Source organism: Xenopus laevis, chromosome 4L, assembly GCF_017654675.1.
Source record: "Xenopus laevis strain J_2021 chromosome 4L, Xenopus_laevis_v10.1, whole genome shotgun sequence".
Classification (NCBI taxonomy): domain Eukaryota; kingdom Metazoa; phylum Chordata; class Amphibia; order Anura; family Pipidae; genus Xenopus; species Xenopus laevis.
In genome coordinates, this window is record NC_054377.1 from 150,358,659 (window position 1) to 150,430,747 (window position 72,089).

A 72,089-nucleotide genomic window follows, 5' to 3' on the forward strand; every position below is an offset into this window, starting at 1 on the left:
GGAATTTACACTTGGTGCCCAAACAATGGACTGTTTGTGCTTAAAATAAGCCCAGAATGGCAGGCTGGTCTGAAAGATTTCAGGTGCTGTAGAGATTGTGAATAGGATTGTCACTTGTCAGGGGTGATTTTGGGACCCTATGATGGAGACTCTAGTGCAGGATGGAGACAGTAGGGCAATATGGAGACAGTAGGGCAAGATGGAGACAGTAGGGCAAGATGGAGACAGTAGGGCAAGATGGGGACAGCAGGGCAGTGATCCCCAACCAGTAGCTCGTGAGTAACATGTTGCTCTCCAAGCCCTTGGATGTTGCTCCCAGTGGCCTCAAAGCAGGTGCTTATGTTTGAATTCCAGACTTGGATTGCATAAAAACTAAGTATAGAGGCAGGTAGAGCCTCTTGTAGGCTGCCAGTCCAAATAGGGGCTACCAAATAACCAATCACATTCCTTATTTGGCACCCAAGGGACTTTTTCATGCCTGAATTGCTCCCCAACTCTTTTTACATTTGAATGTGGCTCACGGGTAAAAAAGGTTGGGGCCTTCTGCTGTAGGGCAAGATGGAGATAGCAGGGCAAAATGGAGACAGTAGGACATGATGGAGACAGTAGGACAAGATGGAGACAGTAGGACAAGATGGAGACAGTAGGGCAAGATGGAGACAGTAGGGCAAGATGGAGACAGTAGGACAAGATGGAGACAGTAGGACAAGATGGAGACAGTAGGGCATTATGGAGACTGAAGGGCGTGATGGAGACTGTAGGGCAAGATGGAGACAGCAGGGCAAGATGGAGACAGCAGGGCATGATGGAGACAGTAGGACAAGATGGAGACAGTAGGACGAGACGGAGACAGTAAGGCAAGATGGAGACAGTAGGACAAGATGGAGACAGTAGGACAAGATGGAGACAACAGAGCAAGATGGAGACAGTAGGGCATTATGGAGACTGAAGGGCATGATGGAGACAGTAGGACAAGATGGAGACAGTAGGACAAGATGGAGACAGTAGGACAAGATGGAGACAGTAGGGCATTATGGAGACTGAAGGGCATGATGGAGACTGTAGGACAAGATGGAGACAGCAGGGCAAAATGGAGACAGCAGGGCATGATGGAGACAGTAGGACAAGATGGAGACAGTAGGACAAGATGGAGATAACAGGCCAGGATGGAGACATTAGAAGATGGAGACAGTAGGATAAGATGGAGACATTAGGAGAAGATGGAGACAGTAGGGCAAAATAGCAAACATAGCACTTTATATTATTGCTGCCATTCAACTGCTGCAATAGGAAAATAAATTGAAAGAGAGCAGACTTCTTATTGTAACTGTTTAAGGGAAATATGGGGGGGGGGGCGTTCTTGGCATGAGGCCACGGTTTAGGGAATATGACAGGCTGCCTGGAGAGGTAATTAACAGCCCATTTAGGATGAGATTATTTTAACATGGTGCTTAAGGGCAGATAAATAGATTTCCATGTGAGAGGAGAATGCGGCTGCTGCAGAAACTCTTGGAAAGTCACAAGTGACAGCACTCAGAACACTTACAGCTCTGGTTGGCTCTGTGTGTCCTTGGCTGTGAGTGTGGGATATTCCTATATACAATGGATGGCACCAACTTCTGATCTCAGCCTCAGCCAGGGCACAGTTCCAGGGATATTGGGCTCAGTGTGGGAGGAGTTGCACTGATATAATAGGACTGGGCATGCTCTGGGCACCTGCATAGGCACATTGCTGGCTAAACTCTGTGTATCCCTACAGACACAGATCTGGGCACAGGGAATATAAGGGGTAAAACATAGAAACACAAAGTGCAGGACATGCTCTGGGCACAATACAGCCGCTACACCGACCTTGTCATACAATTCTATCAGTCAGACAGAGGTGGGCGTGGACAGTCTGCCGGAGGCGTGGCGTATGTCCAATTGTAGAGCAGGAAGGTACACGAGGGCGTGGCTTAGCGCAGGAGTTAGGCGCATGCGTGAAGTGTAGCTCAGACAAGTTGTCCGTGGGTTGCGATGGCTGCGCGGCTGGATGCGCTCTTGTTCCTCATCACTTTGTCGGTGTTTCTGCACCTCTGTCCTGCGTCTGTGGCCCCGGGAGGGACACGTAAGGGACCGGCTGACTCGTGCGGATCTAAGGTACTGACCCCCCGGCTGTGCGACCCTCAGACACGCGCTCCTCCTGCTTCTGATCTAATGTTGCCTTAAAGGGGCTCTTCACCTTTGAGTTAACTGTTAGTTTGATGTAGAGAGGGATATTCTGAGACCATTTGCAATTGGTTTTCATTTTTTATTATTTGTGTTTTTGATTTTATTCAGCAGCTCTTCAATTTGTAATTTCAGCCATCTGGTTGCTAGGGTCCAAATTCCCCTAGCAACCATGCACTGATTTAAATAGCAGACTGGAATAGAAATAGGAGAGGCCTGAATAGACAGAGGAATAAAAAAGTAGCAATAACAATACATTCGTAGCCTTACAGAGCATTTGTTTTTTAGATGGGGTCAGTGACCCCCCTTTTGAAAGCTGGAAAGAGTCGGAAGAAAAAGTCATATAATTCAAAAACAATAAAAATTAAATAAAGACAAATTGAAAAGTTGCTTAGAATTGGCCATTCTATAACAATGTAAAGGTGAACCACCCCTTTAATGTTTCAGCCGTGTCTGCACAGGGGCAACTCTTTTATCTGCCAGATCCTTTCCCTGGGCCACTGCTGCAGAACCTCTTGCTGAGCTTCATTCGCTTCTCTGATTACACGTGGGAGGTTCTGCAGCAGCTGCGACTGGTTTGGGGAGAATGGGATTATTTTCTTTATATTTTATTCGTACTGCTCAAATCAGTGTATTTAATTACTATCAGCCCCGGCATGTGCCCATTGTGCTGGTCTGGGCCCCCCCTTACCCTCCAGCTCTGGACTCCGCAAATATGGGCATGAGAATTGGCAGTAGCTGAACCCTGTGCCAGTCTGAGTATTGTGATATTTCTGTATTTATTGTAACAATGTGACAGTTTGAGAATTGTGATATTTCTTTATTTATTGTAACAATGTGACAGTTTGAGAATTCTGAGGCTTGTTACTTTGTGCCAGTGTGGGCACCGTGCCTACTGACTGACATAGACAAGACCATTTCTTTCCAGACCACAGGGCATGTGAGTTGGGGATTGGGAACGTTTGGCAGCCTGGGCACTGATACAGTTACATGCCAGTGTGTGGCTTGGCCAGATCCCTTATCCACCACTTACCCTGGGGTCCTGGTATGTAAAAGTGGGACACCCATACCCTTTGCTAGTCTGGACTGTTTGTGAGGATCAGAATCCTGCCATGAGTAGGGGCATAGGGGTTATCTGCTGCCTGGGACTGAATGTGGGAATATTGGACTGAGAAATGAAATCAGGGGTATGTGAATCGGGTCTTCTGTACTCAGTGCCACTCTGTTAATTGTGTTAATATAGTAACAGATCCGGGTATGATTGTGTGAGCGGGGGGCCCTGTACCCCATGTATGTGAGTGGGGGGGCCCCCTGTACCCCATGTATGTGAGTGGGGGGGCCCTGTACCCCATGTATGTGAGTGGGGGGCACCTGTACCCCATGTATGTGAGTGGGGGGCACCTGTACCCCATGTATGTGAGTGGGGGGGCACCTGTACCCCATGTATGTGAGTGGGGGGGCACCTGTACCCCATGTATGTGAGTGGGGGGGCACCTGTACCCCATGTATGTGAGTGGGGGGGCACCTGTACCCCATGTATGTGAGTGGGGGGGCACCTGTACCCCATGTATGTGAGTGGGGGGGCACCTGTACCCCATGTATGTGAGTGGGGGGGCACCTGTACCCCATGTATGTGAGTGGGGGGGCACCTGTACCCCATGTATGTGAGTGGGGGGGCACCTGTACCCCATGTATGTGAGTGGGGGGGGCACCTGTACCCCATGTATGTGAGATGGGGGACTGCACCATAAATATGTTATTAAGGGCACCTGTAAATCGATACATGGGAATTAACAGCCAGACTGAGACTTTACATTTCCTTTACCTGTTGAGCTGCAGCCGTTTGTCAGGTCACGCTTGGGTTACAAGTGAGGGGGTTGGGCCCCCCTGGGGAGATTAGCAATTCCTTTCCTGATTTTAGGAAGTCATGGGTGGGGTTGAAACATATCCCATAGCCTGGGAGCAATGGGAAGGAATCAGCACTTAACCCTTTATTTACCAGTAGCAGATACAAAGTTACCCAGAGCGTGGGGCAATGAAGAGTCGCAGAGAGACATTAAACAAAATCCAGCGTCTGTCTGTACAAGGGTTCTGGGAGTTGTATTTCACCAAAAACATTTACCTATGCTGTGTAACCTTTAGGTGTGTTAAATATAAATGTGCAGTTGGGGTGGGTTCCAGGGTGTAACTTTCCTTACCCCTAAGGTGCCAATAAACAATATATATAAATAACCAACACTATTGTTTGGGGGGTATTTCTTCCAACCTGAGGACCATATTTTTGTTGTAGATGTTTATTTGTATATGTCACTGCATTCTGTAGTGTTACACCGTAGCAGAAACTACCGAGGCATTGCTTCCCCTTTAAAGGGGTGGTTCACCTTCATGTTAACCTTTACTATAGTCTAAAATGGCTAATTCTAAGCAACTTTGGACTTCATTTTTTCTTTTTTATAGTTTTTAAATTATTTGCCGTGTTCTTCAGACTCTTTCCAGCTTTCAAATGGGGGTCACTGACCCCATCTAAAAACAAATGCCCTGTAAGGCTACACATGTATTGTTGTTGCTACTTTTTATTCCTCATCTTTCTATTCAGGTCCTCGCCTATTCATATTCCAGTCTCTTATTCTAATCAATGCATGGTTGCTAGAGTAATTTGGTCCCTAGAAACCAGAGAGCTGCTGATTAAAAAGCTAAATAACTCAAAAACCACAAATAATAAAACATGAAGACCAATTGCAAATTGTCTCAGAATATCACATCTCATGCATTGTACAAAAAGTTAATTTAAAGGTGAACAACCCCTTTAATAAGTATCTGGGGAGAGTTCAACCAATAAGATCCTGTTGTTCAACTGTGGCTCCCCAGATGATGTTGGGGTACTGTCCTGTGAGAGGCAGACAGTGTGGTAGCTCCTACATTTCTAGATCCATACATGAAGATACAGAATCTTATTTTCCGACCCTAGTGAACGCTGCCCCCTCCTATAAGATAAGCTTTACTGCTCCCCTGGAATCTGAGGGACGAGGCGATACCTGTTACATTTTTGGCAAAGCAAGAGAATCCCATTGTTTAATGCTCTGGCCCAGTTTCTCTGAGGTGCTTTGAGTTAAAGAATTTGACTTGCCCCCCCCCCCCATGCGGCGTCTCTCCTGCCCCGTCCCTTGTCTGTCGGACCTTTGAAGTGTTTGTATCATTATTACAGAGATCCTTCTCTTTGTCGGGCCCCTGTGATGCGTGGAAAGCGCTTGTTTTATGTCACATGATCGCGTGAGGAATCTCATTGCCAAAATTGCCTTTCCGTGCCACTGGGGAATCTTCCTAAAATCTCAGTTGTTTCCTTGGAATAAACCTGCCTGACCGGTTTTTCCATATCTGCTGGGGATCTGAGTGCTGAATGGCTCTGTCAGCCCGTGAAATGACTGATAGGCCACGGTTTGCTGAGGAGTAGCCTTCCCTTTCATGTGACTCGCTGCAGGAAACAAAGGCCACTATTTGCCCTATTAAAATTCCTGTGCATTTCCTCTGCCCCCAGCACAACTCCCGGCAGGGACACTGACTGATTGAAATGCATGAGGTTCCCCTTCTCGATTTGCATGAATGGAACTGTTCCCCCTCTGTTTACAAATCAGACCGGTGCATTATAATGGAGCATTTAGTCTGGGGGCCCCTTCTAGAGGCACACGGGCAGATTCGCCCCGGCAACAAATCTCCTCTTCTTTGGGGCGACAATCTCCCCGAAAAGCCTTCCCCTACCTTCCCGCCGACTATAATGAAAAATCGCTAGCAGGATGGCACTCGCGGAGCTTTGTTTCCCGATGTTGCCCGAAGTTAAAGGGGAACTATAGCGAAATGTTCCTCAAACTGAAGTAAAAAAACATTCTAAATACAATCAATTAAAAATTCTGCGTTTCTGAAATAATCAAGTTTATATTCACTATTCTGTTTCTCTTCATTCTCTCTTCATGCAGCAGTTGGGTGTCAGATGTCCAATATATCTTATTTCAGTATCATGAAGCTTCTATTACATTTTCATTTTGGCTAAGGTGGCCATGCCCTAGGGCCCAAAGATCATAATGAAAGGATCACGGGACTGCATCAACGAACAGTTGCGATCCGATGAGATTTTTAGCCCTGCCCGATCAACATCTGCCCGACTTTAGTTGGAGGGCCCCATACACAGGCCAATAAGCTGGCGGCTCGCTCTGTCTGCTGCTGTTATTGGCCCATGTATGGCCACCTTTACCCTTTATTCTTTTGGCTAATGTAGCACCTTGTGTTATCTTTAGATAGTCTCATTCTAAGCAACTTTTCAATTGGTCTTCCATCTTTTTTTTTTTAATAGTTTTTACGTTATTTGCCTAATCTAAAAAACAAATCTTCAGTAAGGACAGAGACACACGTGGAGATTTAGTCGTCCGGCAACAAATCGACTTTTCTTCGGGCGACTAATCTCCCTGAACTGCCTTCAGTTTGACAATCGAAGCGATGCGTTTTCCGAAGTCGCCTCATGAGGAAACTCGCCCAAAAACAAATCGCCTCTTCTTCCGGCGACTAATCTCCCCACAATGCCTTCCCGCCGGGCTAGAATCTAAATCGCCGGCGGGAAGGCATTGCGGGGAGATTAGCCCGAAGAAGAGGCGATTTGTCGATGGGCGACTAATCTCCCCGAATCTCCACGTGTGTCTCTGCCCTAAGGCTACTCATTAATTGTTATTATTGCTACTTTTTATTACTCATCTTTCTATTAATGCTTCTCCTTTTCATATTCCAGTCTCTTATTCAAATCAATGCATGGTTGCTAGGGGAAATTGGACCAGATTGCTGAATAAAAAGCTAAATAACTCAAAAACCACAAATAATAAAATAAAAACCAATTGCAAATTGTCTCAGAGTAGCACTCTCTACATCAAAGGTAAATTTAATATGCATATCGCACCCAAAGTCATTGTAACATGGGGGGCTCTGCTGATTGGCTTGCACACTGCCCCATCCCTGGGAACTGTAGGATTTAGGCACAAGGCAGTTTTCCTAACAGCTGGCAGCAGCTGGACACATTGGGGGGGGGGTACAAAGTAAATTCAACGTATGGTTTTCGTCAGCCTGTAGAAATCCACTCGTCATTTCTTTTTTTTATGGGTAGAGAAATGTGCCATCTGGTAAGGAACTTATTCAGTAGGATTGTGCACGGTATGGGCTCCAAATGGAAATAAATCCAGAGATACATTCCAAAAATGCACGGGGATGTGTGTGTGCACATGTGTGTGCGTGTGTAAAGTAGCGTGTGCTCCATACGTCTGAACAGCCTCATCTACATCACTATGACCAAGCTCTCTGTATTCATTTCAAGGACAAGTAAAGTTGTATCTTAAATATAACTCCAGTATCCTGTAGGCAGTTAAATTGCAAGACATTTCGATACTGATCTTTTTTTTTTTTTTTATTACTTTGTGGCTTTTGATATAGTTTATATTTTGTTCCACGGTTGCTATACGCTCACTTTTCCCAGCAACCAGCCAGGGGTTAGAATGGCAGACTGGGAGAAGAATAAGGGAGAGTCTGAACAGGACAATAAGAAATACAAATCTGGTCCTGGAATGTTTAAACCTGGAATTTTTTGACTGTGATCAGTGACCGTGTTACCAGATCCGCACATGCTAAGTACACGGGTTACAGCCCCCGCCTTCACTGTTACTATTGACCAGAGCTGTCAATCACCTTGGGTGTATGAAGGAGGTCTCTATAATGGGTAACTCCATGAAGCGTAACCCTGATTGACAGTTCTGCAGCCCCTTTCATTCTATAGATTATGCCCCTCATTTCTGTATTTGTGGGGGGGGCATATATAGAAGTTATAGAGTCAGACCTAAGAAGTGGAGGTTGTTAAATGTCCTTTAATATACAATTGTATGTCCTATGGGGTTGTTCACCTTTGTATTAACTGTTAGTATGATGTAGAGAGGGATATTCTGAGATGATTTGCAGTTGGTTTTCATTTTTTATTATTTGTGGTTTTTTAGTTATTTGACTTTTTATTCAACGGCTCTCCAATTTGCAATTGTTAAATCTGGTTGCTGGGGTCCAAATTATGCTAGCAACCATGCATTGATTTGAATAAGAGACTGGAATTTGAATCAGAGAGGCCTGAATAGAAAGATGAGCGATAAAAAGTAGCAATAACAATACATTTGTAGCCTTACAGAGTATTTGTTTTTTAGATGGGGTCAGTGACCCCTATTTGAAAGCTGGAAAGAGTCAGAAGAAGAAGAAGGAAAATAATTTAGAAACTATAAAAAATGAACACCAATTGAAAAGTTACTTAGAAATACCCTTTCTTTAACATACTAAAAGTTAACTTAAAGGGGAACCACCACTTTAACAGACATAAGAAAACTACTATGTGCACGTGAGTGTGTAATGCACGTGAAACAGGCAGAGCTTCTGTGCCCAACGGCAACAAATGTATTGTTAATGCTACTTTTTATTCTTTATCTTTCTATTCTGGCCTCTCCTATTCATATTCCAGTCTCTTATTCAAATCAATGCATGGTTGCTAGGGTTATTTGGACCCTAGCAACCAGAGTGCTGAAATTGCAAACCGGAGAGCTGCTGAATAAAAAGCTAAATAAGTCAAAAACAAAATACACAAATATTAAAAAATGAAAACCAATTGCAAATTGTCTCAGAATATCACTCTCAACATCATACTAACAGTTAATTTAAAGGTGAACAACCCCTTTAAAGTAGACCAACATGGGTTCTTCACTTTCCCACAGATATTCTGTTGTTTGATTTCCCATGTCAATTAAAACAAAGACAAAGAAACCCACATCCTTTTCTTCCTTTCTGATTTTTGCACCCCGGTGTTGAGCATTGAGGCAACATATGGCTGCAGGATATTGTGGGAATATGAGACCCACCTGTTTCTTTCCTTCTGCACAAACATATGGAGTTGTAAAGCTACATTAGTGTTTAGGGCAATATAGAGATTAGGGGCCTATCCTATTGCATTGTAACTGAAATGCTTTTTCCCCCCCACTTATTTAAAATCATTACTTTTTTTTTCATTTCCAGATATATTTCTTTTTAGCTTGTTCTACTATTTCCCTTTCTGCCCTTCAGTGACATTCATCAATGGCAAGTTCACATACCCTTAGTCAGGAAGTATCACTCATGTATTATAAGGGATAATGTACCCCCTACTGTAAATGATAAGGATATTAGAAGTCACTGAGGGGTTGTTCTGTGACCATATAAAGGCACAAGGCTGCAGGCTGAGTTATACTGGGAACTCTGAGTATCACTCATGTATTATAAGGGATAATGTACCCCCTACTGTAAATGATAAGGATATTAGAAGTCACTGAGGGGTTGGTCTGTGACCATATAAAGACACAAGGCTGCAGGCTGAGTTATACAGGGAACTCTGAGTATCACTCATGTATTATAAGGGATAATGTACCCCCTACTGTAAATGATAAGGATATTAGAAGTCACTGAGGGGTTGTTCTGTGACCATATAAAGGCACAAGGCTGCAGGCTGAGTTATACAGGGAACTCTGGGTATCACTCGTATTCTAAGGGATAAAGAACCCTCTACTGTAAATGATAAGGACATATGTAGGGACCAGTGGGTCCCTAAGCTCAGGCAAGTGACTGCAGCACAGAGCACCAGCAGAAAATAATATACAGGGGCATCTACAGAGACACAGATCTTCTCTGCTAAAGGGTTGTGGGGATATGGACTGGTACAGAATCTCAAAACAAACGGTAAATAATATCTAACCTAGTTCTTTTTGAGCTTTAGATGTCCTTTAAAGTGGAGAGATAGCAGACCATGTGTGAAATCCGTGGTCCTGTGGCTGTTGCTGAAATACAACTCCCTCCATCCCCTGACATGAGAGTGCCTTAAGCTGGCCATAGATGTTGAGATTTTTAAAAGATCAGATCCTGATCGTGAGACCACTATCTTCTCAGAACGATCGTACGATCATACGAATTTACCATCAACTAAAAAGACCAATTTGCCAGGAAAACAAAGGGGAGCTGCCTGCTTGGCCCTGCAAACATAGAGAGATTGCACAGGGACCGACAAAGATTTTTTGACCTGGCCGATCAATTTCCCGACAGATGTCGGCCGAAAAATCGTAAGATGTACGATCGTTCGAATACCACTAACCACACGATAATTGGTCGGGCTTCCCTAAAATCAATCGTTCGGCAAGAAGAATCGTCGCGTCTATGGGAAGCTTTACTTCCCTTTTAAGACAAGACCTTCCTTATTAAAATCAGACTGCAGCGTTTCTTCCCCCCATATCTCTATCGTTTATTAGAAACAGCAGCAGAACAGGAGGTTCATTTCTCAGCTTAATGTTCCTTTTCGCCTCTAGGTATCGGTAAACAAGCGATTGTATGAGGGTGTTTGGATTGAGGTGCCCGACGCAGGCTGCAATTAACTGGCACCCATAATTCAGTGGAAGGGGATTTGGCTAAATTTGCTCTTTGACCCGACCCCATTTGGTAGCCTGGGGTTAAATCCCCCTCGTTATTAGTAGATGTTTTTATTTGGGACCCTCTGCGTGAGCTCGGCTGCCTCATTTTGTCCCTTCATTTTCCCGTAATGGGGACAGCTCTTAATTAAAGCTGCAGTATTTAGAGGGGGCACCTAATGGGAAACAGCTGCCCCTTCAAGCGGATCAGTAAGGAAATCCGGAAGTGGAGTCTTAGCATGAACATACAAAGCTAATTCCCTTCCCAAGACATGTGTTTGTCTGCAGTGCAGGTAACTTACAAAGTCGCAATTAACCTCTTCACCCCAGAGAGAGATGCAGGGGCTGCAATTTACGCATGATCTATGATTACAGGCTAGGGGTTCACAGCCCAAACTTTTATAGGCTGTGGGGGGAGGAAACTGACTGCATTGTTTTATACATTTATATAATTTGAATAAAGTACCCCCTGTTGTAAAATATAAGGATATTATTGAGTTACATGACCATATAAAAGCGAGGGGCTGAAGGTTTGGAACTCCGAGGTGACTTTTAATATCCTCGTATTTTGCAACAGAGGGTACTTTATTATAATACACAAGTTTGTGACTTGTGACAGATATGACATCACTGATTATAACTGATTACATCACTAAGCACCATTTATATAGTGAATAAAGTACAACCCTATAGTAAAATATAAGGATATTATAAGTCACCGAGTTCGGCCGAGTGCTTTTATACAGGTCATAGAACTCCGAGGTAACTTCTGATATCCTCATATTTTAAGGGGGTACTTTATTTATTATAATACACAAGTTTTAATGAGTCGTGACAAAAATGACATCACTACTCACCGTTTATAACTGATTACATCTCCATACTGTTTGATGGGTTGCGGATAAGGCAGTTGTGGGTCGGGTAGTGGATCAAAGTGGGAAAATATGCGGTTGGGGTATCTCCGGGTCTTGCGCAGGACTCTATTCCAGTCCCTTATTCAACTCACTGCATGGTTGCAAGGGTAATTGGGCCCCTAGCAACCAGACTGCTGAAATTGCAAACTGCAGAGCTGCTGAATAAAAAGCTAAATAACTCAAAAACCACAAATAATAAAAAAAAAAATTAAACAAATTGCAAATTGTTTCAGAATATGACTCTCTACATCATACAAATGAATATAAAACTGAACAACCCCTTTAACTTCTAAAAAGCAAGCTGCCATATGTTGAGACGCAAACGGCACATTTTAGAATCGGCATTTACCCCAGATATAAAACCGGTTTGTGCAGGATCGACCGGGGTGGGGGGGTTTAAGGATCACTCCCACCATAATGACTGTGTCCGTGGAGGCAGAGCGATTTTATCATTAGCGTTCCCTTTCATCTGCGCAGTGAAGGATTTTGCTTCTTTCTAAATAAATAATAATTATTAGGCAGAATCTTTTAAGAAGTAAATGAGTTCAGGATGCGGCGGAACTTACATAGCGGTCTGTGTATATGTATGTGTGTGTGTGTGTGTATGTATATATATATATATATATATATATATATATATATATATATATATATATATATATATATATATATATATATATATATATATATATATATATATATATATATATATATATATATATATATATATATATATATATATATATATATATATATACACACACTGTCATTTCACCATGCCGTGTGCTCTCTCCCTTTAAGTCTGTGAAGCATCAGACTGGGTTTAATGGCAGCCGAGCAGCTGGGACAAGCTGTTTGTGAAATATAAGTGCACCCTGGGGCTCTCCGCTCACTGTTGCCAGAAATTCAAGTTACCTTCTCGGCTGGGCCGCCTACAAACCATATTCTTCTTATACAGTCACTGTTTCCCACTGTAATGAAATAACTGGCGTTCAAGGGATACAATAAAAAAATATGGAAATCTGATGGGGTATTCAATACAATAAAGCTTGTGAGATTGCTCTGATGGGGTTCTGTCTTTTGTAGTGCTGGAGGTCCAGGCCAAAGCAGGCTTTCTGGGTTCCTACTATACAGGTATGGAACCTATTATCCAGAATGCTCATGACCTGAGGTTTTCCAGATAAGGGATCTTTACGTAATTTGTATCTCCATACTTTATCTACTTAAAGGGGAAGTAAAGTCTAAAATAGAATAAGGCTAGAAATGCTTTTTTATTGTATACTAAACATAAACATAAACTTACTGCACAAGAAGCCTAATAAAACAAATGATTTATGCTTTCAAAGTTGGCCACAGGGGGTCACCATCTTGTAACTTTGTTAAAAATCTTTGCAAGACCAAGACTGTGCACATGCTCAGTGTAGTCTGGGCTGCTTAGGGATCATCATAAATTATAAAAACAGCACAAGTCAAATACTATCTGCCAGAAGCCAATACAGCAAGACTGATTAATAATCAGAATATACAGACTGCACTGGGTCCTGTGTTGTCATGTAATCTAATGTGGATTTTATAGTTTTTGTATTGTTTAATACAAACTTTCTCCAATTCTGCAGAACCAGTGGCTGCAGCAAAATAATCCTCCAAATAGAATTCCAGTTTATCTGTTTAAATCTGGCTCCATGATCTTTGTCCCTGCAGCTGGAGCTGGAAACAGTAAAGGGGATGTAAAGGCAAAAATAAAATCCAAAATCTCTACGGTCGCCGACTGCTCTACAGGGAAACAAACAAAGCTGCTTGAGTTCTGCATGGCTGGGAAGTAAGGGGGGACTCCCGCTACTGCTCATAAGTATGATTGTTTCCCTGCAGAGCAGTTAGGGACCATCTGACAATTCCTATCCACAGCAGTCAGAGCAAGTAAATGAAGGGAGAATTTCACTGCATACAGTCAGTTTTCTTATAAAAACGGTACACATTTTTTAAATTAAAGTATGTTGGAGATAGGTTTCTTTTTCATTAAAGAAAGTAAAAATGGGAATTTATTTTTTTGCCTTTATATGCCCTTTAAAATAATTTAAACAGCCCAATAGGATTGTTTTAGCCACAATAATGATTAAAGGGTGGTTCACCTTTAAGTAACTTTGAGTATAATCATTCAGTTATGAAGGTTGGGAAACACACACAGAGGCAGAATAACCACTAATTAAGATTTTATTTTGCGTCCATGCTTGAAAAAGGGCCCTTGTTGCCCGAAACATGTTCATTATCATTTATTCTGCTTCTGTGTATATTTCTCAACCTTCATAACTGATTATATTAATGGGATATAAGTGACTGAGCATCCAAGGAACCTCAACCAACACTACTTCTTATCTAATGAGAGGCTACTGTGGGCATCTTCAACTTTTGATTAACTTGTAGTATGTTATGGAATGAATAATTCTAAGCAACTTTCCAATTGGTCTTCATTTTTTCTTTTTACTAGTTTTTGAATTATTTGCTTTCTTCTTCTGACTCTTTTCAGCTTTCAAACAGGAGTCACTGACCCCATTTGAAAACTAATGCTCTTTAAGGCTTTATAGTGAAACCTCAATAGCCCCTGATTTTAAGTTTCCCCATTTTAAATTTTTGTTTTGTGGTCCCACCTATACATTATGCATAATACATTTCTCTGATTTTTACATTTTCTTGGATTTTACACCATTTTTTCTGGTCCCCTGAAAAACATAAGTGGGGGTTCTACTGTACATTTATTGTTATTGCTACTTTTTATTACTCGTCTTTCCTATTTATATTCCAGTCTCCTATTCGAATCAGTGCATGGTTGCCAGGTTAATTTGGACCCTAGCTACTGGATTGCTGAAACTGCAAACTGGAGAGTTGCTCAATAATATTCTAAAATGCAAATTGTCTCAGAATATCACATTCTACATCATAATTAAAGTTAATTTAAAGGTGAACATCCCCTTTAAGTATGTCTTAGTTGGGATCAAGTACAAGATATTGTTTTATAACTACAGAGAAAAAGGAAATAATTTGTAAAAATGTAAATTGTTTGATTAAAATGGAGTCTATGGGGGATGGCCTTCCCATAATTTGGACCTTTTTTGACAACGGGTTTCTGGACAACAGATTCCATACCTATATGTACATGTACTGATATAAACAAAACATTGCTGTCACCAATTTGCCCAATCTGCTTCCCCCTCTCTTCTACTTATGACTGCTGATTTAAGACTTAAATAATTGGTCTTAAAGAGTTTTTCCCCTTTAAATTAACAATCCTTGGTGAAAGATTCGGCCGAATACCAAACCGAATTCTTATTTGCATATGCAAATTAGGGGCAGGAAAGGAAAAAGTGGAAACAATTCTTCTTTTGTGACCAAAAGTCACGTGATTTCCTACCCTCTCCTAATTTACATATGCAAATTAGGATTTGGATTCAGCCAGGCACAAGGATTCGGCTGAATCCTGCTGAAAAAGGCCTAATCCTGGCTGAATCCCGAACCGAATCCTGGATTCATTGCATCCCTAATAAATATATATTCTGTTAGATTGATCCTGGGTGTAAAGAAGTATTTTCTGCCTATTTCTTATCATCTGACCCCCCTCCTGTCGTGTGTGAACCCCGGACTTTCTGGCTTTTCCCCTTTATATTTGAAGGCCTTGAGGTATAAGTGACTCTCTTCTGATGAGATTGGCTCATGGAATCTCCCACCCTTTTGTGTTGGTCACAGTTCTGAGAAAATTCCTGCCTGATGGAATGTGAATTCATTACAATCTGCAAAAAGCCCGGCTAAATATCTCCTGGGGCTTCAAAAATGAGTTTTTCTTTCCTTTTTATCCCTTGCCTTTAACACGAAGGGGAACTCACGCAGCTGAACAGAATAGAAGGGAAGAGAAGTGGAACTTACTGGTTGTTTGTCCCAGCAGCCCCCCTGTAGTTAAAAATGGACTCCTGCCAGGTCAGAGGTTGCCAAGGCAACAGATTCTTCCTGTCACACTGCACTGTCCATTCTTTCTCAATTCCACCTAAACTTCAGACTTGTGGGTCATATTTTGTACTTTTGTTCTGATCATTGACAATGTACCAAAGCCCTTTGTTATCTGAAATGTGACTCCTGCACTGTCAGTGCTGCTTTTTAGCTTTTTTTTATCTGCCTTCCAAGTGTTACCAGAAATAAACATTATAGCAGATAAGGGGCTGTGCATCATCATCATCATCATCATCATCATTTATTTATATAGCGCTGTCAAGATACGCAGTGCTTTCATCAAAATACATTCACTCCATATTATTTTCCCTTCTGGTGTTGTGTCCTTTTAGCAGTTGCAGTGATACTCATAACTGATATTCAATAGTTGATGGCAAAACGAGCACTTGTTCGTTTACCTAGAGAGGATTTGATTTCTCCTTTCTTTTATTCAATCCAGTCAGTGGTCCGTGTGAAACACGGAGTCGCAATCCACCGGCCTAACAGGTGAAAAGTCGTTCTCTGGCTTATAGGGTATGCAATCGACATCTTTTATTCATAGCCCAGGAACAATGGCAAGCTGAGGAGCTAATGTTACAGCAAATAGTCCCATTTGGGAAGAGAAAATCAGTAATCATGTCACTCATGTCTTGGCTTCCTTTTAAGTAGAGGCTAGAGAGCGTGAAATGTCATGCGGAGAGTTAATAGGGGGGCATTCAGGCGGTGAGTGAAGGGGCTCACTCATTGTAATTCATGTGAACAAAAAGCCACTCGAAATAAACCAAGGGGCCCGATTGCTGCTTTGAACATCCCTTGTCCTTTATTTGTCAATGTGTGGGTCCCATTTGGTTTATATCGGGTTGTTTTGAACTAAAAAGTTTGCCATTTCTGCAGATTCATTTAAAGGATTGTTTACATTTAATCTAACTGTTAGAATGATGTAGTGAGTGATATTCTGAGATAATTTGCAATTGGTTTTCATATTTTATTATTTGTGGATTTTGAGTTATTTAGCTTTTTATTCAGCAGCTCTTCAGTTGCAATTTCAGTAATCTGGTTGTTAGGGTCCAAATTCCCCTAGCAACCATGCACTGATTTGAATAAGAGACTGGAATAGGAAAGGCCTGATTAGAAAGACGAGTAATAAAAAGTAGCAATAACAATACATTTGTAATAATGATGTGAGGGCCGCCCCGTTTACCCGCGGGTCGGGCGGGTTTGAACTGGCTGCTGCATCAAATCTTGGGGTCATGACTTCCGGTTCTTCATTTATAGAATTGCTTTTGTGATGGCACTGCACGGCAGGCGTGGGTTAGGATCGGGTGCGGGTTCAGAAAATCTGGACCAGCACATCACTAATTTGTAGACTTACAGAGTATTTGTTTTTTGGATGGGGTCAGTGACCCCCAATTGAAAGCTGGAATGAGTCAGAAGAAGAAGAATGCAAAAAATTAAAAAACTATACAAAAGAAAAAAAATGAAAGCCAATTGAAATGCTGCTTAGAATTAGCCATTCTATAGCATGCTAAAAATTAACTTGTAGGTGACCCACCCCTTTAAGGGTGCACCTATGTCTGATTGGTGATTGCTTGGTATTGCTAAGCATGGATTCCACTGGTCTCAGGGCAGACTTTGTAGCACTGCACGAATAATGAGGCCCTATCACTTACATAAATATAAATTTTTTGAACTATGAGCTGTTGATAAACTACAACTCCCATAGTGCCCGGGCAACCCGTTAAAACAAGGGCAATCTCATTTTCCCACCCAAGAAAAGGGCAAATTCCATAGAAATATACCCAGTGCTCCTTTATATTCATTTTTCTATGAATGGTCCCCAGAACAAAGCAGCCCGGGGGGGCATTCTGAATACTAGTTGTTAATGCATTTTTATCTTTCCATATATAACGGCATCTGTAGTTGGAATTCAGTATGAATAATGCAGAGGCCAAGATGCATGAGGAATTTCTGAAAGGATATAAAGTTATTTCCATGAATCTTTAAATGGGATCCTCATATTGGAACATAAGGGAAACTTCCAGGGATTTTGAGCATTCCATCTAGAATGTGTCATAGGGGCACCGCTGTGCGGAATGCTTTCTACTCCTTATAATGAATAACCAATTGGAACATGTGCGCTCTGAGGATGGGAGCAGAAACGATTCCTAATTCAATGAATGGAAGCAGAAGGATTTTTATAACCCGCGTTGCTTACTTAATAGCAGGGCTGTCGGGCAGATGAAATGAGTAATTACATGTTAGAGTTTAGAACTCTGCAGCCCCTCGAGTCATTGTGTAAGTACCAGCATTTCGTGGCTGATAGTTCAACAACATCTGGCTTGACAGTTCAACAGGCCTCGCTTTGATCTGAGATCATTGAAGTTTCCTAGTTACATAGTAGTTGAGGTTAAGGGGGAAAAAAAACCCACATCCATCAAGTTCAACAGTTTTGCTCAAATAAATCCGTCCTACCGCAGGCTGATCCATGGGAAGGCAAAATCTGTTGCTGGATCCAATCTTTCGCAGAATGGGAATAATACTCAACAGCCAATGTGATTAGCTTTGTCCTAAGTGTGTTAAAGGAGAAGGAAAGGTCTTTTAACTTGGGGGTGCCAAAAGTTAGGCACCCCCAAGTGATAGCATGTACTTACCTGATACCCTGGGCTGGGTGCACCTATTAGGAGAAAATTGCACCGGTCTAGGGATTCTTCCATTGAATTGGAATGGTTACACTGCACACCTGGAACTTTACTCACTTTTTCTGCTTTAGTGGTGCTGGTTATGCTCCGGCCTGACGAGGCCCTCCAATAGTAGCAATTTCAATTATGGATCCGCACACACCAATTTTCTGCAGTTTTCTTTAATTTTTATTCACCACCAATATCAACGTTTCGGGGGGTACAACCTCCCTTCGTCAGGATAACTTCCATTGAGACTAACGGAGCGATCAGCTTCCGACACATGCGCAGTAGAATGAAATAGCAACTTCTCCATTAAAGTTCTACATTTCTCTCTACTGCGCAAGCACAGCCACGAGAAAAAACAAGAAGCCAGAAGACAATCTGTCCGTGGTGCTCGCTGGAAGAATCACGTGCCGGTTTTCTCCTTATTGGTGCACCGGCCCTGGGTTTCAGGTAAGTACATGCAATCGCTTGGGGGTAACTATCTTTTGCCACCTCCAAGTTAAAAGACCATTCCTTCTCCTTTAAAGGGTTAAAGGACCAGTAACATAAAATACATTTAAAAAAATTTTTTTTGTACATAACGAAAAAAAACCCCACCAAGGCACATTTAACTTTAAATTTGCAAAGTCTTTATTAAGAAATAACTTACCGATACTCCACTTGCGCTCCTCTTCAGAAAAGGCGACAGGGTGACGATCCATCATGCGGCGCTCAATTTCTTCTATAGGAGATAGCCTGTGAGGAGAAATCGGGCGCCACACGACGGATCGTCGCCCTGTCGTCTTTTCTGAAGAGGAGCCAAAGCGGAGTATCAGTAAGTTATTTCTTAATAAAGACTTTGTGAATTTAAAGTTAAATGTGTATTGGTGTTTTTTTTTTTTTCATTATGTAAAAGCAAATTTTTAATTTTTTTTTATGTTACTGGTCCTTTAACTTTTACTTTTAGTATGTTTATAGAATGGCCTATTCCTTTCATTATTTATTAAAAATTTTTGCTCTGTGAGCCTACAATTCTATTGTTCTGAATTAGGGATGCACCGAATCCACTTTTTGGGATTTGGCCGAATCCTTTGCGAAAGATTCGATGAATACCGAACCGAATCCTAATTTGCATATGCAAATTAGGGGTCTGGAAAGGAAAGGTGGGAAAAATGTTTTTTACTTCCTTGTTTTGTTATAAAAAGTCACGTGGTTTCCCTTCCCAAACATCATTTACATATGCAAATTTGGATTCGGTTCAGCCATGCACAAGGATTCGGCCAAATCCGAATCCTGCTGAAAAGGGCCGTATCCGAACCGAATCCTGTATTCAATCCACAGAATAGCTCAAAGTAAGACAAGTTGCTGGTCCCAGCGTATAAATTCAGGAGATATATCGCTGTAGATTCCAAGGAGCCTGTGTCACGCTCCCAAAAGTAATAGGATAATGTATAAAGTCGGAAAAAACACCTTCAAGGCAGTATTTTCAAACTGCATGTGTTTCTTTTATTAGCAGTGCAAAACACTTAATGTTTCGGGTACAACCCCTTTTCAAGTGTATGAAAAAGGGTTGTACCCAAAACATGTAGAGTTTTGCACTGCTAATAAAAGAAACACATGCATTTTGAAAATACTGCCTTGAAGCTGTTTTTTTTTCCGACTTTATACAGAATCCTGTATTCGGTGCATCCCTATGATGAATACTTTTCATTACTTATCTTACAATTCAGTACCTCTTCTATTTATATTACAGTGTTTCAATCAAACCAGTGCCTGGTTGCTAGGGTAATTTAGATCCTAGCAACCAAATGGCTGGTGTAATTCCAAACCGGAGAGTTGCTGAACAAAATGCTAAATAACTGACAAAAACAATAAAAAATCAAGACTGATTGCAAAATGTCTTAGAATATCAATGGCTAAATCATACAGGTATGGGATCTGTTATCCAGAATGCTCGGGCCTGGTGTATTCTCACCGTGCATCCAACCCTTTATTGAAACTCTCTAATGTATCTGCCAGCACCTCTACTTCAGGGAGGGAATGTCACGACCTCTGAGCTCACACTCTAAAAATCCCTTTTCACAGTGCAACATGCTGGTTGCATACTAAAAGTTACCCTAATCTGTCCCACAGTGTATATATAATTCTACTGCAATCTCACAACCAAACCCTTTTTTGTCAACTGTGCAACTGATTCACCTGTTGATCACTTACTGAATTATCACGGCAGACACATAGTTAAAGCTTGATATCTGCTAACTTATTCTAAAATCCTTTTCTTTTTAAGTCCTGATCAAAGGCTCTGAATGGTGTCCCTGCGTTTTACTCGCACACTAACAATCTGTAGATACCATTACATTTTTTCAGCATGAAACCAAACACTTCAAATCCCAGAAGCCGTCTCAAATTTATGGTTAATAAAAGAATTTATTGTGCTGGATGACATCTGCTGTATCACTCTGGGAGCAAAAACTGGCAGCGCTCAGACAGGAAATATTTCCCTTTCAGATCATTAGAGCCGAGGCTGCAGGGTCTGATTTCAGCCAAGTCCCTATAGATAGAAAGATAATTAAACCCCCCTTTTTTAGTTTTGTTATTTTAGAGAGCAAATTCCTCCTTTGTGTAAGTGTGTGTTAGTATTTATAAAAAACAATATTAGTCTTATTAAAGCAACAACCACCTTTACAGAGGCTTCTCATTTCCAATTGTTATAGGCAGAAATGGGCTAATCAGTGGAAATAATATCCTCAGACTATGGACTAGTGAGTGACTGTGGGGTTGCAGGTATAGTAGGGAGAGATGGTACCTATAGTAACAGTGGATAATAGTCTCTGGGAAGGGAATGTGACTGTGGGATAGCAGGTATAGTAGGGAGAGATGGTGCCTATAGTAACAGTGGATAATAGTCTCTGGGAAGGGAGTGTGACTGTGGGATAGCAGGTATAGTAGGGAGAGATGGTGCCTATAGTAACAGTGGATAATAGTCTCTGGGAAGGGAGTGTGACTGTGGGATAGCAGGTATAGTAGGGAGAGATGGTGCCTATAGTAACAGTGGACAATAGTCTCTGGGAAGGGAGTGTGACTGTGGGATAGCAGGTATAGTAGGGAGAGATGGTGCCTATAGTAACAGTGGATAATAGTCTCTGGGAAGGGAGTGTAACTGGGATAGCAGGTATAGTAGGAAGAGATGGTGTCTATAGTAACAGTGGATAATAGTCTCTGGGAAGGGAGTGTGACTGTGGGATAGCAGGTATAGTAGGGAGAGATGGTGTCTATAGTAACAGTGGGATAATAGTCTCTGGGAAGGGAGAGTGATTGTGGGATAGCAGGTATAGTAGGGAGAGATGGTGCCCGTGGAATGGCAGAGTAGCAAAAAACAGCTGCCATGGTTAGGAATGAGTTAATCTATAGCCTGCCTAATTTTTCCAGACAAAGTCTGCATGAAAAAAAGAGAGGGTAAAGTCACATATAACCTATTTTGGCACAGTTTCTTTAATACTCTAGATTTAGTGCTGGTGATCAAAGTATGGATTTAAAACAAATGAATATATTGTAATGTTACTCTCCCCATAAATCCCAATAATGAAGTTTCATTTTATAGATGATTGGTTACACAGTGTTCTTCAATAGACATATCTTTCTTTATACACACATATATAATATATCTACTGTAATATATTTTAAAGGGATTGTTCACCTTTAAATTGACTTTCAGTATGATCTGGAGAGTGATGTTCTGCAATATGCAATTGGATTTAGTTTTTTTTATTATTTGTGTTTTTTTGAGTTATTTAGCTTTTTATTTAGCAGCTCTCCAGTTTGCAATTTTAGCCATCTGGTTACTAGGGTCCAAATGACTAGCAACCATGCACTTATTAAAATAAGAGACTGAAATATAAATAGGAGAGGCCTGAATATATTATGTAACATACTAAAAGTTAACTTAAGGTGGCTATACATGGGTAGAGAAAAGCTGTCTACAGCCTGTGTACTGTACATTAACTTAGTACATTATAGAATGGCCCATTCTAAGCAACTTATCAATTGGTCTTTTCAATTGGCCAGATGCCGATCGAGCAGGCTTAAAATTCCTGACAGATGGAGGAACACATTGGTTTGTTTATACATAGGGTTGCACTGAATCCAGAATCCTTCTGCCCTGCCAAACCCGAATTCTAATTTGCATATGCCAATTAGGGATGGGGAGGGAAACTGCGTGACTTTTTGTTCCAAAACAAGGAAGTAAAAAATGTTTTACCACTCCTAATTTGCATATGCAAATGGTTTTCAGATTTGGTTCGATATTCAGCCGAATCTTTCGGGGGTTTGGCCGAATCCAAAAAGGTGGATTTGGTGCATCCCTTTTTATACGGCCCTCTGTCCGACTGTCTGATTTCCAGTATTGAGATCCAATCCTTGGGCCCTAGAGCTCACAATCGGATCAGTCCAATATTGCCTGCCGCGGGGTGGGCATTTCAGAGAGAGAGAGAGATCCGCTTATTTAGCGACTGCTGTATTAGCGGGCCTTTTTGAATATAGACCTCCTCCTTTAACAATTTTTTATTTGTCAAGACCTGTGAGTGCAGGACCTTAAGGTGGCCATAGACACACAGATCCTATCGTACGAATCGAGGATTCCTACGATTTTCGGATCGTGTGTGGGGAGTGCCGACAGCTTATGTCCGGCGGAGATCGGTCAGGTTTGAATTTGACCCGACCGATCCCGCTGGAGCCTATGGCACATCATAATCGGGTCGTTCAGCCATACGGCCGAACAATCAGATTACCCTAGATATAGCCATGCTCCTTAATGGCATATCGGGGAAAGATCCGCTCGTTTGGCGATGTTGCCAAACAAGTGGATCTTTGCGTCTATGGCCACCTTTAGAAAGCAGATAGCTGCTAACATTCCTAATTGGAGAGCTGTGAAACAAAAGCCAAATAGTCCAGAAACCCCACAAATAATAAAAACAAAGGGCAGTTGCAAAATGTCTTAGAATAGCGCTCTAAGGGTAGGGCACACGAGGAAACTTTGGGCAAATCCGGAAAACTAAATGCTCAGAGTGCCATCCTGCCGGAAATTTAGATTCTAGCCTGCGGGAAGGATTTTGAGGATATTACTCGCCCGAAGAAAAGGCGATTTAACAGCGGGCGACTAAATCTCCCTGAATCATAGCGTCTGCCTTTACTCTAAAGGTTAATTTAAAGGTGAATAAACCCTTTTTGAGAGTCTTGAAACATTGTATGAGAGATGAGTTTTTGTCCATGTCTTGTAACCATCTGAAATACCCCTTTATTGTCCCTGGTTGTATTTATGGGTGTTGCGCGTGAGTAGTAACTAACATGTACCGACACAACCCGTGTTTGACGAGGGCCCGAAGTGGGGCGATTAGATTTCTTCTCAGGAAATATCCCTGCACATAAAGTGGAATTAGGAGCTGCATGTGAAGGGGGTGCGACACGCAAACCTTTGTCTTGGCTCCCGCTCAATCCTCATTCCCATCCCCGACACGGTGACTCTTATTCACAGGCCGGCGTTACCCAGTTATTTTATAATGTGCGAGATCTGTCGGGTGTAACAGGAACTGGTTTGGAGGGCGAAGAAGAAATTAAATAAAACAGCCGCAATTCCTTTTATCTGCAGGAGAATCTGCCCTCCCTTATTAGACTAATTTGGGTGATGGCGCACAGGCTGCTTTATTGCCCACGCTCCCCCTGAAAATACCTTGTCATTTGGGGTCAAATATATGAATTGCAAAAATTGCACAATATTTCCCAATTCTGTATAGTAACACAGTAACATAGAAAGTTAGGTTGAAAAAAGACACACGTCCATCAAGTTCAACTTTTTAAAGGGGCTCTAAGGTCAAAAAATGAAATCCCTCTTTGGCTTTGGGGAGTTAATATAAGCGTTTTTTCAATATTGATTATTTTTTATGAGCAGTTTTTCAGGCAATTGCATCACAATCATATCCCCCACATATCTGCACCAACTTTAGCATCGTGCATAAACCTTCACGTCCCATGGCCATCTCTTCTCCTTGGTCCGCCTGCCTCTGCTAGTCCCCGCCTACCTACCAATGAAAAACGAGTAGGCAGTGACGGTGGGTGAGCGACGGTGAGGCACATCGAGCTGGCATCTGCAAACCGTCACTGCCTACTCGTTTTTCATTGGTAGGTAGGCGGGGACTAGCAGAGGCACGCGGACCAAGAAGAGGAGATGGCCACGGGCCGTGAAGGTTTATGCGCGATGCTTAAGCTGGTGCAGATATGTGGGGGATATGATTGTGATGAAAAACTGCTCATAAAAAATAATTGCTATTGGAAAAATATGTATATTAACTCCCCAAAGCAAAAGGTGAATTTCATTTTTTGACCATAGATCCCCTTCAAGTCTATATATAACCTACCTAACTGCCAGTTGATCTAGAGGAAGGCAAAAAAACACATCTGAAGCCTCTCCAATTTGCCTCAGAGGGGGAAAATTCCTTCCTGACTCCAAAATGCAATGGGACCAGTCCCTGGATCAACTTGTACTATGAGCTATCTCCCATATCCCTGTATTCCCTCACTTGCTAAACACCATCCAACCCCTTCTTATACCTTTCTAATGTATCGGCCTGTACCCCTGATTCACTTCCCAGCTCTCCCTGTAACACCCCTTTCCCTCCTCTAATCTCATTGGCTCCCTCCTGTCTGCTGGGAGGAGCTACTGGTGAATAAAGCATCCGACCCTTCCTTATACCTATCTAATGTATCATCCTGTACCACTGATTCAGGGAGACAATTCCACATCTCTCACTGTAACAAACCCCTTCCCAATATTTAGCTGGAACCTCTTTTCTTCTAAACGGAATGGGTGACCTTGTGTCAGCTGGAAAGACCTACTGGTAAATAAAGCATTAGAGAAATTATTATATGATCCCCTTAAATATTTATATATTGTTATCATATCTCCAGAGTGAACATCCCCAACTTGCAATTCATAAGGCCAAATGTTAATTTAAAGGGTAAATGTTAGTTTTCTTTGTACATTTATTTTCACGCAAAACACTCCCGGCACAAACAAAAAGCTGTTTTACCTTCCCTCCCTGGTATTTGTACAGATCAGTGCAACAAGGAGACGTGCGGGCCCTGGGGACCCCCATACTTGTTTGCACAGAGCACTGAGATCTAATGAGTGGCAAATCCGTTTGTGCATTGATAATTACCCTGCTCTGGTTAGTGGCTGATTGGCCCAGTCCTGATAAATAGTGATAAATAATGAAAATAAACATTCCCTGCTCAGTCTGAGGGCATTCAGTATAGCCCGGGGCCATAGGAGCAGCCCATAGGCCACTGGGGAATGGAAGTGAGTGCATTGTTGTCCCAACTGATGAATTGGGAGTGAGTGGCCTGCAGATCTAATCAATTCTAGGGGACACACTTAAAGCAATGGTTCACCTTTATATTAACTTTTAGTATGTTATAGAAAGTCTAAGCAACCTTTCAATTGGTTTATTTTTTTCTTTTTTATAGTTTTCGAATTATTTGCCTTCTTTCTCTGACTGTCCATCTGACCCCATCTAAAAACAAAAGCTCTGTAAGGCTGCACATTGATTGATATTGCTACTTTTTATTTCTCATCTTTCTGTTCAGCAGCCCCAAATCCCACGGGTATGGGGAATAGGTCCTTCGGGCTCCAGTCCATGTGCTGTGGGATTGGTAAATGAGGCCTATTATTCTAATTTATAGCCAAGAGTTGGAAATAAATGCCAATCAGATACTGGGCTGAGCACATCTGGTGGAAGACTGTTTTCCAGTCCTGTTTCCCATCTGTATTGCTCGGAGCAATTAATTATAGGCTAATTGTAGCCTGAACCAAACCTTCCAGTGGTTTCTGACTGTGCCAGACTCTTTGCTGAGTAGCCAATGTGCACAGAGGCAAAAGGCACAAAATCATTATTTATTTTCTTAATGAAACATTGGACGGTCCAGCTACAGTCACCATTATCCCCCTGACATGAATTGTGTTTGTAGTTCAATAGGTGCTGCTGTTGTGCCCAAATTCCCATTGTCAATTCTGTTTTTATGTATATATAATTAGCTATACAGATATCTATTCTCAACCATAAAGCAGGACAGAACTGCTGCTTACAATGGGGATCAGATAGGATCTGTGCAGCCACTGGGACAGAATGTTCTGTTATACAGATAGCTAGAATCTCAGCTGCCATAAAGCAGGACAGGACTGCTGCTTACAATGGGGATCAGATAGGATCTGTGCAGCCACTGGGACAGAATGTTCTGTTATACAGATAGCTAGAATCTCAGCTGCCATAAAGCAGGACAGGACTGCTGCTTACAATGGTGATCAGATAGGATCTGTGCAGCCACTGGGACAGAATGTTCTGTTATACAGATAGCTAGAATCTCAGCTGCCATAAAGCAGGACAGGACTGCTGCTCACAATGGGGATCAGATAGGATCTGTGCAGCCACTGGGACAGAATGTTCTGTTATACAGATAGCTAGAATCTCAGCTGCCATAAAGCAGGACAGGACTGCTGCTTACAATGGTGATCAGATAGGAATGCTTCTGATGTGTCTTCTGTTCCCCCATTTTATTGCAGAAGATGGGGGGAAAACATGTTCCACTGAGCACAGAGACTCTTTGTTCTATAAAATGTTAAACCTCTGTAAAACACATTGAGGAACCAGAGTCCCAGGTCTGTGTCTGAGTCCCATGTAACTGCTGTTCTTTGGGGAGACAGCGCTGGGGCTGCTTATTGTCCTGATCCTCCAGTGTCCCGTCCCACCCGTATTATTATACTGTACAGATCTGTCCCATGGACGCCCCTTCACTTCCTTCGGAAAACACATTACAGCACCCAAAGCTGCTCGGCCTTTTCACATTCAAAGTGTTTTTGCCATTTAAGCTTTTAAACGAGGTGCGAGGATGAACAGTGTTTCCCGGTGCCTCGGGAGGGAACGTGCGGATTAGCGCTGCTTAGTCAGACTGGGCCTTCATGCTTATTACCCCGCTGTATCGGGGAGCGAACGAGATCTTGAGGCTGCAGAACTTTTATTGTTACTTCTCATGTCTGTGTGTCCTGCTAGTTACAGAAGAGATACCCGAGAGGATTGGGCTGAGACCTGAAAAAATGAGCAACAAATCAAAATCAAAATCTGTAATCTCACCTCATCCCCTCCAATGAATATTCTGCCTGATTCCTTATACAAGTATGGGACCTGTTATCCAGAATGCTTGAGACCTGGGGTTTTCCAGATAATGTATCTTTCCGTAATTTGGATCTTTATAGCTTATGTCTACTAGAGAATCATGTAAACATTAAATAAACCCAATAGGCTTCCAATAAGGATTGGGATCAAGTACAAGGTACCATTCTGTTATTACAGTGAAAAAGAAAATAATTTGTTGAAATTTGAATTATTTGGATAAAACGGAGTCTATAAGAGACGGCTTCCTGAAATTCTGAGCTTTCTGGATAACCGTTTTCCAGAAAACTGATCCCATACCTGTATGATCATCTAGCTCTCTTCAGTTCTGGCCAGTGGAAATTGTGACATCCCTACCCATGCAAAGTTAATCTTCAGCTGTAAGGGATGCTGGGAGTTGTAGTCCACAACATCTGGAGTGCTGCCCATGCTCTGTTTGCATACCTCCCAACTGTCCCTTTTTCGGAGGGAAAGTCCCTCTTTTGGCAGCTCAACCCGCAGTCCCTCATTTGTACTGGAAAGTCCCTCTTTTCTATGCACTGAACAGCCAGAAAAAGAAACAAAGTTTCTCACTTAATTGGCTTTTAGCAGAGAGCCCAGAACAGCTAACAGGTGCAAATAAGATACTTTGTAACAATTTTACGACACAAAAACACAGTTTAGATAAGGAGAAATATTTTTCAAACTTTCATAACCTGCCAAATTTTGTAAAACAAACATGGTAATTAGGGGGTGTGGCCACAGAAAGGGGTGTGGCCAAAAAAATGCTGCGCTACGTGCGGGAAAAAAAATTTTGTCCCTCTTTTTACTTCCAAAATGTTGGGAGGTATGTGTTTGGTTTAGAATTCATCTATACTTTTTTTTTTTTTCTAACATAAGTCCATGTTTAAGGCCACATCAGCCTAATAATGCACTTTATTGTTCAGTTTGTAGGTTGGGGAGGGGATGCATTAGCACAAAGGGCCCTGGGAAGAATGAATGTAGTTTGACAAGATTCTAATGACTGAGATAAACAGAAAGAGCCCAAGGCCTGACGTTGAGACGGACAAAGATATCCGAGAAACCATTCGCAGGACTCCGATACAGATCTGGGCTCTGCCCGGCCCAGCTGGATTGAATTTCTCTCCTTTAATTGATCCCAGAATGCTGGATTTAATTCTCTCTGAGCCGAGATCACAAGAGGTTTTTGTTGATGGAAATCTGTACAATGTATATACATCACAGAGCGGGGCCCTCGGATGCAATCTCGGTGCAATTAAATCATTTAGCTCCGCCTGTGATGTAACCGAGCTCACGGGGATTCCATTTATTCCATGCGGCCTTTGCGGCTGGCAGTTTGCATTCCAGGGGCCCCTGCGTGGGGCGCATAAAGAGACGGCTGAGGGTGGATAGTTCTGGGGGATATTAATATGAGTAGTACGATGAACTCTTCCCCAGATATGGTTATTGTGGTCTAATGACGACTTACTCAAAAGGAGCCTGAACAGCTGGTTAGATAGGCTGATATGCCTTAGAAGTACTTTTATTGGTTTTTTGGTTTTTTTTTTATTTTTTTTTACAAAAAATATCTTAAAATTAATATGGAAAGAGTAAAAAATTATTAAGGGGTGATATCAAGGGGAAGCTTCTCCTGCTGATGCATAGATTTGATGCTGAAGCACTGCGTATCTTGACAGCGCTATATAAATAAATGATGATGATGATAGATTTCTGGTGCTTCGTGTAGTCCCTCATCAGGCACTGAGAAACTTGAAATACTAGAACCAGAAGTGGATTGGTGCATAGAATGAGGCAGAAAAACCAGAACTTGTGTTCTCACTCAAGTTTCCTTTTGGGTCAGGTCCCAACTTCTATTTAAATAATTTAGCTGGATCGGTGGTTCTGTTTCACTGGGGCCGGCTGGTTCGGACATTACAGTATCAGGAGGCTCCTGTACCAATTGCAGATCAAAATCTGATATATTTAGAGTATTCCTGGCTGGGAATTATTCCTGAAGGGCAGGGGCAGCGTTGGAGTGGGTTTCCTAGGGCCCACCAGAGTCAGGGATTAGATGCAATTAGAACTATGGTGCAAATAAAGGGGGGCTGATGGGAATTAATAGTCCATGGCTGATGCACAGGCAGGTCAGTCCGACCCTGGGCACAGGCAGAGTAGTATTTTTCATTACAAGATGTAGGACACATTCCAGACTGCATCTCACTGGTGACTGGTATCTGTGTGGCAAAATGGACTCCCAGGCTGAAACCCTATGGGATGCCTAATTGCTCCTCTAAGGGCCCATCCAAGGGGCAATCACTGGTGGTGCAAGTTAGGGGGCACAGCTCTGTCAGGCACAAGGGAGGCTTAACACTAGTCCTTTTCAGATCACCCCAACATTAACTTTGAGCGGTTGACTCTGAGGATTTTCCCCTCGCCCCATGTTGCTCGGAACTCCCCAAATCTCTCTCTGTACCATTACTCTGAGAACCCTACAACAAAGGTTTCAGTGTGAATTCCAGTGGGAAGAAAGTTTAGGTACAGACTGGCACAATTGTACAACAGGAGACACAGGGCCCAGTGCCAGCCTGTGCTTATAAATAAGATTACAGACAAAAGCTGTTATTATTTGGGCTATTAGTAGGGTGCCCATAATCTGCCCAGCTCTGTAGCTCACTGACAATTCCCTTTCTCTTCCCACAGTGTTTGGCTCCTTGTGCTTAATCAGTATGGGCCCAGTATATAAAGCTGCAGAGTAAAGTGATAGAAATGTTGTATCAGGGGATTGTGACTGTAGTTTGGGCAACACTTGTACTAAATGTTACTATCTGCTCTCACTGCTCTATACTGCCCTATCTGTCTTATATCACACTATTCCCCCCACAACTGCTATTATTTATAGAATGGTAACTCTACCTACAACATATTATTTGCAATAGGGGCTTTACTATATGTAAGCCCAGAACATTCCTTCTTGCTTTAGTTGTATTTATACATATGGGTAGGAGGTGCCATATTGATTCCTTTAGACAGTACAGTATGAGGGTATAGCTTATTGTGTGCCCAGAACATTCCTTCTCTGTATATTTGTATTTATACATATGGGAGGAGGGAGGTGCCATATTGATTCCCTTAGACAGTACAGTATGAGGGTATAGCTTATTGTGTGCCCAGAACATTCCTTCTCTGTATATTTGTATTTATACATATGGGAGGAGGGAGGTGCCATATTGATTCCCTTAGACAGTACAGTATGAGGGTATAGCTTATTGTGTGCCCAGAACATTCCTTCTCTGTATATTTGTATTTATACATATGGGAGGAGGAGGTGCCATATTGATTCCCTTAGACAGTACAGTATGAGGGTATAGCTCATTGTGTGCCCAGAACATTCCTTCTCTGTATATTTGTATTTATACATATGGGAGGAGGTGCCATATTGATTCCCTTAGACAGTACAGTATGAGGGTATAGCTAATTGTGTGCCCAGAACATTCCTTCTCTGTATATTTGTATTTATACATATGGGAGGAGGGAGGTACCATATTGATTCACTTAGACAGTACAGTATGAGGGTATAGCTTATTGTGTGCCCAGAACATTCCTTCTCTGTATATTTGTATTTATACATATGGGAGGAGGGAGGTGCCATATTGATTCCCTTAGACAGTACAGTATGAGGGTATAGCTTATTGTGTGCCCAGAACATTCCTTCTCTGTATATTTGTATTTATACATATGGGAGGAGGAGGTGCCATATTGATTCCCTTAGACAGTACAGTATGAGGGTATAGCTCATTGTGTGCCCAGAACATTCCTTCTCTGTATATTTGTATTTATACATATTGGAGGAGGTGCCATATTGATTCCCTTAGACAGTACAGTATGAGGGTATAGCTAATTGTGTGCCCAGAACATTCCTTCTCTGTATATTTGTATTTATACATATGGGAGGAGGGAGGTACCATATTGATTCACTTAGACAGTATATATGGAAGATCTACATTTACTTTATTTTCTTTTGAAGTTCGGGGGGGGGGCTCCTAGTGACCTCACATTTCTCATAGACTTGTGCAAGGGCTTTGAACTATGTGTAAACTGTACAGCATTGCTAGAGGTGTGTGTCCCTGCAGAGAATAACAAAGGAAATTTATTGGGCCATAAAAGCAGCTGGGCTCTGTTTGGGAAGGTGGCCGCTGCTTCGTCTATCACATGAAAGGGAATGGAATATAAGGTTATTACTGTGCCTGGCGTTATCTGTACATGATAATAGAGCATGAAGACCATGGAGATGTTGCTAAAGGGGTTGGTTCACCTTTAAATTAACTATTAAATTAGTATGATGTAGAGAGTGACATTTGCAATTGGGTTTCATTTTTTATCATTTGTGGTTTTTGAGTTATTTCGCTTTTTATTCAGCAGCTCTCCAGTTTGTAATTTCAGCAATATGGTTGCTAGAGTTTCAAATGACCCTACCAACCAGTCAGTGACCCCCCTTCAAAAGCTGGAAAGAATCAGAAGGCGGCAAATAATTCATATACTATTAAAGAAAAAAAAAAGAAAAAATGAAGGGCAGTGGAAAAGTTGTTTAGAATTAGCAATTCTATAACGTACTAAACTCAAATGTGATTCAACCCTTTAAACTGCAACTTGGTCACAGGTGGCATCATAGCGATGTAGATAATGACACCATTTAGCTGAGAATGCTGGGAACTGTAGTTGATAGGCCACAGGCGAGCAACTGAATGATTTCATTTCAGGCGACCCAACTGTTTTAGCGCCTGCCCATGGAGCTATTGCCTGGTGACAACATACCTAGAATTGCTTTTCCACAGGGAGGGTACATCTTTATCCCACTTTTTTTCCCCCCATTACAGCAAGTGATATTGAGCCCCCGATACATACTGTGCTGCCTGAGCTCTCATACATAATAACGGGAAGGAACTGTGAGGACGAGTGTCACTAAATGACTCCGCTAAACACACTGAAAGCGGAGATCAGCTTTTACCCCTTAAAGGAGAACTAAAGCCTAACTAAAGAAGTAGGTAGAAATGTTGTACATGATGTTTTGTGCTTCTGTACCAGCCCAAGGCAACCACAGCCCTTTAGCAGTAAAGATCTGTGTCTCCAAAGATGCCCCAGTAGCTCCCCATCTTCTTTTCTACTGATTCACTGCACATGCTCTGTGCTGCTGTCACTTACTGAGCTTAGGGACCCACTCACAATATACAGTACACATAGAATAGAAATGTCACAATATAAGGCTGATCAGTAATTAATACACATAATTACTACATGGCAGCACAGAAACCAGTGCAATTAGCATCAGAATCTAATAATCAGCAAACCTGTAGCATCATCTTATATTACAGCCAGGGAAGCTCATTTTCTGCTGGATAATTAGTGACGAGCCCTAAGCTTAGCTTCTCAACAGCCAATCAGAGCCCACTGAGCATGTGAGTGTCACAGACACTTTCCAAGATGGTGACCCCCTGTGACAAGTTTGAAGTCCTGGATCATTGCTGCTATTGACAAGCTCTAACTTTAGCCTCGTGCAATAAATTCACTATATAAAATATGCCATTTTTAGCCAATTTCATTTTTAGTGTTTAGTTCTCCTTTAATCCCAATGTGGGTGCAAGTGAACGGGTCCTTGTTCCTGTGACATTGGTGTTTAGGATTTTCAGCCCCTGGAATCAGCTGTCTGTTGTAGTTCAGTAGCCGACACATGGCCCACAGTTTGGCCCCCGGCTGTAATGAAGGAGGCCGTCCCCTGTTGTCACGCATGTTTATTATGAAGCCCCCGGCACCTGGGTGCACCTGTACCTGTATGGTATGCACAAAAATGGCACGATCTCTCCTACAATTTGGTGCTGTCACGTAGGAACCTTTGCACGCACAGGTGAGGGGGGAGACACATTCCTGCGCACTCAGACACCTCCCTGAGCCGAGCGTGAGGCCAGGAATGTGTGGGCCGGGAGCTGTTTGATGTGGGCACGTCTAGACCTGAGGCCGTTTCCTCACGACACCTCCTTATCTCTCCACATCCACTTTATCTGCTGTGTATCCTTGTGACTCGCCAGGGACAACTAAATGCCGGCGGAAATCCTTATGGATAGGAAATTATTTCAGTTTGGCAACCTCTGGTTCTGACTCTAGAAACAATGTAGCAGAAGGCAATTCTCTCAATATATCTGTAGTATTTGCCTTTAGCTACATCGTTGCCCCCCTCGCTGGTTCCAGGCTGCAGTTAAGGCTCTAATGTGAGACCCCATAAAGCCCCCCCCCCCCGTGCCATTGAAGTTTTCCTAAACGTGTTCCTTTCAAAGGAACCTTGGTTTGGGGGTTGTTGTTATTCCAAGTTCCCCCTAATGAGCTTTTGCTACACCCCTTCCTGCAGAAAGGCCCTAACACCTACTTACTGACAACATCAAACCCCTCATTAGTCTGTGATGTCTGCCAGCTCCAGCCAATAGATATCGTCTCACACTTATCATTAAATACTCAGGAACGGCCCAGCTCCCAGCATTGTATCAACCCCCCTTCCCTCACACGGGATATTAGGGCAGGGGCACACAGGCAGATTCGGGGAGATTTATTCGCTTGGCGACTAATCGCCTCTTCTTCAGGGCGACAATCTCACAGAACTGCCTTCCCCCCTGCCTTCCGCCTGCTAAAATAAAAAATCGCCTGCGGCAATGCACTCGCGTCGCTTCGATTTCCAAAGTCGGCTGAAGTTTCCTCGTGAGGCAACTTCAGACGACTTCGGAAATCGAAGCGCCGCTAGTGCCGTTGCTCTGGCGTTTTCTCATTATAGCAGGGAGATTGTCGCCCCCGAAGAAGAGGTGATTAGTCGCCAGGCAACTTAATCTCCCCGAATCTGCCCCTGCCCTTAGAGAATGCCCCCTAGCTGTGCCACACACAGCAATTCCAGACTGCCAGCTCTGCAGACGGGCACCAAACATTTGGAATTGCTTGCTGTTCTGCTAAAGGGGTTGTTCACCTTTAAATTAACTGTTAGTATGATGTAGAGAGAGCTTTCACAATTGCTTTTCATTTTTTATTATTTGTGGTTTTTGAGTTATCTTTTAATTCAGCAGCTCTCATCTTACAATTTCAGCAATCTGGTTGCTAGAGTATAAATTCCCCTAGCAACCATGCATTGATTTGAATAAGAGACTGGAATATGAATAGGAGAGGCCTGAATAGAAAGATGAGTAATAAAAATTAGCAATAACAATTCATTTGTAGCCTAAGGCCTAAGGGATTCGGGGAGATTAGTCACCCGCCGACAAATCTCCTCTTCTTTGGGGCGACTAATCTCCCCAAACTGCCTTCCTGTCAGATAGAAAGAAAATTGCCAGCGGGATGACCATCCCGCTGGCGATTTTCATTCCAGCTGACGGGAAGGCAGTTTGAGTTTGGGGAGATTAGTTGCCCCGAAGAAGAGGAGATTTGTCGCTTGCCCACTAATTTCGCCGAATCTGCCTGTGTGTGTCTAAAGCCTTACAGAGCATTTGTTTTTTAGATGAGGTCAGCAACCCCCGCTGGAAAGAGGCAAATATTTAGGGGCAGATTTATTAAGGGTCGAATTGAAAATTAGAATTCTCAATTTTTTTTTTTTTTTGGTCAAAACTCTCAAATTCGAATTGTGAATTAGCCAAACTCAATTAGAGTTTTAATTCAAATTCGAATTATGAGATTTATCATGCTCTGGCCCTTTAAGAACTCAAATTCGACTATTCGCCACCTAAAACCAAAATTCATGTCTAAAGGTGGCCATACATGGAGAGATCCGCTCGTTTGGCGATGTCGCCAAACGAGCGGATCTCCCTCCGATATGCCCACCTTGAGGTGGGCAATATCGGGCTGATCCGATCGTGGGCCCTAGGGCCCAACGATCGGATCCTAACGATGCCTAATGGGCGGTCAGATCGCTGGACCGCATCAACGAACAGATCAACGACGGGATTTTTACTCCCTTCCGATCCAGATCTCGATCGGGGAAGCCCGTCGGGGGGGCCCCATACACGGGCCAATAAGCTGCCGACTCGGTTTGTCAGCAGATTGTATCGGCCCGTGTGGAGAAGCCCAGTGACCAATTTGAAGATCTTTGCTGCCTTTCTGACATTTAAAGTTTTTTCTGAGAAAAAAAACTTGATTTGAGTTTGGTCGAATTCGAATCGAGTTTTCGAGACGGTAAAATTCGTTTGAGTTTTACATATTCGATTTTCGAATATTCAAATTTCGAGTAAAATCGAATTCATGCAAGTTAAAAAAAAAAAATACTCACGTGAATTTGAAATTCGACCCTTGATAAATGTGCCTCCCAAACTATAAAAAATAAATAATGACGGCCAGTTGAATAGTTGCTTCAAATTAGTCGTTCTATAATAAAGTTAATTCAAATGTGAACCACCCCTTTAAATTAAATTTGTATAGTAGCCACAGATGGAAGTGATTTCAGGCTTTTTGCCAATATTTAGCCCTTGATTGAGGAAGGAGACATTTATCCCACTTTTTAATGATAATGAGCCACAAATACTTGCTGTGCTGCATGGAATCTCAGATAAAATATTGAGAGGAACTGTGAGGGTGAGGGTGACTAAATAGCTTGCGCAAAGCTTTAACACCCGTGTGCTCTCCTTATATCAACCCTACAGGGGGTGACAAATCTGTGGCTGTCACGGGTTGCTGGGAGTTGTAGTACAACAAGAGATGCTTTGCCACAATTTGGTTTAAACGTATTCACCCTGAAGGATCAGCTTTTCCTTCCTTGGACACGGGCCTTGGACTAATCTCGCCCTTGCGTTTGTTGACCCGGAGCAGTTTTACATTTGAAACCTTTCCAACCCAACTGTCACCCCGAGATCTGTGAGCCTGAGGAATGACTGCCATCTCTCCGCTCCCCCTGATAAAAACACGCGTTTCTCTCTATAATCGGGGAATTAATTGAATGAACCCTGATAAAAATGTACTTAGTGCCGGGCGTCTGGCTCCGCTTGCCTTATCATACACAAGAAGTGCAAATATTATTCCCCAGATATCGGCTTTCTGCTGAGAATGACCCTGTGTAAATCTAGTGGGCATCTCCCGCCTGCTGTTGCTACTGAGCCCATCTTCCTTCCCATGCATCTAATCACCTCTGATCACATGATTTGTGGTTTTCGGGTACAAAGTCACCAGGGGGCAAATACTCTGATACCAAGAAAAAAGATTTCCTGGTAATATTTAAAGGGATTGTTCACCTTTAAATGAACTTTTAGGGCAGAGACATACACTCAGATATGGGGAGATTAGTCAGGCGACCATAAATCGCCTCTTCTTCGGGGCGACTAATCTCCCTGAACTGCCTCCCGCCAGCTAGAATCTAAATCGCCAGCGGGCTGGCACTTGGGAGTGCTTCGTTTTCCGAAGTCGCCCGAAATTTCCTCAGGCGACTTCGTAAGGACCACTGCCCATAGTATGATGTAGAGAGTGATATTCTTAGACAATTTGCAATTGGTTTGTATTTTTTATTATTTGTGGTCTTTGAGTTGTTTTGCCTTTTATTCAGAAGTTTGTAATTTAAGCAATTTGGTTGCTAGGGTCTAAATTACCTTAGCAACCATGCACTGATCTGAATAATCGACTGTAATATAAATAGGAGAGGCCTGACTAGAAAGATGAGTAATTTAAAGAAACAATAACATTAAAGGGCAGATTTATCAAGGGTCGAATTGAAAATTTGAATTTCACAATTTTCGAAAAAATTGTATGGTCAAAACTGTCAAATTTGACTAGGGAGTTATTAAAATCCGATTCAAGGTTTTTTTTTATTTATTTTTTTTTTAATTCGATTTTTGAGATTTATTATACTCAGAACTCGAATTCGACTTTTTGCCGAATTGCTGTTTACGTCAATGGGAGACGTCCAGGAATCAATTTGGAGTTGTTTGCACCCTTCCTGACATTCAAGTTTTTTGTCGGAGAGGAAACACGAATGTAGTTTTTTCAAATTCCATTCGAGTTTTCAGGTCGATTTAATTCAACCGAGTTTGAAAATTTCGATTGGTCGAATTTCGAATTCATGTGAGTTTTTACTCGCATGATCAAAATTCGACCTTAGATAAATGTGCCTTTCATATGTGTAGCCTTACAGATGTTTTGTTTTTTTTACATGGGGTCAGTGACCCCCTTTTGAAAGCTGGAAGAAGAAGGTAAATAATTCAAAAACTATAAGAAAGAAAAAATGAAGGCGAATTGAAAAGTTGCTTAGAAAAAGCCATTCTGTAACATATTGAAAGTTAACTTAAAGGTGAACCACCCCTTTAAAGGGGTGGTTCACCTTTACATTAACTTTTAATATGTTATAGAATGGCCAATTCTAAGCAACTTTTCAATTTGTCTTTATTGTTTATATTTTTATTGTTTTTTAATTATTTGCCTTTTTCTTCCGAGACTTTCCAGCTTTCAAAAGGGGATCACTGACCTCAAAAAACAAATGCTCTGTACAAAGGTATTGTTATTGTTACTTTTTATTCCTCATCTTTCTATTCAGGCCTCTCCTATTCATAGTCCAGTCTCTTATTCAAATCAATGCATGGTTGCTAGGGGAATTTGGTCCCTAGCAACCAGATGGCTGAAACTGCAAATTGGAGAGCTGCTGAATAAAAAGTTAAATAACACAATAACCACAAATAATAAAAAATGAAAACCAGTAGCAAATTGTCTCAGAATATCCCTCTCTACATCATAATAACAGTTAACTCAAAGGTGAACAACCCCTTTAATAAAGACTTTTCGATTTTAACGTTTAATTTGACTTGGTGGATGAATACTAAAACATTTTTTACATTTTTTTTGATGTTACTGGTCCTTTAAAGGGAAACTAAACACCCCGAACCAGATGAATATAAAATTGTCCAGAAAGGTTCTTCAGAGCAGTTTTTACATTCACTATTTTTTTCCCTAGTTTTTAAAATACGAACATTTTTTACACCACTGCTAAAATGAATTTGACAGGGCAGTGCCCCCTGCTGTTCTGATCTGCTGGCCTGCTGTCAGAAGAAGCATCTCCTGGTGCATTTCTGCTCAGTTCAATCACTCATTGGCAGCTCGGCAATAACACTGAGCAGAGAGGCATCAGAAGATGCTTCTCTACTCAGTAACTGAATTCCCTGATAGCCGAGTGCTGCTGTTTCAGTATTATATTAGCAGAAGAGTTTTATGTAGGAACATGTAATGTATACTGCAAAAGTACTCAGAAGAGCAATTATTGTGCTGATACACGTCGGCCTCCAATCAGAATGAGGCGCTTGTAAGGGAATGGGAAACACTGGCCAGACTTGGGGGAATTACAGGCTGGCTGGCAGTTTAATTACCTGCCTTTGTTACTAGATAAGGTGTCGCTTTGATTAAAACACTATCTGCTCGGAACCCTCTGTTCTCACTATCTCTCTCTCCTCAATGGAGCTATTGTTACTCGTTTTTCTTTCATGCCAACTCCTCTGAATGCCATTGGGACGCTGACTTTGCTCTTTTGTTCATTTTAAAGGGGATACAAACCCAAATGATAAAAGAAAACGTCATTCTAGTTGACTTTGCAAGCAATTAGCTGTTGTTGAACTGCAACTCTCAGCACCCTCAGATGGCAAGGGTCTCGGAAGAACAACTTGCAAAACAAGGGAACGTGTCGTTTGCAGGACGGCTTAGAAAGCAGCATTTGCTCATCGGTAGTAAATAAGATTGATATTGCACAGTCTGCAGCCATGTGCTGGGGGAATAGGGGCCTAATTGGGTCGTTACTGGGAATCTTTCATGGGCTGGCGTCGGACTCACTCGGGGCCTGGAGAAGGCGACTCTGCTCGGCGCTAATGAGCCCATAAAAGACTTATAGTCTGTCTTGTTGTATCAATTAAATCCACAAGGTAAACTGGGAAATGCTGCTCGTTGTACATACTGATAAGTGCAGCCTTTATTGTGGTCTTTATTTCTCCTTAAAGGAGAACTCCACCCAAAAATGTATTCTTCTGCCCCATGATAGAAAATATAACTTTCCAAAATACCTTCAGTCTAAATTTCTCTTTCAGGATGGAGTTGGTGGTTCCTTTGGCTGATAGGGCATGCTGGGAGATGGCTGATACAGAGCCAACTTGTTTATTCCTTGCTTTATGCTCTATAGGAGACTTTACAGGGGTTGTTCACCTTTAAATTAACTGTTAGTATAATGTAGAGAGGGATATTCTGAGACAGTTTGTAATTGGTTTTAATTTTTTATTATTTGTGGTTTTGGGGTTATTTAGCTTTTTATTCAGCAGCTCTCCAGTATGTAATTTCAGCCATCTGGTTGCTAGGGTCCAAATTCCCCTAGCAACCATGCCTTGATTTGAGTAAGAGACTGGAATATGAATAGGAGAAGCCTGAATAGAAAGAGGAATAAAAAGTAACAATTCAGTTGTAGCCTTACAGAATATTTGTTTTTTAGATGGGGTCAGTGACCCCCATTAGAAAGATGGAAAGAGTCAGAAGAAGGCAAATAAATAAATAATTAAGGCCAATTATAAAGTTGCTTGGAATTAGCCGGGTTTCTGGATAAGGGATCCTATACCTGTACTATAAAAAATAATGAAGACCAAGTGAAAAGTTGCTTAGAATTGCCCATTCTGTAACATACTAAAAGCTAAATTAAAGGTGAACCACTTTTATAATCTTGGGTCCCCACAGTCACAGAACTGCAACTCCCAGCATGTTTTTGACACTTGATTTATAAGTTGAAGCATGCTGGGAATTGTAGTTCAGCTAAATGTTACATTCTGACATTAGTGGAACAGAATCTCTCCAATGATACGAGTGGGTGCTGTTTTGTGTTACCCAGGGAATGAAATGTCCCAGATTGAATGTTTTCATTGGATCTATGAACTTTTCGTGAGATTTATCCCCACTCTCTCTTTCTGTTTATTAGGGAGCGTCTGCGCTGAGCAAGAACACCGGGCTGCCCAATGTCACCTTACGATATGACAGTAAGTTTTACACACACAGTCGGGTTTATATGGACTTTAAAGGAGAACTTAACCCTAAAAATTAATATGGCTAAAAATGGCCTATTTTATATAGTGAACTTATTGCACGAGGCTAAAGTTTGAGCTTGTCAATAGCAGCAATGATCCAGGACTTCAAACTTGTCACAGGGGGTCACCATCTTGGAAAGTGTCTGTGACACTCACATGCTCAGTGGGCTCTGATTGGCTGTTGAGAAGCTAAGCTTAGGGCTCGTCACTAATTATCCAGCAGAAAATGAGCTTCCCTGGCTGTAATATAAGCTGATGCTACAGGTTTGCTGATTATTCAATTCTGATGCTAATTGCACTGGTTTCTGTGCTGCCATGTAGTAATTATCTGTATTAATTACTAATCAGCCTTATATTGTGACATTTCTATTCTATGTGTACTGTATATTGTGAGTGGCTCCCTAAGCTCAGTAAGTGACAGCAGCACAGAGCATGTGCAGTGAATCAGCAGAAAAGAAGATGGGGAGCTACTGGGGCATCTTTGGAGACACAGATCTTTACTGCTAAAGGGCTGGGGTTGCATTGGGCTGGTACAGAAGCACAAAACATCATGTACAACATATCCAGCTACTTCTTTAGTTAGGCTTTAGTTCTCCTTTAAATACAGTTTGTGCATGAGGATTAATTGGAGCCTCTAAGTGCCAAGAAATAAAGTCTATGGCAGCTCCCACCAGTATATATAAAATACAGGGAATTAAATATTGATGTTTACGGATGGTTTCATTCTCCCTATTGCTGCAGACTGCACTGCCTTCATGAACCCAGGAGGGAAGCACCAGATTGGGGATGTACAGAACATTACGGTCAGTCAGTTTGCCTGCAACGACCAAGTGGCGGTCTCTGTCCTCTGGACGGCCAATGATATCGGTAAGTCATGCGGGTGAATCTCGCTGGCAGATTCCACACTGGGGTTCATGATTTTTAATGGAACGTTTTAATGGAACGTTGCTTAGAAATTAATTGCTTGGCTAGATTTTAGTTTAGTGTTTGTTTCCCCTTTAACAGGGTTTCATTGGGTCAAGACATTCCATTAGGATATTCTATCAATAGTAGGATAAATACGGTGTATCCAGGTACAGGTATGGGATCCATTATCTGTAAACCCGCTATCCAGAAAGCTCTGAATTATGGAAAGGCTATTTCCCATAGACAATTTAATCCAAATAAGCTAAATGTTTAAAACTGATTTCCTTTTTCTGTGTAATAATAAAACAGTCGCTTGTACTTGATCCCAACTAAGATATAATTAATCCTTATTGGAAGCAAAACCAGCTTATTGGCTTTATTTAATATTTACATGATTTTCTAGTAGACTTAAGGTATGAAGACCCAAATTACAGAAAGATCTGTTATCTGGAAATCCCCAGGTCCTGAGCCTTCTGGATAACAGGTCCCATACCTGTATAATTCTATTTCGGGAACCATGGGTTGTTTTTAACTTGTGTTAATGCGTCTGTCAGGCCAACAGTCTCCTTTGGTTGTCAGTAGAGTCTGAGAACTGTTGGCTGTTATTGGATAGTCCAGATATAAAGTGATGAAGACCCTTAGTATTCACGCTTACACTCTTGCCTTACTATTCAGACCAATAGTCTTGCCTTACTATTCACACTTACACTCTTGCCTTACTATTCACGCTTACACTCTTGCCTTACTATTCACACCAATAATCTTGCCTTACTATTCACGCTTACACTCTTGCCTTACTATTCACACTTACACTCTTGCCTTACTATTCACGCTTACACTCTTGCCTTACTATTCACGCTTACACTCTTGCCTTACTATTCACACTCACACTCTTGCCTTACTATTCACGCTTACACTCTTGCCTTATTATTCACGTTTACACTCTTGCCTTACTATTCACACTCACACTCTTGCCTTACTATTCACGCTTACACTCTTGCCTTACAATTCACGCTTACACTCTTGCCTTATTATTCACGCTTACACTCTTGCCTTACTATTCACGATCACACTCTCGCCTTACTACTTTTGCTTACACTCTTGCCTTACTATTCACACTTACACTCTCGCCTTACTATTCACAATATCCTACAGTTACAGTCTCACTCCCTGAAGTCCCTTCCTTTACTATACACACTATCCCTTACTTATAGCCCTTACCTTATTATATATATATTTTCTAAGTAGTGAGTGCGCACTAGTGATGTGTGGGCTTGTCTGATACCTGCGGGCGATTCGAGCTCTTCGTCCTGCTCTCCCCGACCCCCACCTTACACTGTCGACTTCCGATTTCCACTTTTATAGCCGTGCGTCTGCTCGTTTTGTGACGTCATGGGCCAGGCGGCGCGGGTCGATAAAAGGAATCCAGAAGTTGGGCTCAGGCGGGCGCGGGTGGAGGGAGGGCAGGTTAGGGTCGGGTACGGGGTGGGTTTTACCTGACCCTCACATCACTAGTGCACACCCCTCTTTTTTGAAAACAGATTCAAATAGGTAAAAAGAGAAAGTTCAAACAGAACTCCTTCTAAATCCTTTCTATACCTCCCTATACTCACTGTACTTACAGCTCATTACCCTGACACCATCTTGCCTTACTATACACAGTATCCAGCAAGTACAGCCCAAAAAGGTGATATATCTGTGGGGCCCAGTAAAGGCACATATAAATGATGTTCATGGGTTCCATTAGTAACTCAAGGAATTCCCACCACTGCTCCCAGAATCCCCTGGGGTGGTGCATGATGGGTAATCAATATGTGGCGCCCTCTGCCAGTGAGGCTGAACTGCTGCAACTCTGGCCCAGAGAAGCCGCTTGTTAATCAGTCTGGCTCCTCCCCCTGGAGCCTGTTCTGCCGCTAGGAACCTGGCAGGGGCCACATGTTCTGGCGAATTTAGTTTGATAATGAAAGATCTCCAACTCACGCCCAAACTCCATATTCCAAGTAGAGGTGCCCACTCCTCGCTGGGTCCTGGGCTGAGCAGAAACATCATTAGACATGATCAGTGCGGGGGCCTCTAGTGGCCACTGTGTGATCTGCACGTTTAGACTCTTCTGTTATTGGCGAGAATGATGTCACTGCAGGGGAAGGACTGGCTGACGGCCGCATGGAAAATCCTGTTCAGCATCACTGCGACCAAATGCGTTTGTGTCATTGTGTCTGTCCCTTTCTCTTCTCTGCACTGCTGCTTCTGACTCCTGATACAACTTCCCAATATCCATTCATTCCTCATTCTCACTGGGTTTATAGTTCTGTGTAACTGTCATTGTGTCTGTCCCTTTCTCTTCTCTGCACTGCTGCCTCTGACTCCTGATACAACTTCCCAATATCCATTCATTCCTCATTCTCACTGGGTTTATAGTTCTGTGTAACTGTCATTGTGTCTGTCCCTTTCTCTGCACTGCTGCCTCTGACTCCTGATACAACTTCCCAATATCCATTCATTCCTCATTCTCACTGGGTTTATAGTTCTGTGTAACTGTCATTGTGTCTGTCCCTTTCTCTGCACTGCTGCTTCTGACTCCTGATACAACTTCCCAATATCCATTCATTCCTCATTCTCACTGGGTTTATAGTTCTGTGTAACTGTCATTGTGTCTGTCCCTTTCTCTGCACTGCTGCTTCTGACTCCTGATACAACTTCCCAATATCCATTCATTCCTCATTCTCACTGGGTTTATAGTTCTGTGTAACTGTCATTGTGTCTGTCCCTTTCTCTGCACTGCTGCCTCTGACTCCTGATACAACTTCCCAATATCCATTCATTCCTCATTCTCACTGGGTTTGATTGCTGTTGATAGCAGTGTCTGTCTGGCTGTGTTTATATTCTCTGCACCTCTTGTTCTGATTACTGAAGCAATGTTGCAGAAAGCACCTGATTAACAGGCCTGGAAGGGAACAAACTTTTGCTGCATTGTTGCAATGACATTGACATGTGACCTGCATTAAATTCATTCATTGCGGGTCTGTCTGTATTTAGGCATCGAATACCTGAAAGGCTTCCGGGTGGTGGTGGAAGAGCTGAAGTCCGAGGGGCGATTCTGTCAGCAAATGGTGATGAAGGATCCCAAGCAGCTGAATGTGAACTTCAAAAGAGTTGTAAGTGTGATAATAGACAATTAACTCCCAGCACTCCCGACACCCTTCTACTGCTGTAGGATGTGAGTTGAATTGCCCCTTTGTTGACTTTAATGATAATTATCTGGACCCTGCAAGTGTATTGCCCTTCCTCTCCCGTCTCACAATCACACGGGGCAATTTTAAATGCCGGATCTCCTTCTCCTTTGCAGGTAATGGAAACTCAGCCGTTTATCAACCTGAAATTTGAAACAGATTATTTTGCAAAAATTGTGCCTTTTCCCTCCGCCAGAAATGAAAGTAATTACCATCCGTTCTTCTTCAGGACCCGCAGTAAGTATTTGCCTTTATATGGTCACAGAACAACCCCTCAGTGACTTCTAATATCCTTATCATTTACAGTAGGGGGTACATTATCCCTTATAATACATGAGTGATACTCAGAGTTCCCTGTATAACTCAGCCTGCAGCCTTGTGCCTTTATATGGTCACAGAACAACCCCTCAGTGACTTCTAATATCCTTATCATTTACAGTAGGGGGTACATTATCCCTTATAATACATGAGTGATACTCGGAGTTCCCTGTATAACTCAGCCTGCAGCCTTGTGCCTTTATATGGTCACAGAACAACCCCTCAGTGACTTCTAATATCCTTATCATTTACAGTAGGGGGTACATTATCCCTTATAATACATGAGTGATACTCAGAGTTCCCTGTATAACTCAGCCTGCAGCCTTGTGCCTTTATATGGTCACAGAACAACCCCTCAGTGACTTCTAATATCCTTATCATTTATAGTAGGGGGTACATTGTCCCTTATAATACAGGAAACATACACATAGTTCGTTGACCGTTACAAACGTAGGGAAAAAATATGGCAGTTTTCACACATAGGTACAGTATATACATTTAAATATAGGGAGAAGGAATGTTCTGGGCACACAATAGACTGCACACTCCCTAACAGCCCATTTGGAAACAATCTTATGTGAATTAATATTTAGGGTCAGACTGTTCTCTGGAGCCCCCCAGTGGCTGCGGTTTGTAGTTCGGGTCATGGGAAGGGCCCTAATGATGGGCCACATCCCCTTACAGAAGTCCGTGTGCCTCTCACAGAAACATTACACAGGCGGTTGGGTTAATACCGGGAAGCCTGCGGGGAGTGGGAGGATCTGGCAGGAACATTATTCACGGAAACTTTCCCAGTCCATAAACTCATCCTTTCCACAAGAGGAGAAAAAAAATCTTGGCAGGGCCTGGGGCCCCCAGATCCTTTCATCCTATGAATGTATTGTTTAATATTATCCACAACAAAAATAGAGCCAAGAGCTGGGAGTCCGGCCCTGGTTCTGCCTGATAATAACTGTATTTATTATGGGAGAGCCAGTCCGACATTGCCCAAATGGGGTATTTTATTGTGGCAGGAAGGTAGGTAGACAGACAGGTAGGTAGGTAAGCAGGTAGGCAAAGCACAATTGCCAATGCACGGTTTGCCTTTAAAAATAATTATTACAAAAAAAATGAGGTGTTGGTACCACACTTTGGCCAAAATATGTAAGCTCATGTGCCACGTCAAGGCAGTCGGGTAGGTTGGTAGGTAGGCGGGTAGGTAGGCGGGTAGGTAGGCAGGTAGGTAGGCAGGTAGGTAGGCAGGTAGGCAGTCAGGTAGGTAGTTAGGCAGTCAGGTTGGTAGGCGGGTAGGTAGGCAGTCAGGTTGGTAGGCAGTCGGGTAGGTAGGTAGGCAGTCAGGTTGGTAGTTAGGCGGGTAGGCAGGCAGTCAGGTAGGTAGGGAGGCAGGTAGGTAGGCGGGTAAATTGGATAGAAGTCACTGTGCAACAAATAGTTGTCTTATATCTGTAAGTCCTGGGGGCTGTCCCTCATCTACCTCCCATGCAGCTTTACTGGCATTTAGGGGGTTAAGCCAGTTCTGCAGAAGCCAAGCTGCAATGGGTCAGGGTCCATGTCAGTATCAGAACCTAATCCCCCCCCCCCACACACACACACACTTTCTTACTATCAGAAGCAAAGTAGGGATAAATAGATGCTTTGTAGTCTGGCAGCGGTATCCCTTTAAGAGTAATAAGTATGTATGAGTATTAATATACTAATGGTTACCCCCTGTGTTTGTCTTTCAGCCTGTGAGTCTTTGTTGCAGCCGGACAGTCTGACCTGCAGGCCATGTAAGTAACCAGTAAAGGGCCACTAGCCGATGGGGGGGGGGGGCAGAGTCCATTATTGGGGCCCAATAAATCAGGGGGGAACTGGAGATGTTTGGGGGTATTGTGGTGGGATTTGGAGGATTGGGGTGTGGCTCTAAACCAGTATTCCATTACCCCCTGCCAATGGCTCTGCCCGTCTCCCTCTCACTCTTCCCTCTGTCGCACCTCAGACTGGAAACCAAAAAACGTCAGCGTCACCCAACAGGGCGTCAACATGCAGGTGTCCTTTGACCGCGCCCCTCGGAATTTCGGTTTTAACTCTTATTCCGTCAACTACAAACTGAAGCACGAGGGCTCCTTTAAACAGAAGATCTGCCGGCAGGTGAGTCTTTTATCCCGCACAGCGTATCCGTCTGCATTGCTGGTTGTGACTCTTGAAGCAATGTAGCCGATAGCAGTCCTGGATGGGAAACTGCCTTCTGCTGCCTGGTTTGGACCAAGCAGAGAACAGAAATGGAAATTCTGCTTTCAGTGGCAAGTGCATTGATACCTACTCTTTGGCACTGCAAGGGTGGCACCGTTTGGGGAGGGGAGTGGCATTCGGGGACTGGTGCCAAATTCTAAGAGCCTAAGTGATTGCTTCTTGTTTTTAATGGGGGTCTTTGTGTTGCAGCTATGCATGGAGAACTGACAGTGCCAAGGCTCAGGGAATAAGAGACTCTTGTATCCAAATTGAATCATTTCCCATGTATTTTTAAAGTAACCGGGTTTTGTTTACTCTGCCTTTTGCTAAGCTTTCTTATCTCTTCCTCTTTGCTCAGTACAATTTACTTTTCCATTATGTCTGCAGGTCCTGAACACGGACTACACCAAATGCCTCATCCAGAACGTCTCCCCCGGGGAATATGTTATTGAGGTAATTAAAGGGAAACTTAACCGTCACAGCAAGTTGTCCTTATATAAAAGCTCCATGTTTCCTATTGCCGAGGAAGCTTAAGAGGTCAGGTTGCAGGGAATGTTGGCGTCAACCACAACTCCCAGTAGCCTGGGTGACGGTACCCTGACTCCCAGCAGCCGTAATCCTTCTCATTGGCAGTGCCGACCGTACATTAAAAAGATCTTTTTCTCTGCGCAGCTCGTGGACGACACCAACACGACGAGGAAGTTCATGCACTACTCGCTGAAACCAGGCAAGTCAATGGGGCCCAACTCATGGAAATAATGGGAAACCACGAGATTTAACTACAACACTGACAATTTCATACATTTTCTCATGGAGAGTAAAGGGTTTGTCTCCCCATTGTGCAAAGCAGAGGTTTAACTCTTTCTCTCTTTCCAACAGTGCATTCCCCTTGGGCCGGCCCAATACGAGCCATCGCCATTACTGTACCCCTGGTCATTATATCTGCCTTTGCCACTTTATTCACCGTCATGTGCCGCAGGAAGCAGCAAGGTATGTGCAGATAGCACTGCATGCTGGAACCCTTATAAATCAGCTGCACCCCCAGACTGTACTGTCTCTAAGGGAAGCAATGTGGCAGCTCCTACCTGCGTGTCACTTGCTTCATACCTCACATGTCTTTGTGTTTCAACCAGAAAACATTTATTCACACCTGGACGAAGAGAGTTCGGAATCTTCTACCTACGCAGGGAGTCTCCACGTGGAGAAGCCGCGGCCGCGCCCCCGAGTCTTTCTCTGCTACTCCAGTAAAGATTGTCAGAAGCACATTAATGTCATCCAGTGTTTTGCCTATTTCCTACAGGATTTCTGCGGGTGCGAGGTAAGATGCCTTTTCTCCTAAATAAGTGATACTCCCAAGTTCCCTGTATAACTCAGCCTGCAGCCTTGTGCCTTTATATGGTCACAGAACAACCCCTCGGTGACTTCTAATATCCTTATCATTTACAGTAGGGGGTACATTATCCCTTATAATACATGAGTGATACTCAGAGTCCCCTGTATAACTCAGCCTGCAGCCTTGTGCCTTTATATGGTCACAGAACAACCCCTCAGTGACTTCTAATATCCTTATCATTTACAGTAGGGGGTACATTATCCCTTATAATACATGAGTGATACTCGGAGTTCCCTGTATAACTCAGCCTGCAGCCTTGTGCCTTTATATGGTCACAGAACAACCCCTCAGTGACTTCTAATATCCTTATCATTTACAGTAGGGGGTACATTATCCCTTATAATACATGAGTGATACTCGGAGTTCCCTGTATAACTCAGCCTGCAGCCTTGTGCCTTTATATGGTCACAGAACAACCCCTCAGTGACTTCTAATATCCTTATCATTTATTGTAGGGGGTACGTTATCCCTTATAATACATGAGTGATACTCATGCTCAGCTTTGCTACGTAGCTTGCCACCGTTTGTTTGTATGAAACACTTGATAAGTTAAGGGCAGGTAAGTGCCAGGCAGTGTCCTTTTGACTCCATAGCAGAGCTGGCAAATAACTGGCACAAACTGATAGTAACGTTAGTGATACCATTTGATGTAATATTGAGCTCATGGCCTGGACAGAATGAAAAAGTTTTCTTGTTATAACTATTGAACCTGTGCGCCCTCTAGTGTTAGCAAGTGGAAGTGCTTCATTCTACTGCTTTCCAGTTTCTCATTTGATCTCACTGACCCCAGAGAACAAGTCATTTGTTTCAATGGAAAATTGTATCCGGGATGACTTGAATAGAATCATGAGCTATTAAAAAAAAAATATCCTTTAAAGGGGTGACTCAGCTTTAAGTTAACTTTGAGTATGTTCTAGAAAGTCCTGTTCCTAGCAGCTTTGCAGTTGGTCTCCATTTGCTGAAGTAGTAGTGGGGGCTGCAGGAAGGTGCTCAGTAAATGGGGCCCAGTTACATTATTTCTGTTTTGTTGTGAAGGTTTCGCTGGATCTCTGGGAGAACCTGAAGATCTGTAAGGACGGGCAGCGCGAGTGGCTGAAGCACAAGATCCGAGATTCCCACTATATCATCATCGTCTGCTCCAAGGGTCTCAAGTACTTTGTGGAGAGGAAAAATCGGAAGCACAAGGGGGCTCCCCCCGAGGCCGGGAATGGGGAGATCTTTGTCAGCGCCATGGCGATGATCGGCGAGAAACTGAGCGCTGCCGGGGGCGAGGGGAACCCCGAGGAACTTGGGAAATACATCAGCGTCTATTTCGATTACTCGTCGGACTCGGACATTCCGGGAATCCTGGATAAAAGCAAGAAGTACAAACTGATGGACCACCTGCCCCAGCTCTACTACCACCTTTACTCCAAGGAGCTGCAGGACCCCGAGCAGTATCCTAGCAACATCAGCAAGCGCAACTACTTCCGCAGCAAGGCCGGCCGCTCGCTCTACATCGCAATCTGCAACATGCACCAGTTCATCGACCAGCAACCCGACTGGTTTGAGAAGCAGCACCTCCCGTCCCACTCCCCCACCCTCCACTTCCAGGAGCCCCTCATGGACAAGTTCGACTCCGGGCTGGTGCTCAACGATGTGATGGGGAAACAGGTGGTGGAAACCGACCTCTCCGATAAAATAGACATTGTGCCGCCAGCCAGCGCTCAGAATAAAAGCGACAGGGAAGAGTCGGAGGTGCCAGATGCAGCACCAAGTGTAAGCTCCGCCCTACAGCCTGTGTTACATTCTGTTAAAGCCGTCACTCAGGCCGACATGCCCAGGGATTCTGGGATATACGACTCGTCCGTCCCTTCCTCTGAACTCTCACTGCCTTTAATGGACGGACTGTTGGCAGATCAGGCAGAAACGTCGTCCATTACGGAGAGCGTCTCTTCTTCTTCAGGACTAGGTATGATCAATTGAACATATGTTGATTCCTGCACTGCTGGTTGTGGCTCCCTGAAACGATGTAGCAAAAGCCAGAGAAGCGACTTTTGGTACATTGAGGAAGAATATGAAGTAATGTGGCATTAAAGGGAAAATATTTTTTTTCCTCTCCAACCAGTCCTTAATACACCTTTAATCCCCAAGGTCCTTTTTGGGGATACCAATAAATAAAATAAATAATTTAAAGGAGAAGGAAAGGCCGAAACTAAGTAAGCCTTATCTGAAAGGTGCATCTAAATACACCAGTAAACCCTAAAAAGTAATGCTGCTCTGAGTCCTCTGTCAAAAGAAACAGCACATTTCTTTCCTTCTATTGTGTACTCATGGGCTTCTGTATCAGACTTCCTGAGTACCCGAGTAAACAGCTCTAGAAACTCTGTTTGTTTAGGATAGCAGCTGCCATAGTAGCTTGGTGTGACATCACTTCCTGCCTGAGTCTCTCCCTGCTCACTCCTAGCTCTGGGCTCAGATTACAGCAGGGAGGGAGAGAAGAGCAAACTGAGCATGCTCAAGCCCTAGCCCTGGAGGTTTAAGCTGAAAACAGTTAGTCTGATACAGAAGCCCATGAGTACACAATAGAAGGAAAAAAATGTGCTATTTCTTTTGATAGAGGACTCAGAGCAGCATTACTTTGAGGCAGTGTCGGACTGGCCCACTGGGATACCAGGAAAACTCCCGGTGGGCCCAGGTGTCAGTGGGCCCTTGTGCTGCTAACCATTTGGCCTATTTCATGGTCATTCCCTATTTATTTATGAGAACAAAGAGGCTTAATAATAGAAGAATATATTAAAGTATGTAGAGAAAATAGACTAGGAGTATAAAGAGGTTGAGTGAGGAAAGGAGGAATAATAGTTTGGAAAGCGGGCCCACGGTCTAAAGTTTTCTGGTGGGCCCTGGCATCCCAGTCCGACACTGCTTTGAGAGTTTACTGGTGTATTTATATAGACCCTTCTGCTAAAGCTTACTTACTTTTAACCTTTCCTTCTCCTTTAAGAGGTGTAATTAAAAACCAAGTTGATGTATAAATATCATGATTTTATTGATCCTGCTGACAATTCTTAATCAATTAAAAACCTGGCCAACGAGGACCCAAATTTAATAAATACAAATTCATAAAAATAAAACAAAGGTCACTTATTTACAAATTATAAAAAAGAAATTCCCTTATGGATTCTCCTTCAGGATAGATTACAGCTAGGCAAAGTCTTTGTGAAAGTTATAGTTCTCCAAAGATAAGTCAATATCCACAATATTTTGAAAATTGGAGAAAGAGGTAAAGAGTACTCCTCTAAAAACGTGTTCTCGAGTGCTATTATACACAGGGGATGCGCAAAGTTATTTACGGGGCAAAGGGTATATTGGGGCATCCCCCACCCTCTTTTAAGCACACGTTTCCCCCCCCTCCCAAACAAATGGGCTGATCTCACCAGATCCTGTGTTCCGGTTTTTAATATGGCACAATAATGCGCCTTTGCTCTGTGCAGAATCACTTGGCGCCAGTACAGTTATGCGCTCAGTAGAGACTCCACTTAGAAAAGTTTTTTTTTTTTGGGTGAAGTTTCCCTTTAATAACAATGTTGTGTCCCGGGATTGATGACACCGGCTGATGTGTTGCTTTCTATTCCAGGAGAGGAGGAGCCGTCAATCCCCAAATCCGTGGTGTACGGAATCTGCAAAGCGGATCTGCACCTTCACACAGAGGAACTCCAGGCCATCGCACCCTTGTAGCCCATTCCGGTTTCTTGGTCCAGTCCTTTCCCTGTATGGGACAGGGTGCCCCGCCCCGGCAGGGAAGAGGTTAATATGCACTGCCACTTTAAAAAGGCGAGAGCCCAGGATTTGTGTATAAGGGCGGGATGTGACTGCTGAGCCTGAACCTACTTGAATGAACAAATCTGACCCTTCTGCCCGGTGACTGTGATTGGGCGAAACCTGCCGGGCATGAGAAGCACAAATTAAGCATTTAATTATTATGGGGTGCACGGTGCGTCTGCTGTATCACTTTAGGGGCCCCAACATCCAGAAGAAGGGCTGTAACAAGTCTGATATTGTGCATTTAAACTGGCAGCTCAAGTACTCAAGAGGTTCTGCAGCAGCTGATTTCCCTGCCTGGTGCCGGGGCCAGTGATGGACACAAACAATGGTACAATCATGGGAGAACTTTATATCGGAGCAGCAACTGGAACGTGGTGTTTGGTCCTAACGCTCATCATGAGTCGGACCCTCGGCCCCAGCCCCCTCCCAGCCATGCGCTTCTCACAGCGGCCAATCAGAAGTGCAGCTAAGGTTGGATTGATATAAATGCCCCGGGTGCATAGAGTGAGACGCTAGATGTTATGTCTGCCCCCGCAGGCCAGAGCAGGTATTACATGGCATTTTACAGTATATACTGGTTATGCACAAATATACAGTCAATAGGTGGTGTAGAACTATCTGCATACCCAGTATATACTGTATTTGGGTTACTGATTGTGGGGGTACCCTTGGGTTATTTGCACCTCTAGGAAAGAATCTTTTCAAAAAAAGTTTTATTCTTGCTGCTGTGCCCTCTATTGATCTGTATTATTACATGCCATTCAGTGAAACCAGAATTCACTCGCTATTTGCCCTTGAAATGGGCGGCGACTGTTAAACATTCGTGGTGCTGTTTGTCTTTCCACAACATTATCTCCTTCCTAATCCCGGTGCCTTATTTACTGAAACCATCGAGTGTCAGCCCTGTGGTCCTGATACTTACGAGTAACAACCATTAAGCCTCTATAGAATGAGGTTCAACGACCCCCCTCCCATTGCAGTTTCCTAGCGCTGGTCACTGGGAAGACTCCACTTCTGGGACAATAAGAGGGACCAGCTGTTAACAAGCAGCCAGATATTAGGGCTTCTTACATTCACCCCCTTTTGGACTTCATTAAAGGGCATATAAAGGCAAAAAAACAAAATCCCATTTTTACTTTCTTTAATAAAAAAAAAACCTATCGCCAATATACTTTAATTAAAAAATGTCTACCGTTTTTATAAGAAGCCTGACTGTATGCAGTGAAATTCTCCCTTCATTTACTGCTGTGGATTGGAATTGTCAGACAGTCCCTAACTGCTCTGCAGGGAAACAATCATACTTATGAACAGCAGGGGGAGCCCCCGTCTTACTTCCCAGCCATGCAGAACTCAAGCAGCTTTGTTTGTTTCCCTGTAGAGCAGTCGGCGACTGTGTAGAGATTTGTATTGGATTTTATTTTTGCCTTTACAACCCCTTTACTGTTTCCAACTCCAGCTGCAGTAAAAGATCATGGAGCCAGATATAAACAGATAAACTGGGATTCTATTTGGAGGATTATTTTGCTGCAGCCACTGGTTCTGCAGAGTTGGAGAAAGTTTGTATTAAACAATACAAAAACTATAAAATCCACATTAGATTACATGACAACACAGGACCCAGTGCAGTCTGTATATTCTGATTATTAATCAGTCTTGCTGTATCGGCTTCTGGCAGATATTATTTGACTTGTGCTGTTTTGATCATTTATGATGATCCCGAAGCAGCCCAGACCACACTGAGCATGTGCACAGTCTTGGTCTTGCAGAGATGTATAACAAAGTTATAAGATGGTGACCCCCTGTGGCCAACTTTAAAAGCATAAATCATTTGTTTGATTAGGCTTATGGTGCAGAAAGTTAATTTTTATGTTTAGTATACAAAATACAGCATTTCTAGCCTTATTTTATTTTAGACTTTATTTCCCCTTTAAGGGGAAAATACCTTAGTACCCTTGTCTTCCAGTTAAATTCCTTCTAATGCCTTCTATAAAACAATGTGCACCCGCCTGGATACTGTACCAATCTGCAATCTTGAGTTTTTGCCCTTGTGGTTAAACTACAGCTCTCAGCATCCCCCATCAGCCTGACTATTTCTGCCACAAAATCAATACTAAGTGCCTATTACTGAATGTGCATTTCCAGGGAGCAGTCACCTGGGGGCCCTATACCCACATCCACTTATTGTAGAACACAAGGAAGATTCAAGTTTATGTCAATCACAGATTTGTGACTCTTCTTTTGCTTTTTGGGGCCAGACCACCCAGGTATAAAGAGACTTAAAGAACACGTTCACCTTTACTTACATTTTGAACTAAAACTGTTCTATAATTCTGCAGTTTGGAATTTAACTCTGCTGTCTGGTTGCTAAGCCCTCTAACGCTGGTAACCAGGCTGGTTAGAAAAATCGAAGCAATAAAAGAACAAATAATTCTTGTTACTGGGCTTTTACTTTATGGTTGCTGGGATAAGTGACCTTGGCAACCAGGTAGAGCTGGAAACAGACTTAAAAACTGATATTTAAAGGGGAGGTAAGATTTTATGTAAATATTGTAGTTCGTTCCATTTACCCGAGAGGCGGTAGCGAGTCTCTGTGCCACGTAGAGAGTTATTTTATAAATGAGATTATATCTGATATTTCATTATTGCAACAATGTACTGTTTTATGGTACCGACTTATTGTACAATAAATGTCACTTCTTTCTTAGCTCTGTCTCTGCCATTGTTATTTATAGTCCCGGGGTATCTGGGCGGGATTTCGGGGGCCCCCCAGGCATGAATCTCAGATGTACAACCTGCAGCCCTTCACTGGATGTTGGACTATAACTCCCTGCTAGTCTCCTGAGATGCTGAGGGTTAACTGGAGGTATATTCTGAGTATATTCAGCTATTATAATATGGGGGGGTTTATGCCCCTAACTTTGCTGCTATAACCCTGGTGCTTCTGGGAAGGTCCCACTACATGTTGGAACATTGTTGCTGGGAGTTGTTGCTGGGAGTTGCTTCCATTTAGCCACAAGAGCATTAATGAGGTCTGGCACTGATGTTGGGGATCAGACTCACAGTCAGGGTTCCAATTTATCCCACAGGGGTTCAGTTGGGTTGCGCTTCTTTAGCTGCTATAACTACCCCGGTGCTTTTAGGGATTGTCCCACTAGATCAGGGGTCCCCAACCTTTTTTACCTGTGAGCCACATGCAAATGTAAGAAGAGTTGGGGAGCAACACAAGTATGTAAAAGTCCGTTGGATGCCAAAAAAAAGGCTGTGATTGGCCATTTGGTAGCCTCTATGCCCTTGGCAGCCTACAGGAGGCTCTGCTTGGCACAATACTTAGTTTTTATGCAATTAAAACTTGCCTCCAAGCCTGGAATTCAACAATAATCACCTGCTTTGAGGACACCGAGAGCAACATCCAAGGGGTTGGGGAGCAACATGTTACTCGCGAGCTACTGGTTGGGATCACCGCACTAGATGTTGGAACATTGTTACTGGGAGTTGTTACTGGGAGTTGCTTCCATTCAGCCACAAGAGCATTAGTGAGGTTGGGCACTGATGTTGGGGATCAGGCTCACAGTGGGGTTCCAGTTCATCCCATAGGGTTTCATTTGGGTTGCGCTTCTTTCGCTGCTATAACTGCCCCAGTGCTTCTGGGTAAGTTTCCACTAGATGTTGGAACATTGTTACTGGGAGTTGTTACTGGGAGTTGCTTCCATTCAGCCACAAGAGCATTAGTGAGGTTGGGCACTGATGTTGGGGATCAGGCTCACAGTGGGGTTCCAGTTCATCCCATAGGGTTTCATTTGGGTTGCGCTTCTTTCGCTGCTATAACTGCCCCAGTGCTTCTGGGTAAGTTTCCACTAGATGTTGGAACATTGTTACTGGGAGTTGTTGCTGGGAGTTGTTTCCATTCAGCCACAAGAGTATTATTGAGGTTGGGCACTGATGTTGGGGATCAGACTCACAGTCGGGGTTCCAGTTCAATCCACAGGGGTTCAGTTGAGGTCATGCTCCTCCCATCTGAGCAAACCCATTCTGTATGGACCAGGCTCTGTGCATGGGACATTATTGTGCTGAAACAGGGAAGGGCCTTCCCCAAACTGTTGAACAAAGTAGGAAGCAGGGAATTGTCCAGAATGTCATTGTACTTCCAGAGAGAGTTTGGGACCCAGCAGGGAGGGTTGTGACTCAGTACCCGGTATTACAATTTAAATGCTCATGACTGGTGGACAGACAAGCCATTAAAATTATGTTATTTAAAGCAATTTTAATAAACTACTATAAAACAATAAAAAACAGTTATAGTTTTTATAAGATGATAAATCTATTTCCAGACCTCCTATGTCCTGTGGCACAATAGAACCCAAAGGTCCATCTACTCCCCCAGCCTCAAGGGGCATTGGATTCTCATCTGATATTGAAAACTGCTTTCCTGTTGCTATGGTCAGCGACACCCCGGCAACCAGGGCCACGTTGATCTATTTACAGGATTTGCCCGAGGACTAGGAGGGAAGTCATTAGGAGCAGTAAATGCGAGTCAGCGCGTGGAGCGTCCCAAAGACACATGAGGTTAGGGAGAGTCAAGAAATATGGGTGGCTCCTGTGTGGCCCTTTGGCTGAGAAGGCAGCAGGGAGTTGCAGCTAAAGTAACATTTATAGAGCTCTAGTATAGGGACTGCAATAGAGTGTCATCCATATTCCCAAACCCATGGACACAGCAAATCCCTGACTGGTGGAGGACCCTGACTGATGTACAATATAAATATAATATTCTAGTTCTCTAATCAACCACTAGCAAACATTCTAATTCTGTGATTGGTTACTAGCTTGCCAAGCCCTGAGAACACTGTCAGTGCTCTGATTGGCTAAACTGTGTGCATACTAGTGCTCTGATTGGCTACGCGATTTGCACTAATGCTCTGATTGTCTACGCGTTGTGCCCTAGTGCTCTGATTGGCCACGCTGTGTGCATATTAGTGCTTTGATTGGCTGCGCTGTGTACATACTAATGCTCTGATTGGCTACGCTGTGTGCATACTAGTGCTCTGATTGGCTACGATGTGTGCATCCTAGTTCTCTGATTGGCTACCTGTCCTGTGTCCATACTAGTGCTCTGATTGGCTACCTGTCCTGTGTGCATACTAGTGCTCTGATTGGCTACCTGTCCTGTGTGCATATTAGTGCTCTGATTGGCTACCTGTCCTGTGTGCATACTAGTGCTCTGATTGGCTACCTGTCCTGTGTGCATATTAGTGCTTTGGTTGGCTACCTGTCCTGTGTGCATACTAGTGCTCTGATTGGCTACCTGTCCTGTGTGCATATTAGTGCTTTGGTTGGCTACCTGTCCTGTGTGCATACTAGTGCTCTGATTGGCTACCTGTCCTGTGTGCATACTAGTGCTCTGATTGGCTACGCTGTGTGCCCTACAGGATTCTCTATAATAATTCTAATGTTCTGATTGGCTACAGCTTGGTTTTGGCTTGTCCCATGTGGACATACCCCTGATCCCTGCTCCCAGGTGATAATGTAGATGCTCTGGGGCCCCTGTATCAGTTTTCCAGCTCATTATTAATAGGTAATGTCTGCGGCTGCTTGTTCAGCTTTTTGTTGTGAGATCACATTTCCTCCTTTGTCCTGACCCCGCTCCTGATTCCCTGGGCACGTGCCCCTACATGCCGTCTCCTGTACCAATCTTGTCTCTGTTTAGGGGCCACTCCAGCATAGAAATGTGCCGGGGGCTCACAGTATCCAGATGGGGGGAGTTGTGTCAGTAACTTTATTCTGCACACAATTATTATACATTATTATCATACACACCATTACTATACACCACCTAGTGCCAACCTCACACACACGGCCTGTGCCTGGGAACATGTGACCACAACAACTGCCAACTGAAACAATAGCTGGGGCTGGTCTGGAGGTTTTGCAATTGGACCGGTTGTGTTGCTCATGAGTATCATACAATGAGATCAAGGCCAAAGAACTGACATTAAAGTGTTCTGTCAGTTTAATTACTGCAATTAGACCCAGTCTTGCTAAGTGGCTCTATGGAGATTATGTATCTTTACCTTGTATCTCATCAACATATATAGAAAAAGCTGTTCCTGCTGAATTGTGCTTAGTACAGGGAATACCTATGCTGCCATAGTTTTATGGGATCTCTCTGTACAGACTATGAGCAAACTTAGGGGCTGTTCCTGCTGAATTGTGCTTAGTACAGGGAATACCTATGCTGCCATAGTTTTATGGGATCTCTCTGTACAGACTATGAGCAAACTTAGGGGACTGTTCCTGCTGAATTGTGCTTAGTACAGGGAATACCTATGATGCCATAGTTTTATGGGATCTCTCTGTACAGACTATGACTAAACTTAGGGACTGTTCCTGCTGAATTGTGCTTAGTACAGGGGAATACCTATGCTGCCATAGTTTTATGGGATCTCTCTGTACAGATTATGAGCAGATTTAGGGGACTGTTCCTGCTGAATTGTGTTTAGTACAGGGAATACCTATGCTGCTATAGTTTTATGGGATCTCTCTGTACAGATTATGAGCAAATTTAGGGGACTGTTCCTGCTGAATTGTGCTTAGTACAGGGAATACCTATGCTGCCATAGTTTTATGGGATCTCTCTGTACAGACTATGACCAAACTTAGGGACTGTTCCTGCTGAATTGTGCTTAGTACAGGGGAATACCTATGATGCCATAGTTTTATGGGATCTCTCTGTACAGACTATGAGCAGCGCCGATCGGCGCCTTTATGCCGCCTGAGGCGGCCTTCCATTGCCGCCCCGACCCCTCCTCACGGCGCTCACATTTTCTGCGCAGGAGGGGGTCGGGGCGCTGCACGACGCTAGTGCAGAGAGCGCAATTGCGCTCTCTGCACTAGAAGAGCCGAATTTCCGGGTTGAAAACCGGAAATTCGGCTCTTAGTTACCAGGAGCGGCATTTTTGCCGCCCCTGGTAACCAGGGGGGCGCTGCCGCCTGAGGCGAGTGTCTCAACTCGCCTCATTGGTGGAGCGCCCCTGACTATGAGCAAACTTAGGGGACTGTTCCTGCTGAATTGTGCTTAGTACAGGGAATACCTATGCTGCCATAGTTTTATGGGATCTCTCTGTACAGACTATGAGCAAACTTAGGGGACTGTTCCTGCTGAATTGTGCTTAGTACAGGGAATACCTATGCTGCCATAGTTTAATGGGATCTCTCTGTACAGACTATTAGCAAACTTAGGGGACTGTTCCTGCTGAATTGTGCTTAGTACAGGGGAATACCTATATATATATATATATATATATATATATATATATATATATATATATATATATATATATATATATATATATATATCCTTAGGTTATACACAATGTCCCTTGGTCACTAGGGTGTATAAAGTCAGTAATATTAGAAATGATAAGGAAGGTGGAGCATGTACAGAGTTTTGGAGACCTAAAGCTTTCAGCTGTCATTAGGGTGCGGGGAGTTGCAGGGGCTGCAGTCTGTATATGACTAATGAATATTCTATATATAAATGTAATGATTACACAGTATAATAAGTTTGTAGCTAGTGGCACAGACATTGCAGGGGAATCAGGGGGGGCACAAGCAGCTGTTGGTGGAACATTTGTTGGTTTTTGGTAAGAGAACCCCCTGCACTGCTGCTCATCCCACCAATGTGTCACCAGGGAATGGAAACTATATCCTATTTATTATTAGATTTCTCCTCCGATTTCTTCTCTAATCTCTGCCCGTTACTCCCCGTATCTGCATCTTGCTATGAACTCTGGGTAGGTGGGGGCCGGATCTGATCACATGATTGAATTCTTCTGGTTGTATAAGGGGTTATATATTATTTTCTAACCCCATCCACTCTATACATTGCTTCTGGGCAAACATTAACTCTTTACTCCTTATTTACTAAATAAGTGCAAAGTACAATCATGCTTTTTACCCACGATGCAACATTCCTTCCTACTCCTAGAATTCCAGTGCAACTGTGCGCCAGATGCTGCAAAGATTTGTACCAGTTACTAAATGACAGTTGAGCAGCGGCAGGACGAGGCTGGTCAAATACTGAACACCCATAGGTGAAACCTGCAAAGGGAGACCCACCCATCTGCTGGTCTGGATATAGGGAGCCTGTATTATAGATGTGCATAAGTAATAACACTGGGTGGTGTTTAAATGGGGGTGACTCCTTTAAAACACCAGACTACAGAAAATATTTAGCAGTAGTCAGCTGTCCTCCAGCCAAGACTCCACTTCCCACTAGTGATGGGCGAATCTATGGCGAAAAATTTGAATTCGCCCATCACTACTTCCCACAATGCCTTGCATGTTTCCTGATGAACAGACCTGAGAAGTGTGCAAGGCTTTGTGGGAAGTGGAGTTTTGGTAGCAGTAGCAGTCAGGACCAGCAGTGGAAGAGACTGACAGTGACAGGCAATAGTAATGATACTATAATCCCAGTGAGAATAAGGCAGTGGCGGACTTGGGGGTTCTGGGGCTGCCACATCAGGGGCCCTCACCTCCCCCCGAGCTCTGTACCCCCTCCATCAACTCATTGAGCCCCCCGTCCCAGCCGCAAACCCCCATATCCTGCCCACATCCCCACCAGCATGACCCTGCTTTTCATCAATTGGGTCGCAGAGAGGGGTCAGAACTATAAACCCAGTGAGAATGAGGAATGAATGGATATTGGGAAGTTGTATCAGGAGTCAGAGGCAGCAGTGCAGAGAAAGGGACAGACACAATGACAGTTACACAGAACTATAAACCCAGTGAGAATGAGGAATGAATGGATATTGGGAAGTTGTATCAGGAGTCAGAGGCAGCAGTGCAGAGAAAGGGACAGACACAATGACAGTTACACAGAACTATAAACCCAGTGAGAATGAGGAATGAATGGATATTGGGAAGTTGTATCAGGAGTCAGAGGCAGCAGTGCAGAGAAGAGAAAGGGACAGACACAATGACAGTTACACAGAACTATAAACCCAGTGAGAATGAGGAATGAATGGATATTGGGAAGTTGTATCAGGAGTCAGAAGCAGCAGTGCAGAGAAAGGGACAGACACAATGACAGTTACACAGAACTATAAACCCAGTGAGAATGAGGAATGAATGGATATTGGGAAGTTGTATCAGGAGTCAGAAGCAGCAGTGCAGAGAAGAGAAAGGGACAAACACAATGACAGTTACACAGAACTATAAACCCAGTGAGAATGAGGAATGAATGGATATTGGGAAGTTGTATCAGGAGTCAGAGGCAGCAGTGCAGAGAAAGGGACAGACACAATGACAGTTACACAGAACTATAAACCCAGTGAGAATGAGGAATGAATGGATATTGGGAAGTTGTATCAGGAGTCAGAGGCAGCAGTGCAGAGAAGAGAAAGGGACAGACACAATGACAGTTACACAGAACTATAAACCCAGTGAGAATGAGGAATGAATGGATATTGGGAAGTTGTATCAGGAGTCAGAAGCAGCAGTGCAGAGAAAGGGACAGACACAATGACAGTTACACAGAACTATAAACCCAGTGAGAATGAGGAATGAATGGATATTGGGAAGTTGTTTAGAATCAGCTTTTCAGTTGGGTGAATTTCCCCTTTAAATCAGTGTGTTTAGTTGTTCGGGAGTTGCAGCTGATTGTGAATGTGACATTTCTATGAGAAGCTTTAGGGATGGAGGGGAAGTTGCAGGACTGATGGAGAGCTCAGATCCCCATTTATCAGTCAGAGGGATCCAGGGAAGTGGAGGGTCGCAGACCCGGGAATAGGGGAGGGGATTGGCGGAGGGAGGAGCCTCGGGGAGAGGAGCCGGGAGGGAGGAGGAGTCAGCGCGGTTCGGACAGAGATTCGGCACAAGAGATCAGTGCGCACAACTGTCAGTCTGACTGATCGGCCCGTTCCGCCTCTGCCCTCAGTCCCGGACCTCTGACAGTCACACAGGGGACTCGACTGCTCTACTGGAGCCGAACTGGGACAATCCTAGAGTGGGTCCAACTGGCACAACCCAACGGGCACCCCGGGATTTACAAACTCCAGAAAGATCCTGGACCCCCGGGCCCCGCACTGAAACCTACTCACAGACTCTCCAGGATTTTCTCATGAGCCCCCTGCAGAAGGGCACCCAGAACAGGAACCCTGACACTGCACCCAAATACTGACACAACTGCACCCCAATATTGACACAGCTGCACCCCAACCTTGGCACTGAGTAAACCCCAGGATAACAACCCTACAAATGTACTGACACCCCTTTACTGTCACAGCTGAACCCCAATTAAGAGACACTGGCACCACAAGAGCAAACCCCACTGCACCCCAAACATCCATACGGGGAGACACAGCCTTCAGCAATAACTCGGGGTTGGCAGAGAAGAACTGCAGCTCCCAGACCCCCATGCACCGAGGGACTGAGAATAACACAGAGAGGTGAGAGAGACTGTTACTAATGATCATATTAATGCCATGATTGTGCCACTTATACTGATTGTGCCACTTATACTGGTTGTGCCACTCTATACTGATTGTGCCACTCTATACTGATTGTGCCACTTATACTGATTGTGCCACTTATACTGGTTGTGCCACTCTATACTGATTGTGCCACTCTATACTGATTGTGCCACTCTATACTGATTGTGCCACTCTATACTGATTGTGCCACTTATACTGATTGTGCCACTTATACTGGTTGTGCCACTCTGTACTGATTGTGCCACTCTATTCTGATTGTGCCACTCTATACTGATTGTGCCACTTATACTGGTTGTGCCACTCTATACTGATTGTGCCACTTATACTGGTTGTGCCACTCTGTACTGATTGTGCCACTCTATTCTGATTGTGCCACTCTATACTGATTGTGCCACTTATACTGGTTGTGCCACTCTATACTGATTCTGCCACTCTATTCTGATTGTGCCACTCTATACTGATTGTGCCAGTCTATACTGGATGTGCCACTTAACCTGATTGTGCCACTCTATACTGATTCTGCCACTCTATACTGATTCTGCCACTCTATACTGATTGTGCCACTTATACTGATTGTGCCACTCTATACTGATTGTGCCACTTATACTGGTTGTGCCACTTATACTGATTGTGCCACTTATACTGGTTGTGCCACTTATACTGATTGTGCCACTTATACTGGTTGTGCCACTTATACTGGTTGTGCCACTTATACTGATTGTGCCACTTATACTGATTGTGCCACTCTATACTGATTGTGCCACTTATACTGATTGTGCCACTCTATACTGATTGTGCCATTTATACTGATTGTGCCACTCTATACTGATTGTGCCACTTATACTGGTTGTGCCACTCTATACTGATTGTGCCACTTATACTGATTGTGCCACTCTATACTGATTGTGCCACTTATACCGATTGTGCCACTTATACTGATTGTGCCACTCTATACTGATTGTGCCACTTATACTGATTGTGCCACTCTATACTGAGTGTGCCACTTATACTGATTGTGCCACTCTATATTGATTGTGCCACTTATACTGATTGTGCCACTTATACTGATTGAGCCACTATACTGATTGTGCCACTTATACCGATTGTGCCACTCTATACTGATTGTGCCACTTATACTGATTGTGCCACTTATACTGATTGTGCCACTCTATATTGATTCTGCCACTCTATACTGATTGTGCCACTCTATACTGATTGTGCCACTCTATACTGATTGTGCCACTTATACTGATTGTGCCACTCTATACTGATTGTACCACTTATACTGATTGTGCCACTTATACTGATTGTGCCACTTATACTGATTGTGCCACTCTATATTGATTGTGCCACTTATACTGATTGTGCCACTTATACTGATTGTGCCACTCTATACTGATTGTGCCACTTATACTGATTGTGCCACTTATACTGATTGTGCCACTTATACTGATTGTGCCACTCTATACTGATTGTGCCACTTATACTGATTGTGCCACTTATACTGATTGTGCCACTCTATACTGATTGTGCCACTTATACTGATTGTGCCACTTATACTGATTGTGCCACTTATACTGATTGTGCCACTTACCTACTGTCAGCATAAAACCTACACAGCAATTCTATAGCACAGACTTGATGTAAAGCAACTTATCCTTTCCACATAAACACAACCCAGTGATTGTGCAACAGGGCAGAAGAGCTTACAGTCTAGCAGTGCACATTGTGCCCCCCCCCCCTGAAATACTGCAGTTCTGGTTATTCCTGCTCATACATGTCGGTATATGGGTAACATGTGCCCATGGGGCTGGCAAAGGGGGGAGCCACAGGGATGTAGATGATACACTGTAATGTTTGTGGGAAGAGAAGTGTTTCAAATTCGTCACTTCCTGGAGAACTCTAGAGCCCTGCTGGATGGGTGCTGGGGCCCTGCTGGATGGGTAATAGAGTCCTGCTGGAAGGGGATGGTAGAGGCCTGACAGATGGGTGCTAGAGCCCTGCTGGATGGGATGCCAGAGGCATGATAGGTGGGTGCTAGAGCCCTGCTGGATGGGTGCTGGGCCCTGCTGGATTGTGTGCTAGAGCCCTGCTGGATGGGATGCTAGAGGCATGATAGATGGGTGCTAGAACCATGCTGGATGGCATACCAGAGGCCTGATATATGGGTGCTAGAGCCCTGCTGGGTGGGATGCTCGAGGCATGATAGATGGGTGCTAGAGCCCCGCTGGATGGGATGCTAGAGGCATGATAGATGGGTGCTAGAGCCCTGCTGTAGGAGATGACCAGTGACAGCAGAAATTAAATGGATTATTTTGACCTGACATACAAATGTTTTTATGAAGTACATTTAATATCTTTTCTTTGGAACAGAAGTCTTGTTTTTTATTTCAGTATTTAACTCTTTCCATACAGATATGGGCATTAATATATCAAAGGGAAACGGTGATACTATTTACTTTCTGGCAAAAAAACCCCAGAGACTGTGTTTTGCTTTACGGCAGGGATTTCACTATATTCCAGGGACCAGGAAGCCAAAGGACGAAACAGGATCAAGGATCCCTTATCTGAAAGGGTTAATTACATTTACTGCTGCTTTGACTCCCCGGCCATTAATAGCTCAGTGGGGGGATCAGTACATGGGACACGCCGGCATGTCATGTGATTGTTGTATGTGTCATGTGACTTCTCTGTAACATTCAGCCTTTGTCTCACACCAAGTTACAGTTGCTATGGGGGGATCCTCGTGGGACGGCGTTAATTCAGTAATAGGAATCTGACTGCTGGGCCCACCCACTGAGATCTCTGCTTTCTAAACTGAACCAAAACATCTCTGTTGGTTCTCTCTGAGGTGTGACACTGGGTGCTCTGTGGGTGCTTGGGTGCTTGATATTCTCTGGGGTTTGGGTGTTTGGAGCTTGGTGGGGGTGCGGCACTTGAGTGCGGGGAATCCTTTCTGTTATGACGGGAGCAGCGTAAAGGAGAGTGATGGGAGGTCGAACTTAGAATGATGCCGGCGGTGATATGTTGGAGGCTGTTGCAATTGGTTGTTATTTTAAGTTTTTGCAATTTTTGCTTTTATTTATTACTGTGTTTTTTCAGCTCTTTGGTTCAAAATGGAAAGTGTTGTCTGGTTGCTGCAGGTCTGTATTTGTATGTTAGTCTTATGCCATGGAATGGGACAGATACAGGGAATTGCCTTCTATTAGGGCTGGCAGGATTAATACAGAAAAGGATTGGGCTGGGGGTTAGGAAAGGGAATATTAGAAAAGCTGCCTTGTAGAAAAGGGATACAAGACCCCAGCAAGTAGGGTTACAATATACCCGTGTGTGTGAGAGAGAGAGAGAGAGAGAGAGAGAGAGAGAGAGAGAGAGAGAGAGAGGCAATAGTCAGCGCATCACACAGGAGCAATACAACGTGTTCTATATAAAGTGTCACAGAGCAGATCGATTCCATTCTGTCATTAAGTGGTTTATTGAGCTGCCGCCCAGCGAGAGAGATTACGCAGCCACCTCTGTGTTGTGGGTTGGGAGTCGGATGTTTCCTCGCGTCCCATTATATGTCTCTGTATAACAGTTACAATGGGCATCATGCCCCCCTGCCTTGGCGCTGCTTCTCTGTATAACAACAGCCGGCTGCAGATTAACAGTTAAAGGGATACTCTCATGGGGAAAACATTTTTTTTCAAAATGAATCAGTTAATAGTGCTGCTCCAGCAGAATTCTGCACTGAAATCTGTTTTTCAAAAGAGCAAACAGATTTTTTTATATTCAATTTTGAAATCTGACATGGGGCTAGACATATTGTCAATTTCCCAGCTGCCCCAAGTCATGTGACTTGTGCTCTGATAAACTTCAATCACTCTTTACTGCTGTACTGCAAGTTGGAGTGATATCACCCCCCTGCCTTTTCCCCCCCAGCAGCCAAACAAAAGAACAATGGGAAGGTAACCAGATAACAGCTCCCTAACTCAAGATAACAGCTGCCTGGTAGATCAAAACTCAATAGTAAAATCCAGGTCCCACTGATACACATTCAGTTACATTGAGAAGGAAAAACAGCAGCCTGCCAGAAAGCATTTCTCTCCTAAAGTGCAGGAACAAGTCACATGACCAGGGGCAGCTGGGAAATTGACAATATGTCTAGCCCCACGTCAGATTTCAAAATTGAATATAAAAAATTCTGTTTGCTCTTTTGAGAAATGGATTTCAGTGCAGAATTCTATTAACTGATGTGTGTTGAAAAAAACATGTTTTCCAATGACAGGATCCCTTTAATCATTAGGAAGGGGCTAATGTGTTATTATGGGTATAATCAGGTTGGTTAAACCTTTGCATATCAGAAGGGTGCCCACCTTCTACTGCATTATGCGGCACTGCCAAAAGATGGCAAGCAGGCCTGACAGTTAGCAACCTTACTGGTGGCCCCTTGTTACCTAATCTATCAGTATGTGGGATCTCAGCACATTTAGCCTTGCCGAGTGATCCCCCCGAGGTGCTGGCACCGATTCACCTGCTCCCTTTGATTGTGTAGTTGCTCAGCAGAATTGTGCGATGTCCTGACACGCAGGAGACACAATCATTTGCTAATGGGGCCACTTATTTAGTGAAAGGGAGAGACAGAGTCGAGACTTGTCCAGCCTGTAGGAAAGAGCAGAGTTACACATTCTCCCCATGTTTGTAAAGCTGCACCAATCTCTATTACTTTGCCGTTTTCTAACCTTTAGTAAGAAATTGCCTTCAGAGAGGTTGTGTCCAAATCACAGATGAAGCTGAAGTAGTAAATTATTGGTGAAATCTGATTATTTCAACCACATTGCATTGATATAAAAAAGCAAGTTAACGTTGGCGTTTCTCATTATGCCCAACGAGACGTTGTTCATTCACTTAATGGGAACAACAGAATTTAGTTGTGTCTGAGCTGTTGGGCTGAGATGTGGTGGTTGCTTAGACATAAGTCAGAGTTGCATTAAAGTCATATTGGGATGATACGTTTCCATTGATGTGTTTCAAAAGGAAGTTGGAAAAAATTGTGATCCATCAGTAGATCTTCAGCCGGTGAGCCCAGCACTATCTGGAAAAAGCTCCATTAGATCAGACACTCTTCTTGGTTATACCTATTATTCTGTTTTTAGTGAATTTATTCATTTAAATTTCCGTGGTAACAATGAGTCAGGCAGGCACGCGGGTATATTCGGCAAGTTCTACTTTTTTGGATATTGTATAGTTGGATTCATTTCAAGCACCAAAATTGTTGTAATACAATGTAGTGCCAGTTTGTGGAATAATCTTACCCACATTGGTTAAGGCAGACCCCTGCTTCAGATGGTAAGCTCCTATGCACTATTTCTTTTAATCAGTTTCATACATTTTCACCTGGGGATTCACCAAACCTATATTTTTGCATATGACGCATTGGCCAAATTCTGCACCAAATCTGAACACTGAATTGCAGTTCAAGCAAAATTAACAAAATTGCATGAAAAAAATCCCTAAGGATTCTGCTGAATCCGCCAGATGTGCCGATTTGGTTCATCCTAATTTAACCTCCAAAGCTCATGGCTGTAATGCAAACTCTCACAGATTATGGTCTCAACATGTGCATTTTATGGATCACATTGGCGTCTATCTGGGTAGTTGTCCAGGACCCATATTTTTTAGGAGACCCAATGCACAATCTCTCCAATTTTCAACCAGGACGATGGACATCAAGTCAAAATTATAGGCAGGGCCGGAAGCATGGGTGGTGTTTGGAAAGAATCTGGTGACAGACAATGGGGTTGCCATACGTCCAAGTTTGAGGGTGACTGGACCTGTTTGAGGATCTTGCTCCCCAATGAAAACGTCCCCACCTTCAGTTATTGGTTCAAGAATGTCCCCATTTTTTGCCTCACCTGCAACACGATCCTGCCTGGAAGAAACTGGAGGAGAATATCCCTCATGCAATGAACATAATTAGGGTGCAAATTGGTGCAAATGATTGAATCATGAGTTTACATTAATTAATGTCTTAATTCTACCAGTTACATGAATGACTTGCACTGCTCATATATGGATTTATTATTCTTTTTTTGGATATCAGTGACTGTGGTCTTGTAGGGCAGGACTCTTTGCACAATGTTCCCTAGTAAATGCTTCATTTTGGAATTGTTTAGAGAAGCTTAATGGGCCGAGCGTGACTGGGCTTGTGATCTGTCAGGAGAACCAGGAGCTGAACCCTTGGAAGGAAACTATTGATATTTCTCTGACATTAAAGCACAGTGGGAGGGATTTCTGGCTGCTCTCCCCAGTAGGGAACCATGTCATGTTTGTTTTCTTTCTCAGCAAAACAAGGAATAGTCCAAAAAATATCTGCTCCCTATTATATATCTTCTCTTCTTATCTTCTGCCCTTCACTTCTGTTGTATTCTCTTCTCTTCTGTTTTCTATTCTTCTTATCTTCTGCTCTTCACTTCAGTTCTATTATCTTCTCTTCTGTTATACGTGGGTGCTGTGCGCAGTTGGGGCCTGTACCAGTCTCATCAATTTAAAGCAAGAGGTTTCCAGATTTTTAGGGGTTCAAATGCTCCCTTTGCAGTCCCTGCTCCCCATTCATTTATTAGAAAGTTACAGAAATACAGAGGCTTTGTAGAAAAACCACAACCTTGTATAGTTCTTGCTATAAGTCTGATTGGGTTGCGCTTCAACTGCCCATAACCACACAAGCATCAACTCGATCCGACCAAAAACAGTTTTATCCACATCCCAATCCTTTTTCGGTTGGCTTCCATAAAACCGGAAAATACAAAAAGTGACATCAAGTTCAGAAGTCATTCAAGGTAGGGAAGCTGGGAAATGAGGGAGGGAAACCTATTTTGTTACCTATAGACTCACACCTGTATTGTTTGTAGGTACCTGACCCAATAAAGGACCCTAGTTTTTGCTTTATCAAAGGAAGATTGTAATTGGCCAACCCTAACTGTCCTTCAGGCTGGAACCACCCCCATCACTACATTTTTTGTATTATAGGGATATCAAGATGGTTCTTTTAACCATTATATTAAACATTGTATTATAGGGATATGAAGATGGTTCTTTTAACCATTATATTAAACATTGTATTATAGGGATATGAAGATGGTTCTTTTAAGCTGGGCTTATGATTGGTTGAGCCTCAGGTTAAAGGCGGGGTTCACCTTTAAAAGTAACTTTTTTTATGTTATAGAACGACCAATTCTAAGCAACTTTTCAATTGGTTTTCATTATTTATTTTTTACAGTTATTTGTCTTTTTCTTCTGATTCTTTGCAGCATTCAAATGGGCGTCGCAGTCTCCTTCTAAAAAACAAATACTCTGTAAGGCTACACATGTATAGTTATTGCTACTTTTTATTCCTCATCTTTCCATTCAGGCCTCTCCTATTCATATCCCAGTCTCTTATTCAAATCAGTGCATGGTTGCTAAGGTAATTTGGGCCCTAGTTACCAGACGGCTTAAAATGCAAATTGAAGAGCTGCTGAATAAACAGCTAAATTACTCAAAAACCTTCAATAATAAAACATTTTAAAAAATTGCAGATTATCTCAGTATATCACTCGCTACATCATACTAAAAGTATGAACAAAGGTGAACAACCCCTTTAAGTGATTTGATTGCACCCAAAGCGAGGGTGTTCCTTGGTTGCTGTGGGATACAGGACTTTGTTAGCTCCTTGTGGCCTTGGATTAGCTCGTTTGACATATTTAAAGGCAAAGAAAAGAATTTCCAGACTAAATCCAGCAAGGAATTTGATGCTGATGGATGCAGGGACACTAACACATCGTGCACAAGAGTAACGCTAACGCTTGGCTCAGGCACAACTGCCCCAGGACACACCATAGTTCACAGGATTCGTTTTAAATAACTACCCATAGCAGTGCCATAGTACCAATAATACCGCAGGCATATATATGTGACAGCAGGAGAATTAGCTTTTCTGTAATAAGCCTCAGTATATCCAGCAACCAGGCTTAGAGTGTAAGCTTCGCAGGTTCTTAAGGGCCCGTCACCACAATCAGGTGTCTTTCCACTGGCAGAGCAAATGACCTTATACAGAAGATAATATCTGGCAAAGAATATCATTAATATCAGACATTGCTATGACTGTGGGTTTAGCAGGGAATTATAGATATTTATTCGGCACAGTGATCTTATTATTATCTGCACTAATGAGTGACTGGCGCATTCGACTCCGAGGCTGATTATTCAGGGAATGTAACATGATAGGAGAGGTGCCGCTTACAATGGGATGATTCACGCTCATTAATCCGCGTTGGGTTAGAAAACGAACCATTCGCTGCACACGATATTCTCACTTTGGGATCAGTTACACCTTAGAATTTCATGTTGTGCCCGAAACCAAAGTGTCATGTTTAGTAAAGTAAGGAAAATTTATTATAGCAACAGTCCTGCCCTGCTTTATGGCTGAGATTGTAGCCATCTTTATCAGCACTCTTTCACAATAATGACAAAATTAGAAAATGATGGCAGCATAGGTATTCCCCTGTACTAAGCACAATTCAGCAGGAACATCCCCCTAAGCTTTTTCATAGTCTGTACAGAGAGATCCCATAAAACTATGACAGCATAGGTATTCCCCTGTACTAAGCACAATTCAGCAGGAACAGTCCCTAAGTTTGCTCATAGTCTGTACAGAGAGATCCCATAAAACTATGGCAGCATAGGTATTCCCCTGTACTAAGCACAATTCAGCAGGAACAGTCCCTAAGTTTGCTCATAGTCTGTACAGAGAGATCCCATAAAACTATGGCAGCATAGGTATTCCTCTGTACTAAGCACAATTCAGCAGGAACAGCCCCTAAGTTTGCTCATAGTCTGTACAGAGAGATCCCATAAAACTATGGCAGCATAGGTATTCCTCTGTACTAAGCACAATTCAGCAGGAACAGTCCCCTAAATTTGGTCATAGTCTGTACAGAGAGATCCCATAAAACAATGGCAGCATAGGTATTCCCCTGTACTAAGCACAATTCAGCAGGAACAGCCCCCTAAGTTCGCTCATAGTCTGTACAGAGAGATCCCATAAAACTATGGCAGCATAGGTATTCCCTGTACTAAGCACAATTCAGCAGGAACAGTCCCTAAGTTTGCTCATAGTCTGTACAGAGAGATCCCATAAAACTATGGCAGCATAGGTATTCCCTGTACTAAGCACAATTCAGCAGGAACAGTCCCCTAAGTTTGCTCATAGTCTGTACAGAGAGATCCCA

At 43.1% G+C, this 72,089-nt stretch overlaps 2 protein-coding genes across 7 annotated transcripts in view; both read left to right on the top strand.

Moving 5' to 3' along the window:
• Positions 1–1,983: 1,983 nt before the first annotated feature.
• il17rd.L (interleukin 17 receptor D L homeolog) lies at positions 1,984–53,457 on the top strand. 6 transcript variants are annotated; one of them, XM_041590952.1, is made up of 14 exons: positions 2,005–2,139; positions 9,283–9,345; positions 40,387–40,444; positions 41,228–41,359; positions 44,435–44,553; positions 44,745–44,865; positions 46,671–46,715; positions 46,925–47,076; positions 47,545–47,610; positions 47,830–47,884; positions 48,037–48,147; positions 48,291–48,475; positions 49,586–50,501; positions 52,167–53,457. In XM_041590952.1, exons 2-14 carry the CDS (start codon positions 9,343–9,345, stop codon positions 52,265–52,267), a joined length of 2,064 nt encoding a protein of 687 aa, XP_041446886.1. In that variant the 5' UTR covers positions 2,005–2,139; positions 9,283–9,342; the 3' UTR covers positions 52,268–53,457. The 6 variants fall into 6 exon arrangements, with proteins under 6 accessions (XP_041446884.1, XP_041446885.1, XP_041446886.1 ...); XM_041590954.1 differs by having other exon boundaries at positions 41,234–41,359; XM_041590948.1 differs by lacking the exon at positions 9,283–9,345 and adding an exon at positions 28,401–28,649 and having other exon boundaries at positions 2,006–2,139.
• An 8,789-nt stretch (positions 53,458–62,246) lies between these two features.
• The window catches only part of arhgef3.2.L (Rho guanine nucleotide exchange factor 3 L homeolog), a 175,666-nt gene continuing 165,823 nt past the window's right edge, over positions 62,247–72,089 (top strand). The window contains exon 1 of the mRNA XM_018240358.2: positions 62,247–62,796. Coding sequence (XP_018095847.1) covers positions 62,765–62,796 — 32 coding nt within the window. The 5' untranslated portion in view covers positions 62,247–62,764. The remainder of the gene's footprint in view (positions 62,797–72,089) is intronic.

Excerpts from the sequence above, each read along its gene's own strand:
- il17rd.L (XM_041590948.1), top strand. The coding sequence starts at position 28,467 with ATGACTGAGATAAACAGAAAGAGCCCAAGGCCTGACGTTGAGACGGAC. Across the intron at positions 40,445-41,227 it reads TGTCACCTTACGATATGACA|CTGCAGACTGCACTGCCTTC; the intron begins GTAAGTTTTACA and ends TTCTCCCTATTG. Across the intron at positions 44,866-46,670 it reads GTTCTTCTTCAGGACCCGCA|CCTGTGAGTCTTTGTTGCAG; the intron begins GTAAGTATTTGC and ends TTTGTCTTTCAG.